General features: G+C 37.7%; 5 protein-coding genes across 5 annotated transcripts; 3 read left to right on the forward strand and 2 right to left on the reverse strand.

Annotated features, from left to right (window-relative positions):
• Positions 1 to 12022: 12022 nt before the first annotated feature.
• Positions 12023 to 13567, forward strand: K441DRAFT_661785 (DnaJ-domain-containing protein). The gene has a single exon (XM_067648931.1). The coding sequence runs from the start codon at positions 12160 to 12162 to the stop codon at positions 13210 to 13212; it is 1053 nt and encodes a 350-aa protein (XP_067502927.1). The 5' UTR covers positions 12023 to 12159; the 3' UTR covers positions 13213 to 13567.
• A 1839-nt stretch (positions 13568 to 15406) lies between these two features.
• Positions 15407 to 15939, forward strand: K441DRAFT_678321 (uncharacterized protein; the record flags this gene model as incomplete). Its single annotated transcript, XM_067651144.1, has 2 exons — positions 15407 to 15773; positions 15845 to 15939. The coding sequence occupies 2 exons, from the start codon at positions 15407 to 15409 to the stop codon at positions 15937 to 15939; spliced, it is 462 nt and encodes a 153-aa protein (XP_067502928.1).
• A 254-nt stretch (positions 15940 to 16193) lies between these two features.
• On the reverse strand, positions 16194 to 17591 carry K441DRAFT_145771 (uncharacterized protein). Its single transcript, XM_067640163.1, has 2 exons — positions 17194 to 17591; positions 16194 to 17079 (listed from the first exon to the last, which is right to left on the reverse strand). The coding sequence occupies exons 1-2, from the start codon at positions 17259 to 17261 to the stop codon at positions 16461 to 16463; spliced, it is 687 nt and encodes a 228-aa protein (XP_067502929.1). The 5' UTR covers positions 17262 to 17591; the 3' UTR covers positions 16194 to 16460.
• Positions 17521 to 18215, reverse strand: K441DRAFT_687863 (uncharacterized protein; the record flags this gene model as incomplete). The annotated part of the gene is made up of 2 exons (XM_067652133.1): positions 17521 to 17863; positions 17926 to 18215. 2 exons carry the CDS (start codon positions 18213 to 18215, stop codon positions 17521 to 17523), a joined length of 633 nt encoding a protein of 210 aa, XP_067502930.1.
• Positions 18216 to 19599: 1384 nt separating this feature from the next.
• Positions 19600 to 21915, forward strand: K441DRAFT_145802 (uncharacterized protein). The gene is made up of 4 exons (XM_067640164.1): positions 19600 to 20070; positions 20121 to 20295; positions 20349 to 20634; positions 20880 to 21915. The coding sequence occupies exons 1-4, from the start codon at positions 19837 to 19839 to the stop codon at positions 21769 to 21771; spliced, it is 1587 nt and encodes a 528-aa protein (XP_067502931.1). The 5' UTR covers positions 19600 to 19836; the 3' UTR covers positions 21772 to 21915.
• The last annotated feature ends 50174 nt before the right edge of the window (positions 21916 to 72089 follow it).

The following is a 72089-nucleotide window of genomic DNA, read 5'->3' on the forward strand; positions in this document are numbered from 1 at the left end:
GGTTACTACCGTTATTATAGGGGTTAATTATTTTAGAACGGCGATACTCTTTACCTAAAAGTTAATAGTTCCTATTTAGGAAGCGATAAGGGCACTAAGGTTTTTATTAGCTTTCTTATTTGTGGTGTTTGTGTTATATATACACTATAGTCCTACTTTAATATTATTAAGGAACTCGTTAGTATAGTTAATAAGGGTAAGGTAAGCTTTGCTAGGCTTAAAGGTTTTAAGGTACGGTAGGGAGTAGCGGATTTTCTATACGATATTAGGATATATTTCTATAAAAAGGTCTATAAAAACGTTATAGGGGTTTTAGGTTTCAGTTATTTTAGTATTATTAGTGTTGCCTATTTAGGCGCTAGGTAAAAACTAAGGATTGTTTTAGAACTGTACTAGAGATGTATTAGTTTTAGTAGAGGTATATATAGGTCGCGATTACTCTAGAGCGAAGGTTAATTAGCTAGGGTATAAGGAATTAGTGATCGCGATAGGGTGCAAATTAAAGATACCACAAACTGTTATAGTGCTATAATAAAGTAGACTAAATAACTACGTTATAGTATAAAGAGGAGAAGAAGGTAGAAAGGGGGTATTATATATAAATAGTAGGGCCAGCCGCTAAGTCACTAGTGGTGGGCTAGCTAATAGTAGGAAATAGTACGAGACAGTATAAAATAGTATACGTTAGGTCAGTGCTATAACACGAGCCGTTATATTATACTAAGCTTACCCACCCTAGGGGGAGACTTTGTTTGCGGAGCTCCCTCTTTACCTTGCTTAGAAAGGCCTAGATAATATCCTACTCCTATTTTACGTGTTCTTATAAGGATACGCGTTAAACACCCCTAGCTATACGTCGTTAATACGTTAAGTTACTATTATTAAACCAGGAGCCGGTATTTAAGCAGCTAAAAGGTCTCCTATAGTTATAATTAAATACTAATTTCGATAGCTAAGGACACGTGCCTACGAAGGCTTTAATAATATCTTACCCCTATTTTAACCTTTTTAATTAATATAGAGTTATATAAGCTGCAGAGACAACCTTAGTTAAGACTTAGCTTAGGGCTATAAGGAACGAAGTTAATTAAGACTTAGCTGTAACGCTGTAATAAATAACATTATTAGATACCCAGACTACGCTATAATAACCACCCTAATTAATACTAAGCTATATAAGGAGAGATAAAATTAATTAGGAAGGACCTAGCGCTTATACTATACTATTACCCTAAACCCTAAACCTAATAACCTATTACGCTAATACGTCTGCGATATAAACTATAAACTAAATACAATTGTGCTGTTACGCCTAGTATTACAACCTAATCCGTGTTTTAGACGCCTATAGTCTAATTAACCAATTAATTATACTAATATGCCTATAAGCGAACCTAATAGCCTCTCGCGCTAATACACCTACAAGCTAAACCCCGTTGCTAGTACTATACTACTACCTAAACTAATAAGACTCTATACCGATTTGCCTATAGAATATAACCCCATTACTAGTATTATACTGCCACCCGAATAACTCCGTCACTAGTATTGTACTACTACCTATACTAATAAGCTCTTACGCTAATATGCCTATAAGCGAACCTAATAACCTATTATGCCGATACGCCTATAAGCCTAATTACTTTCGTGCCAATATACCTGCGAAATAACCCTAACGCTAGTACCGTACTACTATAAACCGGATAATAATAGCACCGATACGCCTGATATTATAATAGACCTCTACTACTTCACCTATAGTTAAACTAATACCTTACTGCCTTACTGTAGCTAATTAACTCTTACTACTCCGCCTATAGCTAAACTAATACCTTACTACATTACCGTAGCTAACTAATACCTATTTCTTTGCCTATAGCTAATCCTAATTTAACTACCGCTGCTTTGCCTATAGTACTATAACTAACTTTTACTACCCTACCTATAGTAATAAGTATATATAAGGAAGAGCTTTGCTCCCTAGAATATAACCCTATTACTACTACTATACTACTACTAAATAGATAAAAACTCGTGCCGATATGCATATAAGTAACTCCCTAACCCTTTTACCCTTATTAAACCTTTACGTTAACTTTTTTTATAGCTTAGGGCGCGCTATAATAAAAGGGGGAATAGTAGAGTTAGGAGGTACTAGAGTTTTAGAGGAGAAACGACAACCAACAGAGGGCTTCTAGCAATAGACCCCTTGTAGCAATAGGAGCTATAAGATAGCTACCTGCCCTATATTAACTAGGTATAGTAATATACCCCTATAGTAGTAGGAGCTATAGGACTGCTATAAGTCCTATATTAACTAGCATCGCGATTAAGCGCTAAATACTAGATTTTTTGATTTTTTTTTCTTCTTTCTCTTCTAATAAGGGGCTTATATAAAGCCTAAAGGCAGGCTTTTTTTTAAGAGGGGGGGTAGTATAATGGTGCTAGGGCACCGCCTCTAGATAGGGGCATCTTGGCGTTATATATATAGACGTGTCATTTCCTTAACCTTCTTTTACCCCTTAGCTTAATATCTTTATAAGATAGCATTCTATAAGCCTTAGTTTAGAGGCATTTATATAAGCCGCCACACTCTCTACTTATTTAAATTATACTTAGAGACCTAGAAAAGTAAGCAGAAGTAAAAGTAACATATAGGGAAGACGCGCTTTTAACCGATATAACTAGTATAATATTATAGCACTGGTAGAAAATAGCAGAACTTAGTAGAACTTGGCAGAACTTTACAATCCTCTATACTGGCAAGTTGCTACAAATTGCTATATATTGCGGTTACGTAACGCGAAGATCTTATAAAATATTAAGCGGCGCTACTCTTCTTCCCCTTTCCTTTCCCTAGCTTTAGATCTTTGTTTATAAATAATCTAATTATATAGGCTTATATACATCCCTCTTGCTATACTTATACCTTAATTAACTAAGTTGCTAATATTATCTAAAGCTTATCTACCCTTTTTTCCTAAAAAGGAACTTAAATATACCTAAGAACTAGACTAAGAACTAGACTAAGAACTAAAATAAGAACTAAAATAAAAACTAAAATAAAAACTAGAATAAGAACCGGAACTAAAAATATAAAAAGAATATAAACCCTAAGAATAGGATAAGTATAGACTAGAACCCCTAAAGAATTTACCTAAAATTATTTAACACCCTTACTACTATACTAAGAAATATAGCAGCTATTAAAGCAGCTATAGGACCTTTAAATACCTTAAATAATAAAACAGTTAATATTTTAAACCCCTGGGCAGAGCTGGCAGCAGCTAATACTAGAGTTGGGCGACTATAAGAGCTACTTAAAGCTAAAGATATCCCTACTTCCATATCTAGTAACGAAGTATTAAACACCTAGAGACTTACTATAGTTCTTAAGGCCCTATCCTAGCGCCTTAATAGACCTACTAAGCCCTATATAGCACTATTACGGTCTATAAAGGTTGTGGACTCCCCGTTACTTATAGATGGAATAGACCCTATATTTAATAACTGGAAGCTCTAACTATGGGATAAGCTTAAAGTTAATGCTAACTACTTTCCTACCCCTTAGGCCTAAATAGCCTATATCTTTAGCTGTACTAGTGGGGACGCCTAGATATATCTATATCCGCAATATACCAAAGACTTAGTAAACCCTTTTACCTCTAAAGAAGAAATAATTAACTACTTATCTTCTATTTATAAGGACCCCTTTAAGGAATAAAACGCCCGCCTTAATTATAGAGGCCTAAATATAAAAATAACGGAGACCTTTTTAGCCTTTTAGACCCGCTTTTTATACTTAGTAGGCTAGGCCTAAATTCCTTAGGAAGATCTAATGCTAGACCTATTTAATAAGCTTACCTTAGACCTACATCGGGCCGTACTACTAGTTTTTACTACCGTATAGACACTAAAGGAACTTATAGATTAGTACTTAGCTATTAACTAAGGCCTCCGTTAAATTAAGGCACGCGCTAAATAGTATAAAGCTAGAAACCCTTTAAATTAAGCTATAAGTAACGTAAGAACGATCTATAGTACCCTAGTATAATTGGTAACTCCTATAGTACTAGCCATACAGCCTACCACTAATTTAATAGCTAGCTGTGCGGCTAGTCCTACCGTAGGTTTAATAAATGTTCGGCCTATATATAGCAGCCCCCGTATATAGGCCCTTAGTAATTAAGGCGCCTACTTCTCTTACGGCTAAAAGGGCTATATTATAAAAAAACTACCTAATAAATATAAAAAGGGATAAAGTTCTATTAATCTAGGAAAATAGTACAAAGTTAGAAAAAGAGGAACCCTAGAGAAAGGCTTCTCTTTAGGGTTAAAAGGGATTAATATATTATATATTGATCTAGGTTAGCTAGTTAGTAGAAAAAGCTATACTATCCCTTATACTTAATTCTATAATAAATATTAAGTTATAACCTCTACTTTAGCTAACTCTAGAGCAAAAGCTTTTACCTTAATAGATACCTAGTGCGCTATAAAGCTGGCTAACTTTTTAAATATACCCCTTAAAGAACTGCTTAAACTAATTTTTATTTATAGATATAATGGATAAATAGGGCTACCTATTATAACTATTTTATAAATTTACCTTTGTAATAACGGATAAAGGTAGTATAATATCCCCTTCCTTATTAGGGACCTAGGAAGCTATAATATAATTTTAGGAAGAAAATAGCTAGCCTATTTAGGCTTAATGCTTAATATATAGAGTAGACGGCTTATCTAGCCTAAAAACCTACCCCTAACCCCTTCCTTTATAAAAGAAATTAGCATTATAATAAAAAACCTTATACGGCCCTAGATTAATACTATTTACTAGGCTAATGCTATATGTAGGGACTAGGCCTTTAAGAAAGATATATAGCTTAATCCGCAATAGATTTATATACTATACCGCCCCTAGACTACCTATATTACGCTACCCGCATTAAAAACCTAAGAAGTTAGTAGTAACCTAAAAAAGCCCCCTATAGAGAGCTTAGGCCCTATATAGCTATAAAAAGTAGTAAAGGACGTTAGACGCTATACTAAACTAATAGATTAAAGAGATAACTTATAGAAGATAGAATAGGAGCTAAGAAAGATTATAACCCTAAACCGTAAAATACGGTCTAGTAAATAGCTATAAGGAAACCTATAGACCTCTTACTAGTTAATATCTGCTATATAAGCGCTATAGGATTCTATTAAAACTTGGTCTAGCCTAACACTACTACTTTTACAACTAGCTTATATAAAATTAACTAAATACTTAAGGAAAAAAAAAGTGAACTTAGCGGATAGGAAAGCGAGCTTATAGATAAGGAGCTAGTAGAATAGAAACTACCCTATTAATGCTAGAAGTTTAAGGATATATTCTTTAAGGTAGCGTCTAATAAACTCCCACCCTATTAATTATACAACTATAAGATTAAAATTAAGCTAGATAAGGAAAACACCCTTAGCTTTAGCCCCCTTTACCAGTAGTCTATTGCTAAATTATAGGCTATAAAGTAGTACCTTATCGATAACCTAAATAAGGGTTTTATTAAGCCTAGCTAAGCCCCTTTTAACTTGCCTATTCTCTTTACTAAAAAGCTAAATAGAGGACTTCGTTTTTGTATTAATTACTATAAGCTAAATAATATAGCCCATAAGGACCACTATCTACTACCCCTACTTAATAAGATACTAGCTTAAATAAGCAGAGCTAAGGTCTTTATAAAGCTTAATATCTACTAGGCCTTTTACTAAATTAGAATAAACCCTAGCTTAGAGAATCTTACTATATTTTAAACCTGTTACAGAATATATAAATATAAGATACTACCTTTTAGGCTAACTAACGGACTAGCTATATACCAGCGGTATATAAATAATATACTTTTTAACTACCTTAACGACTTCTATACGGCCTCTTTAGATAATATTATAATCTACTTTAAGAATAAGCTGGAATATAAGGAGTATGTCTATAAAGTCCTTTAACGGCTCCGTGGGGCTAGCCTCTAGGCCAATATTAAAAAGTTAGAGTTTAGTATTAAACATATAAAGTACCTGGTGTTTATTATTAGTATAGATAGAATTAAGACTAACCTAGAGAAAATAGCTATAATTATTTAGTGGGTATCTCTATAGACCGTAAGGGGGGTATAATTATTCCTAGGTTTCTGTAACTTTTACTAATGCTTTATTAAAGACTATAGTAAGACTGCTAGGCCTCTTAACCGCCTTATCTAAAAAGACTAGCCCTTTTACTTTAATACTATATATAGGTAGGCTTTTAACGAGTTTAAGAAACGACTAGTTTCCGCTCCCTTATTCGCCCACTTTAACCTAAAACGGCCCTTAATGCTAGAAACCAACGCCTTAAATAGTATTATAGCGAGCGTTTATTCCTAAAAGTAGACGGACAAAGAATAGTACCCTATTGCTTACTATTTAAAGACTATAGTAGATACTAAGCTAAACTACCTAGTTTACGATAAAGAAATGCTAGCTATTATCTCTAGTTTTTAGTACTAGTGAGTATAGCTAGAAGGGACCCCTAAGCCTATTTAGGTAGTTTCCGATTATAAGGCCTTAGAATATTTTATAATAATAAAGGCCCTTATATAGATATATTTATAAAACGCAAATAGGACTAAGACGGATAGGTAGCCGTAAAGATCTTATTACGGAACTAGACACTACTATAGCTGGAGTACCTTAACCCTTAGATATAGGCAGAACTAAATACAGAATCTTTAGAAGCTAAAATATGCCCTATTAACTCTATAGAACTTAACCTTATTAATAAACTACTATAGGTAAACCGTACGGCCCCTTTTCTATAAGAATATCGTAAAAAGGCAAAGGATACTACTAGCCTATGGTCCCTTAAAAATAGACCGCTTAAGTATTAGGCATGGCTAGTAGTAGTAGAGGAACAAAATTTACGGACTTAATTTATTGCCGAAGAATATACCTAGGTCTCTATAGCCTATCCCAGAAAGAATAAAACCTGTAAAATTATTAGTAACCGTTATTACTAGCCTAAAATAGTTATAGATATTAACCGTTACATACGGAACTATAATAATTGCTATAGGTCTATAATTCCATAAAATAAGACCCTAGGACTATTAAAACCTCTTCTAATACTAGAACGCCCTTAGTAGTATATCTTTATAAATTTCTATAAACTACCTCCTAACCGTAACAGATATAATATAGTTATAATTTTAGTTAACTGCTTTGGTAAGCGCCTATTTTTAATTCCCTATTATAAGAATATTAATGCTAAAGAGGCGGCCTAACTATATATCTACTATATCTACCAAATTTATAGACTACTAGATACTATCGTCTCTAATTATAGGCTATAGTTTATATTAGCCTTCTAAAACGAGTTTATTAGGATCCTAAGCATTAAGCTAAAGCCTTTTATAGCATATTACCCCCAAATAGATAGTTAGATATAGATTATAAACTAATACCTAGATTAGAGGCTCTGGCCCTTTATTAACTACTTCTAAGATAACTAGGCCGAACTTCTACCCCTTATAAACTATACCTAGACAACCTTACCCTAAAACTCTACTAAATTTGCCCCTATTTAACTAGAAATAGGCTACTTACCCTATACTAGCTTTAACTAAAAAAGACTAAAAGGACCCTAGACTATACGCGAAAAACTATTTTATAAGGAAGCCTAATAGTACGCTAAGCGCTTAAAAGAAGCCTAGACGGTAGCCTATATAAATCTAAAAAAGACCTAAAAATTAATAAAATAGTAGATAAATAAGTATAGGCGCGAGCCTAATTTTACCGTAAGTAATATGGTCTAAGTTATAATAAAGAACTAGAAGATAGAACAACCTAGCCATAAGCTAGACTATTAGATAGTAGGACTATATAAGGTAAAACTCCTAGATTTAATAAAGGTTTACTTTATTTTCTTATTAAATAAACTATAAAAAGCTATAGACGACCTATTACCCAAATAAAAGAATAAACCCCCCCCTGCCGATTTAAGTCAATGGTGACGATAAATAGGAAATTAAAGAAATACTAGCCTATAAGCTAATAAGGAGAACGCTAAAATACTACGTTAGTTAGAAGGGCTATAACCTAAATCCTACCTAATACCTTACTTAAAACTTTATTAGAAGTCCCTATAAGCTTTAAAATTTTTATAGCTATTACCCTAATAAACTAGAACCTCTAAAATACCTAGACGAGTAGATAGAGTGCTAGTATAGTAAAGATAATAAGCTATCGGAAGAATATAAGGATAAGAACGCCCTATAGAAGTAATACGGATATATAAAGCCTAAGGGCAGGCCTTACTAAGGGGGTGGGTAATATTATAGCACTAGTAGAAAATGGCAGAACTTAGCAGAACTTTGTAGTCCTCCATACTAGCAAGTTGCTACAGATTGCCGCATATTGTGGTCACGTGACGCGAAGATCTTATAAAACATCGAGCGGCGCTGCTCTTCTTCTCCTTTCCTTTCCCTAGCTTTAGATCCTCGTTTATAGACAATTCAATCATATAGGCTTGCATGCATCCCTCTTGCTGTGCTTATGCCTTAATTGACTAAGTCACTAACACATAACTTTAAAAGCTTTTTTAAAGGGCCGTCTTTAATAAAGTTAAGGCGGGGCTTATAGATATAGAACTTGTTACACTTAATTATAGTAGGATCTGCCATATTTATAAAGTATATAGTGGTGTTAATAAAAAGGAAGGTGCAATACTAAGATATTTTAACGTTTATAATATTTTGACGTTCGTTACGTGGATTTTGCCACAACTTACCGCGCGCAGTCTTGTTCTAACTAATTAGAAGCTGGCTTAGCAAAATTTGAAAATCGGGACACTGGGACACCTAAAAGTAATAGACCACTCATACCTCGGGTCAATAAAGAGAGGAATGACAGCAGCAGCAGACCTATTGATGGTCCTCTCGCCCCGTGGAGTCGCCATAGATGGAAAATGGGATGTTGCTGACAAGGCCATGTCCTTCGCGGAGCTTAGCCTCATTTGTGCGAAACCACTGGAATCACGTCTGGGCCGGTTTGCCAACGCTTATTAGGCGCTCCGGCGATATCCATAATTTTCCCTATATTCGCAGTTAAATTGCTTAACTATAACGACTTAAAATACTACTAAAAGTTAATCGATTAGAGAGACGACCCGATATTTTATAAATATTAGGTCTAAATTGGCTATAACTGCCTAAAGTCAAGATCATTTTCGCCCCCAAAAAAATCCGTTATTAGGAGTTATGACATTACCTACAACGTCGCAACGAGTATACGTATCCCTTGACACGTTAGGGCACCCAGAGGAGATGGCCCGTGCGCGAACACCAGAACTAAAATAACACGTATATCTATATAGAATTCAATTATTAAATATACCACCACTATGCCTTCCAATCGTGCCATAATTGATGCTGATTTTGTTTAGAAGACTTAGTATAAGGTTCCTCCAAATAAGACCGCGAAAACACCTCCCCCTAAGCCTTGGCCGCTGCTCGAATTCGAGCCTCTTTATATTACTAATTGGGACGACCATAGCTTACTAAATCTACCTCCCAACATTAATACACACGATCCTTTTAAGTTATTTAGCCTCTTCTTTACGGATAAGATTATAGATAAGCTTATAGAATGGGCAAATAAACACGTAGAGCTCTACCCGTTAGATAAGGACAATAAGTACCTATGCCTATAATAGCTAACATGCAAGTAGGAACTCTATGCGTACTTCACAGTGCAGATTTATATAGAAATTACTATAGAATCGTGCATTAAGAATTACTAAAAGGATTTAACCACCTATGGCACTAAGTATATTGTTAAGAGGTATATGGGAATCGTTCGATTTCAGCAACTTGCTCGTTATTTTTAAGCCGCACTACCTTGGCCAGAGTCCGATATAATACCTAAATCTACGTTTAATAGAGTTTATAAACTTACTAAGTATATTCGGCTTACTTATAGAAGGCTCTATAACCCTAGAACCCACCTTATAGTTAATAAGACGATTTAACGCTTTATAGGCCGCGTATATAGGAGTATTAATATTCTATTAAAACCTATACCTAAAGGGTTTAAAATATGGGTTTTAGCGAACGAGGGCTATATATTAGACTTTATGTGGCACGCTAAAGGTAATAGGAAAGGTCTAGTTGATTTAGATATATCCTTTATTAACGATAAAGGCTTTTTAAAGACGTAGGCAGTAGTCCTTAATATACTCCTTTAAAAAGATACCAATATAAAGAAACGCCTCTACCTACTTAGAAAGCACATTGTATAGCTTAATAACCTATTTATAAGCGTTAAGCTTCTTATAAAACTATAAGACCTTAGTATTAGGGGCGCTAGAACTATTTAAATAACTAAAATAAAGCGTAAAGAGCAGGGGGACCTTAATGGCGATATTAAGGTAGTTATAACTATATAAGGAAAGACGAAGAAGAAGGTGCCTACTAAGTAAATTAACCAGACGCTTGCAGAGCTTAAATTAACCCACTCGGCTTAAATACTATAGGGAGAATTATATAGAGCGCTTTCTGAAGACGGCTAAGTGATAGAGTTTGCTTAGAAAGACGCTAATGTAGTACTTTTTATGAGTACTATTAATAACGGTAAGTTAATTACCTTAACCATAAGGCTTAAAGTCTAATAACGTTATATATCGCCAGGTTGCTATATAAAGATTACTATATAAAAACGTCCTCCCCTTACCGCTAGCGGCGCCGGACGGACTTAGAAGGTCTTTAGTAATAATATTAAGAAGATATTACCTATTCCGACCTTTATATTCTGGTACAATTGCTATATATACGGCGTGGATATTACGGACTAATCGCGCCCGTATTTTATAACGCAGAGGATCTATAAATAGACTTGGAAGCCTCTATAGCACTTTCTATTTAATATAGTTATTAGGAATTGCCTTCTATTATCCTCCTACTAACCTACTAACTACTATAGAGGCCGTTAAGATAGCTACAAACAGTTCCGAATTAACCTCTATAACGCCCTATTTAAACGCTTAATTCATAAGCGGAAAGCTCGCACTTAAAAACACACTTCTTAACGTTTTACAAACGATATAATATGGGTTCCTACGGCGCAGCACGAGCTAGTTAAGCTATTTAATTAATACGTCTACTGTTTAGCTTATATAGAGGCTAGTAAATATACTTAAATAGAGTATATAGGCAATAGGAGGGCTCCGTTAAAGCTATCGCAAAATACTATAAGGAAACCTCGCGATAGCAAGGAGTGGTAAAGGCGACAGCGTCCTTTAAGGACTCATTTTGGCTGCAATATATGTAAAATACCGTTCTGCAGGAAGGACGAATGCTAGAGACCTCATATCGAGCGACTCAACTCCAAAGAATAAGCCTATATATCAATTTGCTATGAAATCAAAAGCTTTATATTCCTGAGCACGGGCATTAAATTCTATTGATCTGATTGGTAGGTTCTTATCGATAACACGGGTGCCCAAGTTGACGTGTCAAGGGATAGGAGCCAAAAATCCATCGTTAATAGATCTAGCTCTTGCGATTATTTTAAGCCTATATATAGCCCTAGACCTTATATGGGTGGCTTTAACAATTTCGTTGAAAATTATATATAGCTCCCATACAAATCCTACACAAATTTAGACGACGCGGCAAGATTTAGCTGTAATATTATAATGGGCGCATATATAAGGCCCAAAAGTTTATCGATTATAGAGCTGCTTCTATAGATTAATTTAATAGTATTTCTAAGATAATAGCTGTTATAGGGTGTAGATTAATTTTGTTAAAAAAGGTAACTGCTCTATATACAGAATAAGTCGCATCGCTTAAGAAACGTTGGGAAAGTCTCTCAGCCATAGAATCAACTTTTTGACAAAAAAGGTTAGCGATATCCGCTTGCGGATATACGTAAGTCCGCTGATTGATTCTACGGTCTGAGGTTGCTGAGGTAAGCCTTGTTGCCTCTGACCAAATTTCCCGGATTCTGTTGCCCTCAAACATCCCACCACCCTCATACACAGTTCGGGAACCTGCATTAGCTGTGTTATCTAGAGACCTTCTGGAATAGTAACTTTATTTGCTGGGCCTCAGGGCGCTCCGCTGTACATCTCCTCCCCACTCAACCATGTCTTCCGAAGACCTCAAACAACACGCGACAAGCTCGCACGACTTCTACGTGCTCCTCGGCGTGGAATTTGAAACTAGCGAAGCCGACATCAAGCGCGCATACCGCAAAACCAGTCTGCAATACCACCCCGATAAGAACCCTGGGAAACTTGATGTGATCGAGAAGTTCCATCTCCTGGCAATCGCACGCGATGTTCTGCTGGACCCGGAAGCGAAAGCCGCATATGACAAGGCGCGGGCGGCGCGGCGAGCGAAGGAAGCTCAGCAGTCGCTATTCGAGGGCAAGCGGAAGCAGATGAAAGAGGATTTGGAGAATCGGGAGAAAGGATTTAAGCGGAAGAGAGGAGAAGAGCTTGATGCAGAGGAGAAGCTGGAGAGGGAGATTAGGAGACTGGCTGAGGATGGGAAGAGGAGGAGGAGGGAGAGGGAGGAACAGCTGAGTCGGGAGAAGCAAGAGGAAGCTTCGTTCATGGAAGAGGGGCCAGAGCCTGCGCCTGCTTCGGTGGTCCCCTCTGAGGTGCCAGAGATAGATCGAACAGTCAAGGCGCGCTGGGTGCGGGAAGGCGATGGGGCATCATTGGATAAGGAGAGGTTAATTGAAATGTTCTCAAAATTTGGCCAAATCGATAGTGGCTTGGTGATGAGAGACAAGAAGATGCGAATTGGAGGTGAAAAGCATAAAAAAGTGGTGGCTACTGGTTTCGTCGTATTCAGGTCCATTGTGTCTGCCCACGCAGCTGTAGAGGACGCCAGACGGACGTTCAAATTCTTGGAATCTGTGTTCTGGGCAAACAAGGAGCCGGATATCGCATCGCCAGCCGCTGCCACGATGGAATACTCAGCGCCGTCAACCCCTGCATCTACTCCGAAGTCTTTCCGCGTTTCATTTCCTGGAGTATACCAGAATGGAAGCGGAGGCCTAAGCACACCGTCCTTCTCTTTTTCACCCCAGAGCCCGAGCTTGGAAGAAGTAACTCTCATGCGGCTAAAACAAGCAGAACGGAAGCGATTAGAAGAACAAATTCGACAGAAGGAAGCTGATGAAGAATGACGAAGTAATGAATTATGATTTATGCTTCAAGCGTGGCGTTTTGAGGGTACCATGGCTTATTAGGAGATACCACTGATAGACTCGTGAGCGTGCTTCAGTCTGTCGATTGATAAATTTAGATAAGAAGCTGCTTGCTTTCTACACATCAACAAACGTTTGTAATTGTATTGAATTATCAGCATAGTCTAACTTTGGAGCTTTATGAATGAACAGACCGAAGCTTCAGGCAAAACTCCTTAGTACGATATGGGTTTTGGCGACAAATGTATCGTAATACCAATGGTATTGTTATATCAAGAGTCACGTGTAGAGTGAATAAGCAGTAAAACTTCAATAAAAGTGGATCTTAAGGCCTAAAGGGTATAGATTTCCCTCCTTATGGGTCAGATATACCACCTTGCCATACGTGATAGATATTACAGGTAACCTATCAGATGTGAAAGTAAGGTCCGGGCCACTGTAATCCTCGACTAGCCTTTAATATTTTTATACAATACCGTAAAAATTCTGGCTTAGGCCTCACTCTAATTAAGAGCGAATGCTCCATTTAATTTCTAGAAATACAAGCTCTCCACCATATTGCGCAATAGAGTAAACACAGCTATTAGAATTTAGGTCTAGGTTACTACTATTATTTGCTCTGAATATGGCCCCTTGAATTTTGTCGAACGGACAAGTCACTGAGAAGAACTCTGTCTATTGAATGTGGCTCTAGAGCCTCTATAAATACATAAGAAAAAGGGTAGTAGACTAATTTGGTTACCGTGTCGGAGACCGAGTCGTTGACCGAGTCGCTGACCGAGACAGTAGTAAGACATACGAGAACAGGGTGGTGAGCCATAAGGTGATACCTGAGAGTGACCTCAACGGTCGACAAATTTTATACCTATTTAGTTTTGTTGAAGTTGGCATTCACGGCCTGCACGGGACTGCGTGAACCGGGGCCATCCAATCACCCGATATTATGCGTTCCAATACAGGCATTTGTACATCGTAAGAACCTTATGTGTTGGAAAAAGCGAGCAATTCCACTCATCAATGTTGTAAACGTGCTTCTTGAAAACATTTAGAAAACGCACGACTATCTCCAGATCCTTGGATATGCTTGGTTGCTTCATCTGAAATTCTTTCTAAATGATACCGTTTCGCACTCGACAGCCAAATCTTCAGTCAGGTGCAGCTTCGGCTGCGAGCTTCGGGGGGGATGAGAGCTGAAGAGGGCCTCAGCTGCCACGATTTACTTTTTCCTTCTTGACGAAGGCTCCCCAAAATGGGTCCACCGATGCTAACGGTGTTCTAGATGAGACAGGGCATAACCTGTCTCTGCTAGCCGTTCGCGCATCCGAGTCTCCGTCACAGAAGCCGTCCTCCGAAGCTCCAAAACTCACCTCACCGTCAGATACAGTCCAATATATCCCAACCGGGCGCATGGCGGGGACCGCGGGGTCGCAGACCAGTGCCCTCGCCCCGCCAAGCAGGACTCGCCACCGTGACCCGGGTCGCGCGGCTAAGCTTCGCTAAGCAACATCAAGCAAATACGCGAGCCGTTACCAAAAGCGCCCGGGCTTCCCCTTCATAGCCCCAAAACCAGGATATCGACCAAGAAACTGTGACGCCGTGACGCAACTTGGAGACTACAGGCAATGCGGCGTCGACGCTGCTCTGGTGCCCATGGCTTATCTGCCGTATCCTCTGTATGTCTAAAACGAAAGAACAGGGCAAAGGGTCCGTTCCACATGACGACCGCCCCGTCTAAAGCCACCAGCAGGCGTAACGTGGTCTAGCGGTGCGGCGATTGGTGGAACTGGAACTGAATCTTGATTTTCCATGCATTGCGAACAGCTGAGACCGGCGGCGGTGCCGAGCGATGAGCTCTAGACCCCTCGCCACCTAAGCCTGGGCGGTGCGCGATTGAATAGTGGGCAGAGAGAGAGCTGAGAGCCTGTTTAGAGGGGAAGAGGGAGCTTAAAGACGTCATTGCGCTGCTGGGCGAGGGACTGGTTTGAGGGCGTCGATCTGGAGGTGTGGTTTATATCAGACGTATGTTCAGAAAATTCAAGCAATTCAAGCAATTCACTCAATCCACTCAATTCACCTAATTCATCCAATTCACCCAATCCAATCACCACTCTCCAACTAACCTCCCACGCCTATTTCCTGAGTAAGACCACAGCACCACAGCCTCACAGCAAGCATGTCGAACTTCTTCTCCGAAGCCAAGAACCTCGCCTCCAACTTCGAGCAAGGCGGGAACCAGAACCAGCAAAGCGGAGGCTACAGCGGCGGGAACCAGCAAAGCGGAGGCGGCTACGGCAACCAAGATGACGACCAGAGCTCCGACAGCCACGGCAACCAGTCCGGCGGCGGCGCGCAGACACGCGACCAGTACAGCGACAACAAGCAAGCCGGAGGCTACGACGACAACCAGCAGGGCGGATACGGCGGGAACCAGCAACAGCAACAGCAGCAGCAGCAGCAGCAGCAGGGGAACCAGAGCCAGAGCAGCGGGGGGATGATGGGTGGGATCGAGAAGACAGCGGAGGACGGGTTCATCAACCAAGGTGAGTGGGGCGCACACGCGGGTGCGAGCCCGTTGCCCGGTTTGCGGTTTCCGACTGACGGTGTGCGGTAGAGGTTGATCAATTCGCGACGAAGGAGGGTGTGCCGAGTGCGTTTGACGGTGCAATGAACCAGGCTATCGATGGCGAGGTGAACAAGTATACCTGATGAAGCGGTGTTATATAGCTCTTATAGGTCTAGTGGTAATAGCAGTGCGATATTTGCCTTGTTATTCCCTATAGCGGCCTGCCAAGCTCGACTACTGGCCTAATCAGTGAAATAAGACTTTATATTTCTTGCCGGAAGTCCTGCGTTACTGGTCCTAAATGATTTGAACCAACCTAGAAACCTAGTCTGAGATACTTGAGACGGAATTTGATATCAAGCCCACTATCCATTAGCAAACCAACCCAAATAACGCTAGGGGAAAGAAATGAGGTAGGTTCTGTCTCCCTCTATCCAGATCCAGGGCCAGAGAAGGCCCGACCTGCTGAAGAAAATCCGGGAAATCCGAGTAGGACAGCTCGTCAACTACACGGCCCTTACCCAGAGAGTCGAAATTTTAGCCCTCACAGCTTTCTCAGCAATCAAGCCTCCCAGCCATCTCGAGGAACAAAGCTGGTGTTTTGCCTCGAATCTGACACGCAACGAGACCCCTAATCGCAGAGACAGACAGACAGAGATCTTTGCTAAAAAAATAATGTTAAATTCAAACAACAACACTCCACCACGCATTCCTTACAACCAACCGTAACTCCCATCACCCGCCGCCGTCCATTCTCGCACCAGCCAAGCCCCGCCCAGCCAAGCCCCACCCAGCCAAAACCCGTCAACGCCATCAGCCTCGTTATTGCAGCCGCTGCGTGTGATTGACGCCGCCCTGCTGCGCCACCCGAAACGGCCGCGCCACTTGGCGTCTTGGCGGCGACGAAGACGACGACGACGCGACGACGACGAAGGGCTGTGTCAGCTAGCAAGGCGCGACGCAGATCAGAGAGCGGGAAGGGCCGTTTCGTCGACGATGCTGATTGGTGAGGCGACCGACGAACTCCAGTCGTCCCCGTCTCAGACACGGTGGACGACCGGGATGGGCGGGATAAGAGAGATCGCGGAGGGGATGCGTGGCGCCGAGCGGCGGCGGCGAGCTTGGTGCGGGAGTTGGTGCGACCCGCTTTGGACTGCTGGTGAAGGAGAGCAGGTACTTGGGTTTTGCTGGCGGTGCTGTTGGTGAGGCCTTGGTATCGGGGCGCGGTAGGGTGGTGGTGCGGGACGGTGAGTTTGTTCCGTTTCGCGTCTGGTGGGCTTGGGCTGTGTTGTCAGCAGAGAATTGCGCGGGCGGGTAAGGGGAGGTGCTGGCTGCGCGACATGTGCGATCTTCGCTGGGGAGTGGGCCTTGGGGATATGAGGTCGGAGATGAGGTACCTAGCGATGATTATGAGCGGGGATTGTGGGGAGGGGCTGTGAGCTGGAGAACTAATTGGAGTACTCATTTTTGGAAGGTTTGAGATGAGCGAATTGATAGGGTTTTGTTTATATAGTTACTGGTGCATATAGAGCGCAGACAACTCTCCAGAAGGTCTCGATTTCATAAACTAACATTTGGAATTTTGCCGGTGTTGCTGGTTGCAGGCCTCTTCGCAACCCGGACCATCCGATACTACAGCAAAAAAAAAGATCCTGCCGTGGAACGCCGAAGTAGCCAAATTTCAGAAAACACTCGTCAATTCATTTCACAATCGTTGATCGAAATTAGTACCCTCCGTGGTTGCCACCCTGGCCCGAGTGCTTGTGGGCCTTGTGTTTGTCCTCCAACTTACTTCCTAGCACTGCACCTGTAAGGGCTCCTATGAAGCCGTGCCCTCCCAGCTTGTTGCCGCCAAAGTAGCCAGCAGCACCTCCTCCCAACGCACCCATCAAACCACGGTCGCCTTCTGCTTGCGCATTAGGGTCTGTGGCGCCGTAGCCGCCGGCTGGAGGAGCTTGGCCGTATGGGTTGGGATTGTTAGGGTCGTAGGGAGCTTGATCGTGGTGATATGGTCCCTGCTGCGGAAATTGATTCGCTGGTGGTGCAGAAGGGTATTGTTGATAATCACTAAGGTGATAAATGTGTTAGATGGACCGGTCTCGTATCCTCGGCTGCGACGGAATACTTACCGTTGACCCTGAGCGTTAGGATCGTGATATGGTACCGGAGTCGGGGTTTGGCCGTGCTGGAAGCCGCCTTGAGCTGGTGGGCCGTAGCTAGCTTGCTGCTGGGCGTACGGGTCCTGGTAGCCTTGCTGAGGAGGGTAGCCGGCCTGTTGCGGGGGGTATTGCTGCTGCTGCGGCGGATAGGCGTTAGGATCATGGTATCCACCTTGAGGTGGAGCATAACCCTGGCCAGGTGCGGGAGAACCGTACTGGTTCTGGGGATATTGGTTGTATTGATTGTAGGGGTCAGACATTGTGGTGTTGAGAATGGGGGTGAAACGGGGTTTTAGGGAAGCGGAGTTTCCGAGTTGGTCAAGCTACGAGTCCGAGGTCGACGGTGGAAGTGTCTTGGCAGTTGTGAGGATGGAAACGGTCAGAGAAGGAACAAAGGAGACGAAGTGATTGAATAGGAATTGAGGTTGTGATGTTCTGGTGATGGCAAAGTCACGGTGATTTATACCATCTCACTACCCCACCTGATGACTGACCAAGCGTTAAGAATTGCGGCGGAGCGCGCCAGCTGAACTCAGCCCCATGATTGATAAATACGGGCAAATGATTTCCCCAAACACCATCACATTCCTGGGTAGAGAATGAGTGCTGGAGAGGTACCAGTCACGACATTCAGGGGCCATTGCTGTGCTCACCTTGCGTCAAAGAAATTCTTTGACCGTCTACGACTTACCTCATAAGGCTGGCCGAGACCTTCGCCGTTCGCCTCGACGGTGAAAACTCGTAGACCCGCCACACGCTGACGGGCCTGATGACAACTGGCCGCCACAGGTCCGATTTTTCTGTGCGACAGCCTCCGAATCAGAGCGAACATGGCCAGGTTCCGATGGTTAAAAGGGACACGGAAGACAAGCACTCTGCCGGGCTGGGCCTTGCATTACACCGAAGGGCACCATGGGCACTCTACCGGGCTCGCAGAGGCTGGAAACGAATGCGAGATGCGAGATGCGAATTGGCGAACTGGCGTCACACTGCCGACGCGTCAAAGCCAATTAAAAATACTTACAAGTAGACAGAGGTACAACGGTATACAAATATATGCACGTATACGAGTATAAATATACGGGTATATACAATAATTGCCTCCTAAACTCCCACCACTCCTACTCGCTCCAAAAAGTCACGGAGCTTGATCATCCCCACCTAATCGGTATTGGCGGACTGTCCTGTGCGCCCATCTCGAAACATGCTAGCTACTGCCCGAGACAAAGTGATACTCTCGCCAGGGGCGATCTTCAGACGAAGCGACGCACCAGCCGTGCATCATGCTCCCCTCATACCCACCTGAGACCTTGCTCAATCCAGCTTACGCACCGACTGGAGTCGGCTTTGCTGGTAAATGAGCTTCTCTCTTGCAGTGACTTTGGGTGTTGGCCTGCTTGCAAATAATAGAGCCCTGTTGGTGCGCCTGAATGCATGTCGTATATTGACCCATCTCTTCAAACCCAGATGGGATCATCGTCGACTCATGGCTTGTGCGTTCAATGCGCTCACTCATATGCCGCTCTGCTCCCCATCGCTATCCCATGATTCTCCCCAAACAGAGCCCAGCGAAACTGCACTCCAAGGCCCTGCTGTCCCTTCCTCTTCTCCTGCAGCCGGTCTGCTGTTTGCCTAATACTATAACTTTACATCTTACCAACCTATATACCGATACCTCTCTTATTCCTATCCATACTAGTCTGGCTAGCTCCGGACTGTAATCACATCTTGATTTCATACCGTCTCTTCCCGCGCGTTCAGATGTTGTTCGGGCGGGCGATTAAACCGCGAGAAGCTTGACCGAAGGTCCGAAGCTTTCCAAAACAAAACAAAAGAAAGAAAAAGAAGAGGAAAAGCCCAGCCCCAGCTTCGCACAGGACAATGCCCAGAGCCAGACGTCGCGGAAGAGACAATTGGGCTGGAAATGCTGTTAAAAGAGATGCCTCTGCGTTGACTGGTGCTGACCCGGAGTCCGGTTACGAGTCGTCGGACTGCGGCGAAGTTGGAACAACAATAACCACAACTCCGACGCCAATAACCACAGCTGCCCCGCAAGGGAGCTTCATTTCAAAGGAACAGAAGGAGTATGATGAGTCTGCAGAGTATTCGTCCGATGTCAGTCTAATTCTTTCCATTTTTTTGAGATATGCACTCATCCATACCAGATACGGGTGATCACGACCATGACGCTCTCTCCTACATCAACTGCAACTTCAGTAGCTTCTCTTGGAGAAGCAAATTACCCTACGGAGACGGTCGTCATCACGGTCCCGTCACCGCATCACAGCAGAGGCATTTCTCAGACCACCGAGCATCTATTGATTGCTGCGGGATCAATCGGTACACTATCTCCTGCATGATATATGAATCGGAATTTGCCTAATGTTCACTAGGCGCTACTATCATCGTTGTAATGATCATCTGCGGCATCTACACAATGCGGAAACGAGGCATAACCTTCGCAGAAGTAATAAAGCGTATGAAACCCTCAAAGTATCAACGCCAACCGGCTACTCCTCGAAGCCGCAATTGGACAACACCAGCCTACACTTTGGATCATAAAGAGCCTTTCGAATACGGGTCCATGAAGGCATTGCCGACTACACCTCCACGAATAGTAATGGCTCGAGCTGCATCGGATTCTCAGAGAACGCTGATACCTCTATCACGGAGTCCAAGGTATGTCCTTACATCCTCCTTGCCATTTAATTGTAATGCATGCATATCTAGAGTTTCTACATTTTACTTTCTTTGTCTATTTTGGTAAAGGATGTGGTTTCACAACACCTTCTTTGTGAAACCTAATCTATCTCATCCCACCAACCTTCCAGTTTCGATATTATCAAAGTCGTCCTTCACCCGTCACACCCTCCCAAAACCCGCCCAATCTCACCGAAACAACCAACTAACCCACCATCCCCCAGCCAAACCCCTGAGGACGATGGCCCCCGCAGCTTCCTCCTCGACTCCCCCCCACGCCCAACGCGCTCAGCCTCCCACGCCCGCAAACCCAGCACAACGCGCTCCTCCCTGGTTCTACCCCTCCAAACCACCCGCCGCAGCGCCTCCACAACCCGCACCCGCTCCCTAACCGTCTCCTCAGACCTGCAGTACCCGTACCAGGCCCCCGAGCCGCAAGACCCACAACCCCCTCCCCCAACCTTCCGCAAATTCCTCGGCAGCCGCCGCACCTCCTCGACGCCCGCCCCGCGGCCGGGCCCCAGCATCGGTTTCGGTGACCCGCTCGTCAGCCGCTTCAGCTGGACAAACAGCCAGGCGCCGCAGACGCCGGCGCGCACGTCGAACGCGAATCTGAACCCGAGTCCGAACGGAGTGGCGACGGCGACGACGACGACGACGACGACGACGACTGCTGCTGCTGCGCTGCCGATGGCGGCGGGCCGCGAGAGCGTCGCGACGGCGCGGTCGTCGCTGGCGCGCTTCCGCACCATCGACTCGTGGGTCTCGCAGCAGGCGGCGCGGGTCGAGGAGCAGCGGCTGCGGGAGACGGCGCGGCCGCGGCGGGGGTCGAATCTGTCGGATGGGGATGGGAATGCGGGTGTGGGCGTGGGTGTGGGGATGGGGGCAGAGGACGGCGTGCCTGAGGTCCCGGACCTGCCGCCTAATGCGTCGTTGCTCGGCGTGCCGGGCGGCGTGCCGGGCGGCCGGGCGGCGGCACGGCTGCAGCGGCATGATAGCAGTGCGACGGAGGCGACGGTGTTTCGGCAGCATCCGGGGACGGAGGTTAGGATGAGTGTGAGGAGTTTGGTGCCGAGTGAGATTCTGAATAGTAAGATGAGGCCGAGTGTGCTGTAGGGGGAAGGGGCTATAACGGTGTTTTGGGATTTTCTGGGATTGGGATTAGGAGAAAAGGGCGGGAGTTGGGAATGGGAGTGGGAGGGGTGTTGGGGGTACGGTCGGGACGGGATGGCTAGGTTACTTAAAACAGACATTACGGAATGGGTTGCATTGTACACGTACATGTATTCATTTTTTTTAAAAAAAAATTGAAACTCTCAGAAATCTCTTCTTCGGAGCCGGTCAAGCGTGATGCTGGATGCTGTAGCTGGTGTCACATGGTAGGGAAGCATTACTCGCCGGCACATGTCCGCCTCGCGGAATTGGTTGAGACCGCTGCAAAGGAGGCTGGTCTATGCTGGTCTATGCTGGTCTTGTGCAGTGCTCGGTTACCTTAGTATTGTCGTTTTAATTAAAGATTTAGGCCGCTATTTCTTGCGGTCGTATATATAAGGGAGCAAATCCTTCTAAGTTCTATTTAAGTACTTGATCGGGAAGGAAGTCTTCTTAGGCAGGGGTTAATCGTTGCTTGTGTTGGTGTATAATTCATCCTGGCTTCTTGCTGTTTAATCGATCTTTGAAAGTCGACAGTGAGACACCGTATGCGCACGCAGCTTCTCTAACCAGTTTTAAATTTGCTAGGTTTGACATTAGCGATAGCCGTTTGTGAGTTTAGCTCCTTTTAGTCCATATTGAACGATTAGTTGTGCAGAAACTAAAGGGACGAATTAGTGGTTTGATTTTGGTTGGGTGACCGTGTTCTAGGGGTTCGAGCTTACTACGGTATCAGGCACGAGAATTCCGTTAAATTTTCCAAGGAAAATTTCCAAATTGCTGACTTACAGCCAGCAATTTGGTTCCTTGGGTAAATTTAACAGAATTTTTAACAGAATTCTCGCGCCTGCGGCGGGCTTTTGCCCTTCTAAACTCAGTCTGCCCTACTGCTGCCCTGCTACTGCCCTGCTACTGCCCTGCCTGCCCTGCCTGCCCTTTTACTGCCCTACCTGCCCCTTTACTGCCCTGCTACTGCCCTGCTACTACTATACTGCTGCCCTACTACCCTACAGCTGCCACTGCCGTACTGCTGCCCTACAGCCCTGCAGCCGCTACTGCCGTACTACTGCCCTGCTGCCCTGTAGCTATCACTACTGCTATACTGTCTTGTAGCAACACCTTCGGATATATAATATTAGTAGTAGTAGCATTACCTTCCTGCGGCAGTAATAGCAAAAGCCCGCGTATATCCGTTACTCTTAATAGCGCAATATATAGCTGCCTATGGCTAAATACCAGTATACGTAAGTTAACGCCGATAAAGTTAAAAGACTGCCCCTATGACTTATTTACGGTTATAGTAAAGTATAGCCGGATTAGAAACTGCCTTCTACTAATAATAAACGGCAGTTCTCCGTCTTTAAAGGTAAGCTTAATATAAGGGATTAGCCGTAGCTGGCTGTAAAAGCTACCGCTAAGTATCTAAGCTTTAATATAGCGGCGGCCTAGGCGTATAATAACCATATAAGTGCCGTTATATAGCCCTTCCTTAGGGTAAAGGTTCCGTATAAGGATTATAGGCGCGCCTACCTTTAGGGAAAGCTTTAATAGAAGTAGGCTAGTAGGGTTAAATATCTACAGGAGCTCTGCTAGCGGCAGTTCTACATAATTCTCTTCTCTATTTTGCTTTATAGAGTCTATAAAATAAAAGATATTTAGGGAGCCGTAGAGCTACGTAAGGATAACCTCGTTAATCTTAGCCATGGTATTATTATAAATAGTTAGGATAGCGCGATCGCGGAAGGTATTAAGAGTAGTATATACCTAAGTAAGTAGTTACGGAGGGTATATATACCTATAAAAAGGTTCCTAGAACTGGAACTAGCCTATATTAGGCCGGAGAATAATACTACTAGCTAGGGCTGTATTGCAAGATAAGTCTTATACCTAAGCTGCGAACTACTAATTTATCTTACCCTAGTGGACACGTATATTTAACCGTAGGGATAGTATATAGAAGGTAGGCTAGAGAAATAACCGCTGCAGGCAGGCACCTATAATGGCTACGCGGTTCCCCTATAGGACGACGGGTAGTATTTAAGTAAAGTTACCGCCTAAAATAGTAGGGAGCCTGCTAAAGGTAGAGTTGTTAGAACGGACGTCCGTAAGTATACAGTGTACGGCTTTAAAGTAGTAGCGGTGCTATATCGGCACCTTATCCTAGATAAACAAAGAGGTACGGCGTAAAAGCTTGGCTAAATTTAAGTTTTTAGAGATATTGCAAGTAGACTCTTTATATATATTAATAGGTAATTAAAAACGGGAGTAGGTAGTACGGCCGCCGGGTAGTAGAAGGGCCGTAATACTAGAAGAAGCTATATAAAGAATAATCTTACCGCGTAAGCGGTAGTAGTGGTAGAGGTAGTAATAGAGAAACGTTTTACTAGTTTTTATAGGGCTTTAGAGAAAGAAGCGGGCCGTCTACGGATTAGTATCTATAGCGGTAATAATAATATTAAAGTACGCTACTTAGTCCGTATTTAGCTGCTAGCGTAACTTAATAAACTAGCGTTCTTCCTCTATAGCGTTATATTACTATAGCTCGGCTATAAGAAGTGGATTACTTCCCTTTATAATAATACCCTACTGGTATTAGAACTAGGGCAGGCTATAGTTTATAAGCGTTTTCTGGTAATCTATAAGTATCTAATAGATAAGGTATAGGCCGTAATTAAGATAGGCGTTATTATCCTTACCGATTATAGAAGGAGCATTAGGCTGGCGGGCTAGAAAGTAAGGTAAATTATTATAAATAGACTGTTTAAAGCGGTCCTATAAAGCAACTAGCTCTATAATAGGGCCGTAAAGTAAAGCAGTTATAAATAAGGAGTGTAGCTAGGCGCTAATAGCAAAAACGGCGGCCTCTATTAAGTAATTAATTTACTTATAATTATCCTCTAGTAGCCCTAGGGCCACGTAGGCGGCCTAGAAGGTTAGATAGACTATACTAGTAATAGTATAGAGGTCTTTAAAAGAGGTAGGGCTAGGAACGGACTATAGTAGCAGCTATAAGTAGAACCTCTTACCTATAATAGGACTATAGTAATATATACGGCCTATTACAAAGCCTTACTAGCGTAGACGCCACTCCCGTTACTTTAAAATAAAGGTATACCGCTTAGAGAAGTCTTAATATAGGTAGTTATAGGCATTGTTATACTCCGCATTATACTTAAAGAAGGCCGTTAATATAAAGTAAGAGAGCTTAAGGCGCTACTAAATCTCCTTAGTAGATTAATTGGGCTAAAAGTATACGGGCTGCTTGCCTAGAAGGTGCACCGCAAGCTAGATTATAGGGGGGTACTCCTTATAAATGGGAAACTTAAATAGCCGCTAGATAGCCTTAGATGGGCTAATATAACGGCCCTATAAATACTAGCTTACCTTATCGCCGTCTATAAGCCGTAAAGTGGTGCGGTTGCTCCCCTTATATATATACTTATAGATATACTTAACGGACTTTATAAAGGCGCAGATCTTAACATTTATATATATATAATACTTTATAGTTAGATATAGGGAGTATAAAATAATTTAGCGGTTGTTTATTTTAAATATAGCTCCCCCTAGTAAGCGGACAGACTATAACTATAGATTATTGCGACGGCAGTATTCTAGATAGCCGTCCTTATATATAATAGTAGTAGGGTTAAAACGCTTATGGTACCGCTTTAAGCAGGTCGGCAAAAGGCTTGGCCCTAGGGCAACTATATAGGGGGCTTACGGATTCTAGGAGCCGTAAAGGCCGTAAACTATTATTAACTTTATAATCTTAGTAAGATAACTAGTAGGATTGTCCTCTAGCTACGGAAGCTTAGTGGATATAAAATGGTTAATAACAGCTAGGTTTAGCAGCCTATTGCGGTTATATAGATATAGGAAGAGTAGTAGGTGCTAATGGGGTAGGCCCTATTTTTAGTACTTAATAGTTTAGACAGAGCCGCGGTACTAGCCGAAGATCTACTTCTGTTTTAGGTTATATAGGAGGTAGGCAACTTTTATATAGAAGACGCGTATAACTAGATCGGGCCTATCTATAGCGGTCTAGCCAGGTAGTAGCTTATAGGTAATCTCTTTCTACCTAAGGTTAGTAGTAAATGTAATAAATATACTTAAACGGCCGTATTTACGGATAATAGCTATTAAATCCTAATAGCACTAGCTAATAAAGCAAGCTCCGTTAAAAAACTTAATAGAAGAACTACGCGGCGGCCTAATAATTAAGGGTCCAGATTATAACGGGTAAGAGTATCCGTAACGCCATTATACAGCTCTACGTAAAGGTTTAATTAGTAAAAGCGGATTTAGTTAAGTTTATTTTAATTATATAGCGCCTATGTATCTATAATATACTGCTAAAATAGCTAGTAGTAGGTAAAAGGGACTAACCTAGAGTTAATATAGACATATAGGTAGAACTAAAAGTACACTTACTATATTAAACGGTCTTACTGGCGGGCTTAATTAGAGTTATATAGCTAGAGACCCTAGTGCTAGCTAGTATTACCACAAGGGAAGAGTAGTATATAGTAGAGCGGCATATATACGGTATGCGTTAAGTTAATACGGTAGTATTACGGCTACTTATTAGGCGTATAACGCTCCGTAAGTATAATATCGCGAAAGCTAGCATTATTATACTCATCCGGTATAATAACGGCCACCTTATTACTTATTAGTAGGTTCTTATAGCGGCGATTAGCACTAGCCTCTAAGATAAGCCATATCTATAGGTTTAAGATAATCTATAATGGGGTCGTTGTAGGCTAATCCTAAAGCCGTTCCCTTATAGTTTAATAAAGGACAATAAAAGGGTTCTATACCTTAGATAATATAGTAATAAGACACTATAGAATGGTTATATCTAGCTAGATATTAGGATGGGCCTATAGCTAGATATTTATAGCGTAACTAGGGTTGTAAAAGTATAGCTACGTATACCGCGGAGCAACATTAGTAAAAGGCTCTAGCGGGCTCTATAGATAGTAAAGCTCGCTATATATCTAAAAGTAATTTAGGCCGCTATAGGCTATACTATAGTTAGTAACGGTATAGTTTACGGATGTAAAAGTTAATGCTGCATTATATACGCGGAGCCGCTTCCTAAACTACCTAGTAGAAGTATTACAAAACTCTAAAAGGCCGCGTAAATATTCCGGCGGAGGCTAAAATAAAGGGAAGTTTATATTACCGTGCTTATAGCAGGCTTTAAACCGTAGATTACTGGGATATAATATACTAATACGTTTATTAATCTAATATAGGGCGGCGTAGAAGTTATAGGCAATGTTTATAGGACTAAGATCTAGCTGCTCCATAATAGGGCGGACTATAGTAAAACTATAGTTTAGCTGCTCTGTAATAGGGCGGACTATAGTAGGCCGCGGCTAAATTAATACGGATAGTCGCGGCTGGATTAATATAGGCGGTCGCGGCTAGACCGATACGGGCGGTATAAGGAGAGAAGTAGCGGTAGAAGTAGCGGCGGAAGCAGCGGCGGAAGTAGTAGCGGCTATAGGCTGCGAAAGGTTCACTAAAGGTTATCGGGACCGTTTATTTCATTTTTCCTATATATATAGAGTTAGAAATATAGTAAGTTAAAAAAGAGTAAATAAAGGATTAACTCTATAAGATATATAGGTCTTATACAGAGCTCTATAACGGTTTATTATAAAGTTAGTAAAGGAGCGATACTACTTATAGGCAGTACAAAATATACAATTAGAAGGCATTTAGACGGTAGATATTAGTAAGTAGTAACTAAGGTAAAAGGTAGAGAGCGTAGAGTAGTAAGAAGTAGGAAGAGTATAAGGTTATAAATTTACAGAGCCTATAGAGCTCTATATAGAGCTCTATGCACCCTAGAGCTTCGTACACCCTAGAGCTCTAAAACTTTACATTAGTATAATATTACTTAGCCTTTAGATATATAGACAAAAGTAGTATTATTTTAAAGCGCTTTGCAAGCTCTATAATCTATATAAATTTTAATTTTATTTACCTACTATTAGGGGGTGCATCGTAAGTGTAAGTATTAGTCGCGATTTAATGGGGTAGTATAGACCCTATACGTGACCCGACAAATAACAACTAATTAAAATAACCAATCTTAGTAGTCGCTTAAAATTAATTCAGTATATATAAGAAGATCGTTTTAATTAGTTTCAATCGTCGTCTACTTTTTAAGTCATTAGTAGCTAGTATATACTACTAGACGCGTCAGTTAATTAAGCTCCTAGTACGCGTTATATTAATTATTATCTAATTATAAGCTCTTTTTTTCTATCTATCTTCTACCTACTTCTTAGTAAGATAGTTAGTAACTAAATACTCAGGAAATACGCGTTCTTTAATTAATAGGGTTATTATCTCCTTCTTAAAGTACTAGTAGCTGGTGTATACTACTAGACATAATAGTTAGTCAAGCTCCTAATACGCGTTATATTAATCGTCGTCTGGCTTAACCGGTTATTATCTTCTAATCAAACTTAGCGGGCCGAATAGGTTAGTAAGGTAGTAATTAATTCCGCGGACAATACGCGTCCTTTAATCGTTTAACAACCGCTATAATTACACGTTATAGCTCTCTCCACGCATTATTTAAAAACGCTATATTAAAACCCTCTATAGGCGTAGCTAGGCTTATAACCTATTAAAGCTAGTATTTAATAAGGTGCAGTAGAGGTATAGAAGGAATTAGATACGTATATTAAGATATATAGATAAGATTATTATAGTTTACAGAATCTACTTTACGGGTAGAATCTACTTTACGGGTAGATTCTAGTGGATTTTATACTCGCCTACCTTATATAACTGGTTAGTTATAGACAACAACTAACAGTCCTTAACTTTAGTATATTTTTATAGGTAATAACTACTTATCTCTTTAATAACTAGCTAATTACTTAAGACTTAATAGCTTTAGTAGAGCTCTATATAGAGTCTTAGTAGAGCTTTAAGGGAGCTTCGCGGAGAGCCTTAAGTAGAGCTTTATATAGAGCTTTAAGTAGAGCCTTTAGTAGAGCTCTATATAGAGCTCCGCGTATAGTATTAAAAGAGCCTAGTATAGAGCTTTAATAGAGCTCTATATAAATCCTTAGTAGGGCTTTATATAGAGTCTTAGTAGAGATTTATATAGGGCTTTAAGGGAGCTTTATAGAGAGCCTCTAGTAAAGCTTTATATAGAGCTTTCTACTAGAGCTTTCTACTAGAGCCTTTAGTAGCTAAGGAAATTAATTATAGAGACTAGTTTTAAGCTAGAATTATTATAGATTAGTAAACTCTTAATTAAATATAGTACGGGCTAAAATTAAGCTAAAGGCTCTACTAGAAAGCTCTATATAAAGCTCTATTAAAAGCTCTCTATAAAGCTCCCTAAGACTCTATATAGGGCTCTACTAAAGCTCCGTAGAAAGCTCTACTAAAGCTCTATATAGGGCTCTACTAAAGGCTCTACTAGAAAGCTCTATATAAAGCTTTACTAAAGGCTCTATATAAAGCTTTATTAGAGGCTCTCTATAAAGCTCCCTTAAAGCTCTATATAAAACTCTATATAGAGCTCTACTAAAGCTCTATATAGGGCTCTACTAAAGCTATACGCGGAGTTCTATATAGAGCTCTACCGAAGCTCTATATAGTGCTCTTATAACACTATATATAAAGCCCTATATAGAGCTTTACTAAGGCTCTACACGGAGCTTTATATTTACTATAACGTCTACTATAAAACTCTTCTTAAAGCTCTATTAAGGTCCTATATAAAGCCTTAAATAGATCTCTATATAGAACTATATATCTACTATATACTTACCTTATTATAGGTCTTACCCTTACTACTAGATTAGAATAAAAAGTATTTACTTATATTAGTTGTATCTTTTAGCTACTATAAGCTTTTAGTTCTTAATGTTTTATTATCTTAAGTTTAAAGAGGATATCTCTTATACTATTAGCCTATAGGCGTTATAAGATAGCATTTTTAATAGCTATATAGTAGTCCTTAAATAGGATTGGCTACTTTAGGTATATTACTAGGGTATATAATAGGGAGTAGGTAAGATAGTCTATCTACTATAGCTAAAAGACTTCTATTTTATACTAGTTATAAATATATAATAGAGAACCTATTACTACTTCTTCTTCTTCTTCTACTACTACTACTACTAGTAGCCTAGTTAATTATATAATTCCTATTATATATACTACTAGCGGTTATATATAGAATAGATATTATAGGATATCCCTATAACACCTTATATACATCTATCTATTTCTACTAACGCAGCAATTTAGAGACTAACTATAAGACGGCAATCTAACGGCAATCTACGGCAATTTGCTGCATTCTGCTATATTCTACTAAGTCTACTATATAAATCCCGCTAAATTCTACTAGGACTGCTATCTAGACTCTATTCTACCTTATATATATATTAATTAAGTAACTAAGTAAATAATATATACCCTTTCTTCCTATTTCCTTATCTTCTTTCCTTATATAATGTCTTAACTTTATTATATAGTTTAGTAATATCTACTTTACTATATATTATCGTCGCTTATACTTCCTCTATAATAATAGAGATATTTACTAAAGGGTAGCTAATAGTAAAGATATATTATTTATTATTATTTATTTATTACTTAATATCCAATTTAGGTCTCTATTAGGCCTTCGCGGATTATACCTTATATATATATAGGGAGAAAACTCTATAAAAAAAACTTCATATCCTATCTCTCTACCTTTAGGTCCTATAGAGTATTTGAGGGGGTATTTGAATCTGAGGGGGTATTTGAATTGGCTCGTGCATAGGCTCACCGCCGAGCTCTGATTGGTCAGAATAGCGATTCTGCCACAAACAGGAACATCAAAAAATTCAACTCGATGCTTCCACCTTAATGCTTCCACCTCTCTATATAGCCTNAATTTACACACACCCCATGCCTCCTATACGTCATAGGCCTTCCAAGGAGACTATTATACAGGAAGCTATCACTGCGTACCGAACTGGGCACTACGGAACCCCTACAAGGGCTGCAATATCGCATGGGATCCATCCTGACACCATTCTTAAGCGCATTAACGGAACACGTTAATCCTATAAGGAAGAACATCAATTCTAGTAAAAGTTAAGCCCGGAATTCAAAGCAGCTATTAAAAAATACTGTATAATCCTTATAAAGCATTACTTTCCTCTTAAGAAGAGCTATATTTGTAAGATTGCCCTAAATATATACAAAAAGCAGCTCTGTGAGGTGATAAGCTCTGCACCACTCAGCCACATAAACCCGCAAAAGGTAAATAAGTGACTGGCTTGATGCCAGGCACGGCTGTGCGGAACAATATATATAGGCGAGGTGACTTCGTTACCTGATAAGCTCTAAGATGCTGGCTAGGATACTAGCTAGGCATTCCTTGGTGTCTAATAGGTGGATTTATACTTAAAACGCTATTAATCCTTTTAAGTTTAATATACTCGCTATCTTAAAATAGAGAGAGCTACGGCAGATAATAATTTGCTAGTATATAAGAGGTTCTTTAATAAGTTAGAGGCTACCTATATAGAATTTTATATTAAGGCACCTAATTACTAGAATATAGATAAAACCGGATATTAAATGGGGTACGCGCATGCCTCTAAGAAAGTCGTTCTATGTGGTTCCTCTATACAACCTATTACGCTAGGTAATTAAGAGTAGACGAGTGTAAGAGTACATATATTAGATCCCGCCGCGCTTACGAACAAGTTCGCAAGCACTCCGTGTCTTTTTGGCCGAATAGCGACGTTGGGGCGGGAAACGTTACAATTGTGCTTGCGAACTTACTGGGGCCAGGTGCCGTGGGTTCGATCCCTATTGGTTGCACTTCGCTCTGGTATAGTCTAACGCGTATCCGTGCGATGAGGCGTCGGTAAAGATTCCGATTGCTTATGTTACTGGGCTCCTAATATATGGTGCGACTCTTCGTGTGCGGACCCCCTGCGGCTTGGCGTTCGAGGGAATGCGCAGAGGGGAGGGCAATTGTAAGAGTACATATATTAGATCCCGCCGCGCTTGCGAACAAGTTCGCAAGCACTCCGTGTTTTTTTGGCCGAATGGCGACGTTGGGGCGGGAAACGTTACAATTAATTGTAATGTGGCCCGCCTCCACGTCGCCATACGGCTAAAAAGACTGAGAGTGCTTGCGAACTTGTTGTAAGCGCGGCGGGACCTAATATATATACTCTTATAACGAGCGAGATCGCCTCTATTAATACCACTAGCGAATTAATTCCTTCCTATTTTATTTTTAAAGGGAAGGTTATTACAACCTATATAGCCTAAGAAGCTATTAGATCGGTGCCAGACTATTAAATAGCAGTCTCTAATAATAGCTAAAGCGACTAGAGCCATGCATCTAATTGGATAAGGTATTTTAATATATATACCCACCAAGAGGACTATTAGGCGGATATCTATAAAGAATAAGAGGCTGCCGGTAAGCCATACAGCTAGAGGCTTCTCTTAATGGATAGCTATATATCGCACCTCTCCTTAGACTTTATTTAATACTATAAGGACGTAAAGATAGTCCCTTTCTGCCTACCTCCGCATTCTACGCATTATCTTCAGCCTTTAGATTAGTGCCTCTTTGGTATTCTTAAAAAGGCCTATTCTAATAAGGTTAATAAATATATTTTAAGGGGAATTACCGGAATTATATATGCCTACTTCCTAGAAATATACGGGTAGATCTAAGAGAGAGTATATACTCTAGAGTATATTAAAAAGTCGTTTAAAGCTGCCGGAATTTACCCCCTAGATACTAAGAGAATACTACGCAAACTGCGCAGTACTTAGGTTGCTAGGAGACCTGCTACTTCTACGCCAAATCCAGCAAAGCCTCTACAGCTCCTTTCGTTGCTAATGTACCCTAAAACACCCTCTACTATAAGTAATAGATTATAGTACTAAGCAACCATTTCTTACCCCTCTGCAACACCAGAAATTTAAGAGTTAGCCACTAGGAAGCTCCTAGCTACTATATAGGTCCAATTAAAGGAAATTAGGCTTCTTTAATAGCGTAATAAGGAGCTTACTACTGCCTCTATAGAGGCTAAAAAAAAGGGTAGCACGGAACTCGGTACTTATAAAATTATACTATATTTCTACCGCCAAGATCTAAAGAATTCTAGATGCAAAGGCCTTAATAGAATATAAGAAATAAGAGGCTAAGGAGCTTTGTATAGCCTAGAAGAAGATTAAATAAGAGGTTAATAAGGCTAAAAGGGAGGCCCTTAAACAGAGGAAGGCCGCCTATAGTAGTAGGGCTTAACTCCGGAAGGTAAAGGACAAATTTATTAGAGAAATGCGTGCATCTAAACGGGCCTATAAAGCTACAAAGAAGAAGCTTAATACAACTATTAGGAAGTACCAGCGAAATTATACTATGGCGTTAAACTAGGAAATTAAAGAGCTTAAAAACGCCTTAGCTAAGGCTTCTGTTAAGTTTATATGGAAGAAGGAGGTAGCTAATAAGGCTATTAACGAGTAGGAGGATGCATGCGTTCTTATAGCTTTACTCTCTTAGCCTACACAGGAGGTAATTAACGTTGATAAGGACGAGCTAGATAATAAGGAATATAACGAGGAAGCAGAGTTTGATGAGTATATAGAGGGTGTAATTTAAGTGAATGTAATTAATATACGGCAATAAGAATCAAGTGCATGTAGTAGAATGCTGTTTGTATACGATTTTCCTCACAAACGGCATTCTCCGTCATTTTTGATGTTCCTCGCTTACGTATGCACGAGCCAATTCAAATACCCCCTCAGATTCAAATACCCCCTCAAATACTCTATACCTATAAGTTACCTATAGTCCTCTATATCCTTACTTTTAGTCTCCTTAGTAACTACTACTACCGTAGTAAACCTATAGACACGCTAGTATTTTAAGCTTTACTCTCCTACTATAGAGCCCCTAGGGAGCGCCTATTCGCCCCCTTACCTTCCTTTACTATTTCCTTTATAACCTAAAACTAATTTAAAATATTCTAGTTAATAAGCTACTAAGTAATCGCCTTAAGGCCTCTTTATATTAAGAGTATTATAGTATAGTTCTCTATACTAGCTACTAGAAGTATTATCTCTTAGCCAGTACGTTAGGAAAAAATTTACCAGCATTTTCGCAGTATTTGGCGGCATTTGGCGGCTAAATGCGTAATCCGCGCACTATAACGTGTAGCGTATAGTATCGACTTAGGTATGGCATACTGCCGTATTTAATAACGCGGTATAGTATACTGCCGTATCTAATAACGCGATGCAGTATACTGCCGTATCTAATAACATAATATAGTATACTGCCGCATCTAATAATATAGTATAGTATACTGCCGCATCTAGTAACGCGGTGCAAGTATACTGCCGTATTTAATAATACGGTGTAGTATTCTGCCGTATTTAATAACATAGTATAGCATTCTGCCGTATCTAATAACGCGGTATAGTATACTACCGTATTTAGTAACGCGGTATAAGTATACTGCCGCATTTAATAACGCGGTGCAGTATATTACCGTATTTAATAACGCGGTATAGCTAATTGCGTATTTATAGCTACCCGGGTAAATAGTGCCTTTATTTTATTAAGCTCTCTCTATACTTAATACGCAATTAATATATAATACCCCCCTCGCGCATTATATATATCTTACTTACTTTAAGTAATAAATAAGCATTGCTCTTCCCGCGCACTTAATAGTATTTACTTAGTCTATATAGTTAATAGTATTTACCTATTCTGCGCAATTAGTATACTTTACTTAGTCTGCGCAGTTAGTACCCTTTACTTATTCTATATAGTTAGTACCCTTTACTTATTCTACACAGTTAGTATTCTCTGCTTATTCTATATACCTAGTATATACTATATAAAGAACACATTTTAACCCAATAGTAGTATAGTATAACCTTAATACGCCTAATAACGCCCTTTAGTTAACCTACTATTTTAAGTTTAATATTTATATAAGTCCCGCCACAATAGTAGCACTATACTATTAAACCCCTAATCGTCTTTATTCTCGCCGTTATTCTTACCATTATTTTCCCCGTCTATCCCATTGCCTTCTCTACTCTTATCCTCTTTATTACCGTCGTTTTCCCTATTTATTCCGCTGCCTTCTTTACTCTTATCCTCTTTATTAGCAAATTCTAGTATTACCAGTCTATCTCTACTCCGTAGGCGGGCCTTTATATCCTCTAGTATAGTATTATCCGTAATATCTATAACCTTAGACTTACCGGCGAAAGTATACCGCAAAATATAGTAATTAATTCCTATTTCCTATTTATTATTACCTTAAATTTATTTAAGGCGCGCTTAGATAGCGTTAATATTATAGTTATATAGCATTAAAATCGTCTTATTAGTATACTGTAAGAAGGAGACCTTATATATAGTTTTAGGGTTTATTCTTTACGATAAATACGCTAGGCTACCGTTGTCCTATTATATTATCTTTATTAGCCTATATATAACAATTAAAATAGCGCGATATTATAATATAGGAAACGGCGGTAAAGTGCTATAGTATATAGCGAGTATCGCGATATGACGTTGCGATGCGATTAATGTAATATTATATATTTACACTTATAGTATATAGTTATTAAGTAAACCCGTTATTGTACTTAAGATCTAGTTCCTCTAGATTTTCTATAGTATTCTTAAACGGATCATTAATTGCCTACTAAGTCTATAGTATTTTATCTCTAGTTATATTCCGTATCTTATTAACTTATTATAGAAGTAGCCTATATAGCCTTTTATTACGCTTAGGTTAGTAGCTCTTTTAGGTATTTTATAGTTACTCCTAACTATCTATAATACGCTTTAATAAGTATAATAAGAGGCTTCCTATAGATTTACCTGTAATTATAGTGTTGGCTTTAAACTTATAAATGACTTATATTCCGCTTCTATAGTCCTTAAGAGTATATTAAATTGCTATATATATAAGCTATATTATATTAGCTATAATAGGCGAGAAGAGTTTAGTACTATTCTTATTAAGGGTAAGTAACCTTAGCCCAGTATTAAAGAATACGCGCTTAATATAACGTGTAATAATTAGCGCCCTAAATCTTATCTCTCTATCCTAGCCTTAGTTAGTTAGGTATAGTAAAAGGTAGAGTACTAATTAGGCCACCGAGCGTAAAGCGGTTATCCTTAAGTAGTTCTACTACTTTTTTTACTACGGCCTTAGTATTTAGTTTAAGACAGTTATAGCTCCTGGCAATAGTATCGCGCACTACATTTATTATATAATACTAAAACACGCTAAGCTGGTTATATAGCTGGAAAATTAGTTAGTATAGTACTACTAAATCTAAGGACTACGAACCTTGCGTGCCGCTGGCCCTAATAGTATACTTAATACTCTATTTATCGGGTTTTTGTAACGGTTTATAATAGTAATTACCTCTTTCTATATCTGCTTTATTAGTGTGTTTAAACCGCTTATATTTATTTTTAGCTAAGGAGAGAGATAGAGCTTTTTAGGTATAGAGCCTGTTATTACTTATATAATAAGATATATCTAAGCGATACTATATATCTTTATATTAACTAGGCTAAGTAGCTGCTTTATATATTATCTAAAGTCATCCTATAGCGGTTGTTTATTTAAGTAATATATATATATATTTTTAAGTATAGGTTTTAGATATCTTGCGGTCGCTTAGGGTTTATAGGCTTTTATTTAATAAGAACGGGACTATCTATTAGGATAACGTTATTAAAATTAACGATAATAGGTTGTACTATGGCATATTAATAATAGCCTTACCTTTTAATAGAGATAGTTATAGTATAAAGCCTAATATTATCCCCTTTAAGATCTAGATTATCTTAGGAGCTACTACTTAACTTATAGTATCTTTATTTACTTTTCTACGGGATAGGTAGAGAATAAGTATATTAGTTTAGTAAAACTATTTAGCTTTTATACACACCTTACTTCCCTAAAAAATGCTAAATAGTCTAGAGTCTTATACCTAATATACTTTAAATAATAACTCGGTTAACTTTTATAATATAAATTAGGCATTTCTTGCTAAGTATATAGAAAGGAGCTTTAATAAACTTGTAATAATAAGTTAGGAGGGCGGCCCAACTATTTATTAGGCTTTATAACGGGGCGATTAGATTGCCTTACTATAGCGTAGGGTCCTACTTTATATAATATTTTTTCTATACTATACAGAAGCCTAGTTCCTTGCGATATTTACCTACTCTTAAGGTAGATAGTACGGTATATAGGATATAAAGAATAGCTAGCGCGTAGAGGGTAATATATAGTGGTGTTATGTTCTAATTTATTATAGTCGCGGTAATTTACCCCTTTATTACAATCCGGCGCCGCTAGTTATAACTTACCGCTATTTTAGCTAAGTTGTATTTATTTACCGCCTAGTATAAGCCTATTTCCTTATATATGTATTAACCTATACCCTATTTATTCGCTCAAAATCTTTATTATATATAGTATTATATATATCCCAATTACTATAGTTATTTATAAAGAAACAGTCTATAACGTTAATATCCGTCAGTATAAGTGAGATAGGCCTCGCAATATAGTTAATATTATATATCTAGAGGGCATCTAGCGTACGTTTATCTTGCTGTTAGATAGCTTTATACTTTATACTCTAAGTATTCCGGTTCTTGCGTTAATCTTACCACTATTATAAACTTAGAGGGTCTCTACTAACGCACCGGCGTATTTTAGGTATTTGCCCTCACTATCTAATTACCTAGTATCCTAGATTGTAAGTAGTAGATAAAGCCTCCCTACTTTATTACTATAGAGGCTATTATTTACCCGCTTATATTCTTATACTATTACAGCATTATAGCGAGGGGCTTTAGTATTAGCCTATAATGGGGTATATTAAGCAAACACCTTATTAAGCTTATTAGTATTAGTAGCATCCTTTCTAAAGCAAATATAGTATATAACGCTGTAATGGATACTTAAGGGCATTTTTAATACCCAATCATTATTAGCCTTTAGTCAGTTAACGTCCTAGTCTATTTACTAGATTCTATTAATCTACTTATAGTATTCCCTTATAAAGGGGGCTAGTTTAGATATAAGGTTGGTAATCTCTATCTAGCGCTGTACCTCTTTAACTGTACACTAGATAGATATATTAATTCTTTAATCTTAAAGTATCTAAGTTATATAGTCGTTAAAGTTCTATATATATAAGCGATATGCGTATATATTAACTATAGGGCCTAGTTATATTATCTATATTACGCTTATTAGGTCTACTATATTAATTATATTAATGCCCGCGAAGCCCTACTGCACGCGTCCACGTCGCCGCGGGTGGAAACATCATCAGGAAATCGTTCCTTTTGATGGCTAAGTGCAGAGGCGATGGTAGGGAGCCGCCGCAGCGCATGCAGCGCTGTCGTCGCGGTCCTGTGGTGTTGAGCTCGCGACGCGTACCAAAGCATCGCCCTCAACAACACCAGGAGCCTTACTGCCTCCGCTGAGGCTCCTGCTCTACCACCTAGGGAGGCCTATCAAGGGATACTGGGATACGAAAACCACCCGATGTACGACTACCTGGCTCGTAGCCAGGCCCGAAACTGGCCTTATTATCAGCCAGTTGACGTGGACGCGTCCTAGGCGTACAACAGGACACCCTTAGGCTTGCACTAGCTCTGAGATCGTAAAAGGAATGCGACGAGGGCGTAGGGATCCTCTTTTTATAAGAACCTGTTAAGGTTAACACGTCGTAGATACCTTGTACGAAATTTGTTAAGGCCCCGAGGCCACCGCGAAGGACTTGTTAAGGCCCTACCTAGAGAACTCGTTAAGGCTACCTTTACGAGGGCCTATCTGGTATCCGGTACACCCAGGTGACTCAGAAGAGGGTCTTAATAGATATGGTGCGCGCGACCTGGACAGAGACGCGACGGCGACGTGACGGCGACGTGACGGCGACCAGATGGCTTGACGAGGTAAAAACACGGGCAAAGCTCTAGGTAGTGAAAACACAGGCCAGCTTCGACGGCCCTATAGCGTTTGACCTACGGTCGCAGGTGACTTACAGGAGGGTCTTAATAGGCGTAGTGCACGTAACCTGACGTATATATGTATAAGGCGACTCACAGGAGGGTCTTAATAGGCGTGGTGCACGCAACCTGATACATATATATGGGGGAGGCTATAGGGGAAACACAGGCCAGTCGGATAAGGTCGCGACAGTTAGAGATATAGGCCAGCTTATAAGAAGGGGGGACATAAGCTTGGTTAGTAGGAGAGGGGGGAGCAGGTTGCCCGGCATGGGACCTGTTCTATAGCCCCCTCCTATAAGACACGGTTAGCCTGTTATAAGGAGACTCTTATAGGCAACGCGAAACGGGAACTGGCAGTAGTATAAGGTATAGCGCCCCTATACTACTACAGCCTCCTATGGGGCGTAGTGCGTAGTAGCTACTGCTAGCTCTAGGGACCTTACCCCTTAGCTGGGCTCTAACCCCTAGTGCACCTAGTAGGCAGGTAGGATTACGTCCTAGCTAGAGAGACTACTACGTGGCTCGAGAGAATGGATGCGCGTGTCGGTATACCAATAGATAGGACTGCTTGCTAGGGCAGTACGCTAGTAAGGTACGCTTAAGGAGCAAACAGGAGTTACTTAGGCGGGGGAGGCTTTTTAGCTGGGCCTTAACCGCAGAAGGTACCTAAGGCTTCTATATTACAGGATGCAGCTACAACGCCCTTATAGGACTACGTCAGTAGGCGCGTAAGATAGGAGTTGCGACCCCTATAAATGGCAGCTTAAGCCCGTGCCGGCGGAAATAATAATAAGAGGCGTGAAACTAGAGGCTATAGAAGGCTCCTAAGCCATGCAAAAGCGTACTAACTCTAGGAGGAGACTCTTATATAGACTGCTGGGGGGCAGACTAGTACTTAGGTTAATCCTATTATAAGATACCCAAGAGAACTAGTGAAATTCCCTGTGTTATTAGTGGTAGCAGCTAACTGCTTATAGAAAGCCCTAAGCCCTAGGGCTTAGTAAGGGAAAGCTACTCGAAAACTAAGGTAGAGGCCTAGATAAGCAGGTATGTTAAACTCTACTATATAACTACCTGCCCAGCGTATACCCAGCGTAGCACCGGTCAGAGCTACGGTTAGGGTCTAAACACCAGAGGCATTAGGGACGGACCCAGAACAGATTCTTATATCGATTAAAACACACATACCAAAGGTAGTAGCAGTAAGGGTCCTACACAGCGGCGACGTAGAGGTTACGCTCCCTAACCAGTAGGCAAAGGACCAGACTATCACCCAGGGAGACACCCCTAAGTATAAGATCCTCCGCCAGGACTACCCAGTTGAAGTAATAGGAGTACCACTTAGTATATAAGTAGAAAGCGAATAAGGCGCTATAAATGTATAGCTTATCTAGAGGATTATAGAGGCTACCAAAAAACTAGCCCCCGGAATTACTATAACTAGAGTTGTATGGCTCTATAAAGAACGTATAACGTATATAGGAGAATTACCAGGGTTCTAAAAGGTTAAAACACGCGGTACCCTAATAATTAACCTACTAACCTAAGAGATGTAGGCAACAGTAGCCCATAAAGGAGTAGTTATAAATAGCCTTTAGTACAAAGCCCGGCTATACCACTACGGAGTCTAAGTCCGATAATGCTTTAGATGCTAATAATAGGGATATACTTAGAACGCATACGGGAAGTAAGTAAGGTGCGGAGAGTGCGCCGATAACTATAACACTAGGGACTGCCCTAAGGACAAGGGAGTTAAATACGTAAATTGCGGAAAAGAATATAGAGTAAGGTAAAAGGTGGAATATAGAACCTACTAGGTGTACCTAGAAGCCACTAGGATAAGATAAGCCTAACTGCACTAGATTATAGCCACGCTCCGGGGAAACGCATATAAGGAGAAGGAGATAAGTAGGGCAAACAATAGTGGCTAGATAATTGAACAGCGGAAGAAAACTAGGATACTTACCCTAATAGGAGCAGCCTCCGCCTAACTAGCAGCAAAACGAGCCATAGGACGCCCGTAAGGCAGTACTAACACTGCTAGAGACCTATCCTAACAAAGAATCCTAATTATAGCGGCCCTAAGTGAAACGCCCTAGATATAAATGGAAGACGCCTATAAGTCACCAGACAAACTATAAAAGGATTAATAATAATATAATATAACTATAGACACTTAAACTATAGAGTAATACGCCCTTTATTTAACAGCCTAGACCTAGAAGAATACTAGATAATAGCCTTATAGGAGCTAGCGTATAATAAATAAACCCGTAAAATGTACTAACTAAAAGGATACTACCTTCTATACGAACTAAACCTATCTACCTATATATACTTCCTAATTAGCTAACGCATTAACATATAGGCCTAGAGCTATTACACTATTAGCCCTAATATAGCTAAACTATAAATAGCTACAAATAGGGGCCAAATTAGTATAATTAATATCTATAACCTAAGCGATAACAGGCCCTAGATAACTATGTAGGGGCTACTCTAATAAATAATTAATATAGTAGAAGGCGAGATAATAGTCCTAGGGGACTTTAATATACACTATATAGCATAGGGAGGATAGCAGGCTATAGTAGAAGTATAGGCGACTTACCTGCTTAACGAACTAAAAACGCGAGGCCTCGCCCTAACTACCCTAATAGGCGAACCTACCTGGAAAAGAGGAACCTAAGAGAGTATAATTGACCTTATATTTATATATAAAGCACTAGTAGACTAGCTAGCTTTCTACGGGCTAGAGAATATATAGGTAATAACTGCAGACCATATACCTATACGGATAACCCTTAACATTAACGTACTAGCGTAATAAACCCGCCAGAGATACGCTATTTAGAAACTCGATTAGGAAAAATATACCTAGGAAATCACTAATAGGCTAGTAATAATACCTTAGGCAACGCTAGAGGATATCTAGAAGACTATAAGTAACTGCCTAGATAAGTACTGCCTAATGGCCTAGCCTAGTAAATACGCCCGGCATAAATGGTTACTAGAGGTAGCGCAGATACTCATAGGCTTAAGGAGGGCAAGGCGATAGTATAGTAAGATAGGCGAGGTCTACCACTAATAGAGTTATAAAGCCCTAAAGAATAGGCTTAAGAAGATAATATGGAAGGAGAGTAGAAATAGCTGGCGCCAGTTTTTTAAGGAAATTACTTTAGACCCTACTAAGCTATATAACTAGGGACTCTGGCAAATATTAAAGTGGAGTAGGCGAGCCATAGGGGAAACGCTAGGGGACCCCTACCTACCCGCACTACGTTAGATAGTATACAACTAGTATATAAATAACAACGGGGAAAAAATAAGAATATTAGCAAAGAGGTTTTTCTTAGGCGTAGGCCAAGCAGACTTATAGGACACCAGTAACTAAGACTACCCCCTACCCCTAGAGATTAGCTAGATAGTCTTAATAAAGGATATAAAAGAAGCTATTCGGAAGCTCCCTATAGGCAAAGCGGTAGGACTAAATAGGATCCCAAATAAGGCAATTAAGGCCGCGTTAGAAGCCTTAGCAATACTACTAGCAAACGCTGCAACTACCTACCTATACGAAGGCAATCTACTAGACTACTATAAAGTAATAACTATAGTCGTCTTAAGAAAGCTAAATAAAAAGGACTACTCTCTCCTAGGAAGCTACTAACCAATCGCCCTTAAAAATACGCTAGGAAAGCTTCTAGAAAAGATAGTTATAAAGCGTATATAAGACGCCGCAGAGGAGTAAGGACTACTACTATGGACATAAATAGGCGCAAGAAAGAAGCGATTAACCCTTTTAGCCCTCTCCCTAATTACCTCTAGCGTCTAGGCGGCGTGGCAAGCCTACTTAGAATGCGTAGTATCTATACTTAGCTTAGACCTAAGTAGAGCCTTTAACAACGTATTATATAAGAGACTCCTATAGATCCTAAAAAAGAAGGGTCTACTAGAATAGATAGTTAAGTTTACACAAGCATTTCTAATAGGGCGTACCACTAAGATAGTGTTTAAGGGCTACGAAAGCGAATTAATACTAATACCTATAGGCATCCCACAGGGGTCGCCCCTATCGCCAATCCTGTTCTTATTCTTTATATCTAAGCTACTAGAGATATTTAAGAGTAACTAGGAAACAGTAGCCTTAGGATTTATAGATAATATAAACCTAATTATATAGGGAAACATAGCAATAGAAAACTGTACTAGACTAAACTAGGCGTACGACAGGTACGTCACATAGGCAAAACGGCATGGCGCTAAATTTGCACTAGATAAATACCAGCTTATCCATTTTATAAGGAAAAGAAGGGCGAATAACGACCTAGCGTTAATAGTAAGCATCTAGGGCTGCGAAGCAAAACTAGAAGCCACCCTTAAGGTCCTAGGGGTATAGGTAGACGCTAGACTAAACTAGAATGCGTATATTATACAGGCGACTTATAGGGGAGTAGCAGCATTCACAGCGATATTACGTATTGCAGCCTCGACCTGGGGACCCTTATTTAGACGTACACGACTACTATATACAGCTATAGTAAGGCCAACAATGCTATATAGCGCCTAGATCTAGGGCGTAGACCTAAAAGGCAAGCCACTAGCAAAAAGCTCCCTAGAGCCACTAGTTAAACTATAAAACTAATACCTACGTAAAATTACAGGGGCCTATAAGAGGACACCACGTGCCGCACTAGAACGCGAAGTAGTAGTACCTCTACTAAATATATATATAGACACAATTGCTATATAAAGAGCAGCTACAGTACAAGACCACCTAGTAAAGAAGGATATACGCTAAATACTTAATCGTATATAAGGAGTAAGGGCCCCCCGAAGGGGCAACGCGCCTAAGCTTATAAGCTAGGAAGCCCTCTGCCTATATATAGTAGAGAAAGAACAGGAAATATAGGAGCTACTATAACACTAAGCGGAGACCTAGCGCCACGCCGGCAGAGCGCTACCACGGCAGTAGAGGATAGGAGGCCACTAGCATAAGTGGAGATCCACTATATGCATCGCAAGATGGGCAGATATTAAGTGAAACCAACGATAGAAAAAGGCGGCAAAAATATAAAGGGCAGCCATATGGATTACCCTATAGACGACACTAACCCTCCCCCTATATAAAGGACAGACGAAGGCAGAATCTATAGCTGCCTTTCTACTAAGGACAGAGGTCCTAGGGCTAAATGCATAGCTAGTAAGCATCTATGTCCCAAATATTACGCCATACTATACGTGCGGATGGCCTATATAGTTAGTACGCCACGTACTACTATTCTGCAACTAACGCACTGCAAAAGACCAGTTATTCGCTAGAGTAGGCACAAATAATATTACCTAAATACTCTTTATAAGTAGGGGTCTATATAAAGCAGCACAATGGCTTATAAGCTAAGGAGTCCTTTAACAGTTCCAGATAGCAAATGAGATCCAACAGGAGGACACTAAAGGATACGCCCCCTTCCAGTCCCTTAGAGACTGGACACCCCCTACCTAGTTAAAGGTGGCACGCCGGCGAATTACTAAACCCTCCTACTACCCCCCTAGATCTTCCAAGATACCTTAGAAGTATAGTACGTAAGGCAGACATTATATAAAGGTATACAGGCTAGGCGAAGGCGGAGCGCGTAAGACTAGCTGAAAGGATATACCTAGGTTTTCCCCCCTAGGGGGGTTTTTCCTATATATAGAAGGTAGAAGCCTGTATAGACCTAAAAAGGGACCGAATCGGGCGATAAATAGAATTAATAATAATAATTATATTAATTAACGCCTATAGCTCGAGTTTGTTCTAAAGCATAGTATTAAGATATATAGTGTTATATTATAGCATCTGCTCTTTATAGTTGTTCCATTTATTAGTCCTACGGTAGAATGCCTTCTATAGCTTATATACTTACTCTAAATACTCTATATTTATACCTCCGATTACTTCTAATCGCTAAATACTTTCTAGATAGTAGGTAATAGTATATAGCTTAGGAATATTAAAGTGTAGTAGTCTTACCTTACTTAGTTAAAATAGAAGGAATATATCCTTTATCTTATCTATTCTATAAATAGCTACTACTAGATACCGGATAGTTGATTCGTTGTATAATATATATTAAGATAGTATAGTAAAGTCTATAAACGCCCAGATAAATAGCATAGCGCCTTTATTCTATTTTAGTAAGGGTGCTATAGTAGGGACCAATTATTATAATAGAGATTTATATATCTTTCCTATTTATTAGCCGACATTTACCTAGCTATCCTACACTATTATATTAGTAAATTATTCCACCTATGCAAAGCGGGTAGTAATAAGTATATTAATATTTAATATCTCCTAGCCGCAACTATCTATACGCGGGATATTAAGGCCCTAATATTTTCCGGCCTATATTTCGCTTTATATAAGCCCCTTAATCTAGTATATAAGATGTTTACTAGTAAGGCTTTTAAGCACCTAGTATAGGAAATTAGGCGCTATTATCTTATAGATATTAAATAGATTATAACTCTATATAAAGTTGCAGAACGGCTAAATATAATCTAAGTTATCCTTCTTATTAGTATTATAACCTTCCTACTATATTTATATTTAGTCTTTTGTTAATAAGTATATACAGAACGGCTATGGTCGCTAGATGGCAGTTATTAGATTAGATTATTTATTTATATATATATAACAAGTTAAACATTTACAGCCACTTTTAATACCTATAAGCGTAACCTATTCTTTATAATTAGCTATAAATATAGCCAAAAGTAGAAAGTAGTATTAATCCTAGCTATCCGCGTATAGGAGACGTACTCCTTCTTTACTAGCTTTCTCTAACGCTATAGGCATTATTAGCATAACTATACTAGTAGTAGGGTTGTCGCTAAAGTATATATTTAAGGATAGCCGCGAGGGTCTTATATTGCACCGCTAGTTATATTATTTAGTTGCTAGGTATATAAACCAGGAGGTATATAAGCAGTAATAGGGCTAGTTAATTTACGGATTATTAAATACGTAGTTTAATATTTCTAATTAAAATATAGAGGCCGTCGAAAACGGACTCTGCACCTGTACGTGGTGACGGCTACGAACCTGAGTCTTCGAAGTTCAGACTTAGAGCTAACGCAGAGACGTCACACAGCGTGCGATACGACCTAGTGGTGGTGGTTATAGGTATTGTGGGCGGTGGTGAAAAGTTTTTACATAGGATGGTGAGATCTCGAAAACAACCACTGAGTGCCCCTTACAGCAATAACAACAACACTATTCTCCTATCAAGGCACCTGTACGATCCAACATGNATACGCGGCATTCGATAATATCCCCTAACCCCCAGTAGAGAGCATCGACGACCTCTTACGTCAACGAACGAGCGATTGCGAACGAGCAACGAGCAAATATACGGCCCCTCCTAACCCCTAGGGCAATCGCCCGCGGAGCATGCGGTCACTCGCCATCAACTATTAAATACTACCTGGCAGCCTGGACAACACTGTACGGTTTTCCTGTCTCCTTTTAAGGAGTGGTGACCCTTGGCGAGGGCCTAGTGACTAGGGCCTAGGCACAAAAGATACTCAGGCACACACGTCCCGCTCGCCTTTTGGTATAGTGGTTTATGGATGAATCCCCCTTACGCCTTCGATAGGCCTTAGGGGGGGGGAGGCATGGCGTATATGGCAATGGGTAACAAGAGATGGCATACAGGGGGTGGTCAAAATACGGAATACAACCATAAGTGTACAGCAATCGAACGGCAAGGCCTAGCTAGGACGTAGTGAACCCTAGCTGGGATAAGCTAGAGAAGGAAGCAGTGGTTCCCAAGGAGTTCGAACATCTAAGGAGGACAGGACGTAGCCGTAGGCCCGCAGGGCCGCCGCTATGGACGAACATGGCAAACCGGGGTTTTTCATCCTACTGAGGTGGCTTATAGGGTTTTTCCTCCCCCAAACTGCAGGGTTTTCTTCCTGTAAATTATAAGTTTTCCCCTTATAACGGAGTAGTCTGCGTGGGCCTAGATAGGATCCGTATCAGACGTTAATCAAGAATTACTACTAATTAAAATATAGAGTGGCTATGCTTTCTTGCCGCCGGCGTGTTATATTAGTTAGGTCTTATCGCTAGCTAATATAATTAGCACTATAGTTACACTAAGCGGTAGCTACTCTTGCGTCTCCTACTACCAGTTTGCTATATTAAGCTTATTATATATTCTTATTCCTGCTAATAAGTACTACCTTACTAGCGAGAAAGTCATATCTCCTTAAAAAGGGCCGTGACTAATAAGGAAGGATATAATCTCTAGAGCATTTTAGTAACATACTAGCAGCTACTAGTCCCTTATAGTTACAATTATTTTAATTTACTGCGGTTAATTACTTTTAGATTGTATTTATTTTAAAAGTAGTTTTGCTTTAACATTATTAGCACTCTAGTAAGAAAAATAGTTAGTAAACATTCCCTAAAGCCTAATATCGTTAAACTACTTATTAATAGCGCGGTTAGAAGTCCTATAGCTTACCTACTATAAGACCTATACGTATTCTGCCTTACTACTAAATAGATAAAATAAGGGAGGTGTCTTATCTAGTATACTGCCAGTACGCTTAATACGCGGTATAATGTCGTATACTGCCGTAGTATCGTCCGTAGTTTATAGATTTCCTTAGTTCTATTCTAGAGGCTTTTCTATAATGCGGCTAGTAGCCTCTTTAAATGTTTTAGTTTAAAAGACGTCTATAGATATTCTAGTTAAAGTTTACTAATTGGTCTTAACTATTGCCAGGTTATGCACCCTATTAAATATTGCGGAATTATTATTATAGTGTATATCCGCAGCCCTATTATTTAGCTTATTAACAATATTATCGCCTAGAGCTTATATAGGTGGCCACTTATTACCTTACTCTAATTTGGCCTTATAATTAGTTATATAATACCCTTCCAAGGTTTAATAGTATAATAGTGTATTATTGTCCATATATTATATAAGTGGCCACTTATTATATTACTTTAGCTTAGCCCTATAATAGGCTGTTTAATACTCCTCTAAGCTTTAATAGCGTAAGGGTATATTATTATTATTATTTTTAATATTAATACCCTTATATCTACCCTTCTTCTATTTCTATTGTCTTAAATAATATTATTTATAACAGGTTAGACCGCCTGTGCTTTTTACTTTAGTCCTACACTTTCTATATTGCCGCTAGATAGAGCTTATTTATAAATTACCGCATTAAGCTATAATTTACTGCGGTTTGGTTAAAAGGGAGCTAAAAATAACATCTATATGGAACTGTATATTCGAAGTAATATTTATAGCTTATGCTACGTTATAAGCTAGTTAAAATAGGAGGAGTATAGTAAGAGTATAGCAATATCCGTGGACACTAATGCGCTAAATAGCGCAACCCGTTGCGTTTTGCGCTAATTTACGCTAGATTATATTACGTTAGGCTAGGAGACTCTACTTATTACTAATATCGCGCCGCCTCTCTATTATACTAAGCATAGGATTCTAAATACTACTATTCCCTACTTAGGATACTAAACTATTTTTTATAATAGGACGCGATATATAATAGCGGTATACTATAAATACGGCGTAGTATAACTCTATAAGCGCTACAGACCTGTAAAAAGATATATAGCTTATTACTAGCTTAGGCATTACTACGGAGAGACTTAATACTATTAAGTGGACTTTTAAGTAGGTTATTATTAAGGACGGCATTTTATATATTTTATTTCGCGGACAACTAAACAATTTACTACGCGAGTAGGCGATCTAGAAAGTTATCCGTTAGGTAGTAGAATGCGAGAAGGCACTAGCGCTATAGGTATATAAGGCTATATAAAACATACTAGCCCGCGTATAGTTAAATATGCGTAAGAAGATAAAAGTGCTAGGGCGGCCTGGCATTAACTATATAGTAGATATAGAAAGGGGGTATATAGCTGCCGCAAACTCGTAGAGTTTATCCTAGCTTAACTATATATAAAACTACGGCTATAATCTTAAACGACTTATTATACTACTTTATAGGCGGAAACTAGATAGTATAAACTTAGTCCTAAGTATAGATGTAGCCTTAAGTCTAGTATTGCTGTTTAATACGCCTTAAGACCTATATATAGTTAAATATTAGCTACTAGTTAAGATATTTTTAGAGGCTGGGGTAGATTATAATAAGAAGTAGATATAGGCCGCCTATATAGAGACTATACCTATCTAAAACAATAGGGCCTTAAGGGCTACTCTATTAAGGGCAGTTTATTATAGGGTAGGCTAGGTTATATTTACGGCTATCCGTAAAGATAGTATATAGGTGTCTATTATAATTATAATATATTACTAACGTTTATTTAGCCCTATCTTTAGCGTAATATATTTCGCTAGGCGGGCTAAAAGGTATTAATTAATTACAGTTAATTTAATCTACGTGGAGATAGTGACTTTAGTTAAGTTTACCTTACAGCGAGACCTCCTATCGCACTAGGAAGCCCTAAGATTATTACCTATATATATAATTTTAGGTTATCTAAACGTAGTATAGCAAATTGCCTTTACTATAGGCTCTTTTATTAGGGGCAACTATATAGATATTATATTTGTCCTATGTTTTACTAGCTAGTAGCTAGTATAGTAGGACAGGTATTATTCTAAGGGCCTATAGCATTAGCGATAAGTTTCTTAAGATATAGTAACGGCGTGCTAATACTAGGAATAGCATACCCAATATAAGTAGGAGAGGGCGTTAGGTTACGTTACCTTAGTAATAGCTATAGCAAAAAAAGAATTAGATCCTATTTAAGGTTATTATAGTTTAGTAAAAATAGAGGCGGCCTATATTATACGGAGAGTAATTAATAATAGTTGCGGTTGTTAGCAAGATATCTAGACTATAATCTAACTAGTTAAGTACTTAGGGAACGTTTAATTATAAGTTTAGATTAGAATAAGGGCTTTAAAATAGAGTTAATTTAAAGCTCTAATCTAATTTTAAGGTAACTATTTAGTTAAATTCTAGTTTAACTTAACTTTAGCTATAAATTTTTAATATTCTAAAAAACACGCTAAAAGTTACTAAAAAGTTAGTAACTTACTATATATAGAATCTAAACTAAGGTCTTAGCGTTAGTTTAAATTAAATTTAAAGGCTTTAAATTATATACGTCTATATAACCCGTAGAGCTATAAACGTGTATTAAATTGGGAAGAAACGCATTCTTTCTACCAGACTTTTAGTTTAGATTTAAAAGTAATAAATTATAACTAAACAACCCCTTAAAATCTAGATTACGGATTAGTATTAATTAATTACTAGCCTAAAAGGGATAGAAACTAGGATTACTAGGCTTTATAAATTAGGCTATCTTTACTGTAATGCGCTTATCTATTTTAGAGATTATAATTATTAAAAGTCTATCTTATTTAGCCATGATATATAATATCGCAATATGCTATATTTTACCTAATGCTATAATAAAATTATAAATGTTAAAGGCCTATAGCTACTACCACTCTTAACTTCTATCTAGTGTCTCTATTTAAAGGTCTCGCTACTAGTAAAGTCTATAATATCTATCCTTACTACCCTTCTTATGTTCCGACGCCACCAATATTCTCTCTATTATTGTTATCCTTATTATTATTACTAGCACCGCCCTAGCTGTTATTATTAGCGCCCTCTTTATTAGCCTTATTTTACGCTTTAGTATAATTACTAATACCGCTAATATTTACTATACCCGCGAAGTTAGGGATAGTAATGTTAAAGTTAATATCTATACTATATAAAATGAGCGTATAATTGGCTATACGCTAGCGGTAGACATATTATATAGTTTTGTTAATATTAAACAGGGTAATAAGTTGCTAGAAGTGCTTTTTCCGCTTAGAATTTTTAAGGTTAATAAATACCTTATTATCCTTATACTACTTTTTAATTTTATAATATACGGTATTTATAAAGGTCTTATTGCCGGTATAATAATTATAGACTACCTAGGGACTACTAATAATAATAAGGCCCGCTTATAGTCTAGTAATTATAAAAAGGTTCCTTACTATATCCTAGATAAATTTTAGCGGACTAGTAACTATTATATTATATACTAATAACTCTACCTAGCCGCCTTAAATACCGTCAATAGTAAAGACCTTAATCTCGCTAACTACTAGCGCAAATTACCGCCACTTACTACCATCTTACTGGGCATAGCACTATTCTTTAAGCGTATACAGCAATATAAAGTAAATGGCAAGTTAGGCTATATACGGAACGGCAAGGCTAACCTCTAATAGCTTAAATCTAAAGTCTATTAGCGCTATAGCCACCTAGAATACGCGTTAAGCGTAGACTAGGTTATACGTTAATTAGCTAAGCTCGTTTACCTATATAGTACTATTAATGGCAAGGAAGGCGATAGGGTAGTTACAGCGCAGTATATCCTTAAAAAAGCTCCCCGCTAGCTTTAACTACTCTTAGTCCTTAACTATTAGGCTTATCTAAAGCTAGCCGTATAATAGGACGGCATTTATAAGACATATAATATCTTTAATAAATTAATATTGCAGCGAGAACTATACTATATCTACACTAGCCGCAAGGAGACACGTATAGAGGGAGATAGATTTCTAATAGTAGAATAGATTATTGAAATCGGGACTAAGGATTGGTTTTAGTTGGTATATATTAGTAAGAAGAACCTAAAGTATAGGGTCGCTAGCCTAGATCTATAAACCTTTTTAAATTAAATATAGTCTGCTTTAGGCGAACCTAACAAAACTGCCTAGCTTAAACGCCTTCTTAGCCTTATTATAGAAAACTACGCGTATAGCGCTAATAGAATATATATAAGTCTACAAAACTATATTAGGTGTTATAAGAATGACATTAGCCTTCTTGGCTAGGTCTATAATAACTATATTAGGCCGTCGAAATCGGACTCTGCACCTATACGTGGTGACGGCTACGAACCTGGTCTTCGAAGTTCAGATCTAGAGCCAACGCAGAGACGTTGTATAGCGTGCGGACAGGACCTGGTGGTGGTTGTGGGCGTTAAGGGCGGTGGTGAAAATTTTTCGGATGGTGAGATCTTGAAAACCACTACTGTTGGCCCTCTATAATACGACGACTACTACACTGTTCTATCTAGGGCACCTATATGATCCAATATGGATGAGCGGTTTTTAATAACATCCCTAAAAAACCCTAATGGAAAGTATTGACGACCTTATATTAATGAATAGACAAGCGCGAACGAACGAACGAACGAGTAAATATACGGCCCCTCCTAACCCCTAGGGCAATCGCCCGCGGAGCATGCGGTTACTTACTATACTACCGTAATACTACTAAAAGGCAGCTGGATAACCCCATACGGTTTTCCTTGTCTCCTCTCGACGGAGTGGTGCCCTTAGAGAGGGCCTAGTGACTGGGGCCTAGGCACAAAAGATACCCAGATANACANANACACACATCCCGCTTTNNTCTTTCNGTNTTAGGATAGTAGANCGGATNAATCCCCCTTACGCCTTCGATAGGCCTTAGGGGGGGGGGAGGCAAGGCGTATTAGCAATAGTTAATAAGAGATAGCATATAGGGGGTGGTTAAGATATGGGATATAACTATAAGCGTACGGCAATCGATTAGCAAGGCCTAGCTAGGACGTAGTAAACCCTAGCTTTAGATAAGCTAGAGAAGGAAGTAGTGGTTCCTAAGGAGTTTAAAACATCCAAGGAGGAGGACGTAGCTGTAGGCCTATAGGGCCGCACTACGTGCAAATATGGCAATTTGGGGTTTTTCATCCGACTGAGGTGGCTCATAGGGTTTTTCCTTCCCCTAACTGCAGGGTTTTCTTCATATAAACTATAAGTTTTCCCCCTGTAACGGAGTAGTCTGCGTGGGCCTAGATAGGATCCGTATTAGACGTTAATTAAAGAGTTACTACTAATAACTATATTAGCCGTAAGGGTTAATTCTATCTTATTATCTTGCGTTATATTATTACTAAGCGTAAATTAGTACAAGTATTGGCGGAATTTAGCGTATTTAGTTGTATTAGGATCTATAATAGGATATAAGTTTCTATTACTATCCGGGACACCTATAAGGCGTAATAACTATTAACCTTTAGACAAATCTATAACCTATAACCGCTTATTAAAGCTAGTGGCATTACTAGCCTTAAACGTATAGTAGAGTAGGAATGCTATATTTAGTATAGACGCGTCCTTATTAATTATAGCATAGTTATTCTATTCCTTAAAATACTTAGGATAAGTATTAATGCTTACCGCTATTTACTATATAACGGTATCCTGCTTATAGACCTTAGTTTCCGTTAAGCGTATATAGCGGCGAAGGATAATAGGAAATTTAGTGGGACGGCCTTACGTAATTAGTGCCTTATGGTCCTCTATAAGCGTATTATTAATTATCTTAGCTAGCATATCTAGTTAGTAATTAAGCGGCGATAGGACCTAGATTCTAGTAGGATCCTACTAGGGCGACCTAAGTTAATACTAGTATCGTACTAAGACAGTTAGGAAGGTTGATTTCCCGACATCACTAGGGCCTTATATTAGCAAAATACCGCCTATTATATATTTAAGCGCAGTATAAGCACCCGTTTGCTCTTTATTAAGTAGCGGTAAGACGGCCTTAAGGGCATTATTAACTAAGTTCTTTCTATACTTAGTAATATTGTAGTTAAAGTAATTAATACGCGGGAGATTTATAAAGTTATTAGATAGCGTAATTTAGCGCTTAATATTAAAATTGTTGCCTCCTTGCTATAGGTGGCGTAGAGTATTAATCTCTTAGGAGATTTTAACCTTAGGGACACGCTTAATTATAAGACATTTAATACCCTATACTATAATTAGGGCCTTACTTAGGTTACTAACTATTATAAAGTTATCGCTGCTTAAAATATACTCTAGAGCGAATACGGGGTTTAGTATAAACTTACAACCCACCCGTAGTTAAAAGATAAAAGTATAGTAGTTATAGCTGGAGCTAAAGGGAGTAGTATTAATAATAACTCCTTTTTAGCTGGCCTAGCTATCTACGTCTTTACCTAGGAATAAGATATTAATAATAGAGTTAGTATAAAGGGCAAGACCATTAACTATCTAGATGGTAGCGTAGTAGACTCGGTCTACGCTACCTAAAAAGGTAATAAAATAAATAATAGTGGGTACCTAGGGGTTCTAATTAACGGCCTTAAGGCTCGCGACTATGGTATAGAACTAGACTATAAAATACTTAAAAACGCTATTAAACTAATACCTTATAGGGATTTTATATGATGGTTAGTCCTTTACTAAGAGCTATATACCAAGCTAGATATTTATATTATAGTTCTTCCACTAGCGACCTAAAGGATTATTAACGCTCTGCTGTTATAGGCTCGTGTTTAGGCTCGCGATATAACTATTAAGCTATTTAATGCCTAGCGTAAAGAAGTAGACAATAACTATAGGACTATTTAATAGTATATCCTAAGCTTTATAGATTTACAGCGTAAATAGGCCGAAGTCCCTATTAATAAAGAAGTACTTACTAAGTAACGTGCGCGTACCTAGTGCAAGTTTATTAGAGGCGATAATAAACCTAATATAGTAAAGTTGTAGGGTTATAGCATTTTGCGGGAGAATATAAGTAAGATACTTAAGCGTGGTTAGATGTAATAGTTGTTAAGTAACTAAAGAAGTAGTATTAATAGTGTTAACCTTAACATTACTAGTGATATTAGTATCTATAAATCGGACAGACGCCGTCTTATATAAATAATAAGTAGGCATTCTACCGGTCTTATAAGATACCTAAAATATAATACCATATACTATAATATACTCTTTAATAATTTATATAACAAACTAAACTATAAGGTAGTTATTGTTTAGAAGCTAGAGTATATTTAAAAGTTCGGCTATTATAGAATTGCTATTCTCTATATAGGTGTCTAAATTATTTACTAGGTTATCTACTACCGGATAAAAGCCGGCTATATTAAGAGGTTTAGGCAATAGAGAGGTAGCAGCTATACTTAAAGTAGTAGCACCTAGTACATCTACCTTGCCTAGAGCGGTTACGGCGTTTATTACCCGAATTAAAGTAGGTCTACTTATATAATTATTAATATTATACCTTATAACTCCGCAGTTCTTATATACCTAACTATAAAGGATAGTTTAATAGTTTAGGGAGCTATAGTTTAGGTAAGTTTACTTCTTCTTACCTAATAGCTAAGGATAGTCTTGCTTTCTATAGCCTATGGCACTATATTAGTTGCACATTACACTAAAATAGTTACTCTTAAGATAACTGGCTTCCCCATAATTATTATATATAGGGTTAAGGCAGTTAGCTTTAAGATAACCGGCCTTATTATAGCCGTAATAAAGTTAAAAAGCTTTCTTAAGAGGATAATTAGCGCGTATATAGCTAGTAGATAAATAAAGATAGCATTTTAGAGCGTTATTAACTAAGAAGTATAGACTACTAAGCTTTAAAAGAAGAGGCTTATTAAGTATAGGGCCCTTACCGTTACCTTATAAGACACTAGAGCCTATAGTTACTATAATTAAGGCAATCTTAAAAACCATAATACCCTTAGTAAACTTTTTATAGTTATAGATATAGTTAATATCGTAAGTTATAAAATAATTAATAGGTAAGTCTATTTTAGTAGTAGGCTATATTAAGCGGTGGTTTATATAAATATATTAGTAAATATAGATTCTCTATTATATAGCTAAGGCCAAAGATAAGGTAGCTAACTTACTATATTATAAGGCTTTATAGCTTAGATAGATCTATAAAGGCACTAGTTATAAAGGTGGATACTAGTAGGGTAGGAGTAAGGGTAGGTAGTTAGTAGAGTTAGGTTAACTAGTAAAGGTAAGGAAATAAGGCGCGCCCTAATAAAATTATATAAGTAAGGCTTTAGTAGTAAAGTATACGGTTATATACTTTATAGGTTAAACGCGTATAAGGGTAAATTTATAGTAACAAGACTAACCTATAGAGGAAGACGCGGTATAGTATAAGTTATAGGGATTATTTTACCTAGCCTATCTCTTAATATAGGCCAGGCAATAGTCTAGCACTATTAAGCTCTTATAGTTTATAATATAAGCATATAAACGTATAAAAGGGTAAGGGAAAAGAGAAGTAAGTAATAAAGTAAAAGTACTTTACTATAGGTAGGCTAATTATATTATAGGTAAACGGAAACTTAAATACCGTAATCTATTAAAAATATTACTAATAAGTATAGCCTACTACTGCTAGAAAGTATAAGTCTTTTCCTCCCTTAATTAGTAAAAGAAAAGGTATTATTAACTAAATAATCTTTTACTAGAGTACTAGGTAGGGAGCGGGATATTATAAGACTATATATAGTTTTAAACATATCTAAAATAAAAATATTAAATTTAAGAGACTTTAACGTAATAAATACTATAGTAGAATACTAACCTCTTATATAACACTAAATAGATAAATAGTAAGATAAGTTAACGTTACTAAGCGGCTAGATGCTGGTATATATAACATATCTATTATCCTAAAATGCTCTAAAATGCCGCAAAATGCCGCAAAATGCTATTAATTATATAAACTTATAATATAAGATATAAAACCTTCTACTACCTTTTATAGTAGATATACGTTTAAATAAGCACTAGATGTTTATATATAGATATAAATCCCGTATACTAGATAATTATTATTCTAGATAGACTTATTTAGTAGGCCCTTAAGTACTATATAGTGTAATAATAACACTAGTGATTATAAAGTGAGTGTAATACGTCGCTATTTACTAAAAGTACTACCTATTATATACTAAGCACTTTATAGTAATAGAGTCCGCACGTATAGACGTAGGCTAGCCCTTTAACTTTAATAGCGCGTATATTTACTAACTTTATATAATAATAAAAAATATAATAACGCCTATAATAAGTATAATATGTCGCCGTTTACTAGAAATACCACCTATTATATAGCAAATACTTTATAGTAATAGAGCCCGCATATATAGATATAGGTTAGCCCTTTAACTCTAGCGGCGCGTATATATACTAACTCTATATAATAATAAGAAATATAGTAACGCCTATAACCTTCTATATTCTACTATACTATAATAACTAGTTACCCCTTTATAGGCACTTAATAAATTGCTTATATTAAAAACTATAAGAGTTTAGTAGTACTAGACCGCCACCTAGCCCTAAATAGGCTAGGTAAGGTAGTCCCTATAAGTTATATAATTATACCCTTATTTAACTACATAGTACTAAGTCTAGCCGCATTTACCCTAACTAATAGTAGTAAACTATAGCCAATTTCACCTCTATATAGGCACGTGCGGGCAATTATAAGATTTACCTCTTTACCTCTTCTTAATTAACTTTACTTACTCTACCTTCTATCTTTCCTATAACTAACCTCTAACTACATCTAATACTAAAGTTATGCTAGTATAGCGCTAGCTAGCTACTATATAAAGCCCTTTTACTTTAATAGTTACCTTCTATTTAATATATGCTATAATATTATACGTACCTAACTAAATAAGCGACTTAATAATAATATAAATATAGGTAAAGCTAGATACGTAGTATAAGGCAAACCTAAAGCTAACTAAAGATATAGATATTGCCTAAGGCTTTAAAATAAGCATCGAAAACTATAATAGACTAAAAGAGACGGTTAAAGATGTCGCAATTAAAGTTAAGCCTAAGTACGTAATATATCGCGGTAACTCTACAATAATAAAAAAAGGGCACGTTAAGGAGTTTTATAAGTAACTCTTATAATTTACTAATACTCTACCAGATTAAAAACTATAGGTAATTTTAAAAATTATAGGAAGTGCTTATTTTAATTGCGTAAGGAGGGTACTAAGTACCTCTAAGAGTAGGTACGCTTTGCGTAAATATATATTACCCCTAAAAACTAAAGCACGAGATAAAATAACGCTACCTTAGCTACTATATACGACACAGCCTATAGATATTACTATAACCCCACTATATAGTATCCCTTTGCCTTAGCTAGCAACCCTAGCGGTAAGCAATATAATTAATATAGGAGATATTAAGATTAAAATTTAATCCACAGGCTTAATAGGTAGGTTAATAGTTAGGGTAGTTTAAGTCTTATATCTAATAAGCGGAAACCTATATATAGCTCTAGGTAAGCTATAAAAGGAACTGCGAGCCTATATAGAGCTTAATATCAACGGTCCGCCAAAAAAATATCTATATATCGCTATAGAGATATAAAAACCTCGCAATATAGTTAAAGGGCACACTTATTGCAGCTCTTAGTAAAATAGCAAAAAATGGCATAAAGGAGGCCGTGTTTGTAGTATTACTCTTACCTTTTAGCTTAAACTCCTAAGTCGCTACTACTAATAATATACCGCTAGCTATTAAATCTAAGACGCCTAAACGTAATAAACGCAGCGTAAAAGATAGCTAGTAAGTCCTAACGCCGTATAAGGCCAGCGGTAAGAGTAAATTAGAAGAAGGTAAGAAGTAAAGTTAATTAGGATTAGTAGTATATAGCTCTAAAGAAGATAGTAAGGGCGAGCCTATTAGATATAAGAAATTAGATAATAGTAAGACTAAATTAGGCAGATATAATAAGTGGCCTTAATTAAGATCGGTAATAAGTGCTTTAGTAGAGGATAATAAAAACGAGCCGGCCGCGCCTAGGAAGTTAAATAGTCGCAAAGCTAACCTAAATAGAAGTAGAAAACGCCTTTAAGCAGAATTAGCGGCAGACACCTTTATAAAAAATAATAATAATAAGCCAGTTATGCGTAGAAGGCGATTAATAAAGGGAAGATATAACCTATCTACCTATAAGCCTATATTAGCGAGTAATAGTAGTACTAGAGAAATTACTATAAATAACGGCAAATCGCTATAACCTATTACCGAACCTAAAGGTATATACTAGCCTAAGAATATAATAGATGACCCTACTACCGCATCACTAACCGTTAATACCCCTTAAGATATTACCGTAGAGGATAGCAAATTGCCGTAACATGCTAGTAGATATAATAATTAGTTCTTATATTATACTAACTCTAAGGACATAAAGAGTAAAGATAAAGATAAGAATTTAGTTAATAATAATAACTAAGATAAAGATTTGGTTAATAATAACAACTAAAATAAGGATTTAGTTAATAATAATAACTAAAACATAGACGTAGAGGAAGAGCTTAACTAGTAATCTTTCTTAGCCTAGCTTTATAAGGCTAGGAAGGATAACCTAAACAGCATACTAGCGCACGTAACAAAGGCGGATCTTTTACTTACTCTAGAGTATTTCCTACTTATTTTATTAAAAGCACTCTTTAAGACTACCCTAACCAAACTCCCTAATTAGGGCCTCGCATTAGGCTTTAAATTTAGCCTATATTAAGTGGTATATATAGCTTAGGCATTTAAGCAAGAGAGAATAATTAAAGGAGGTGGTATCTATGTAGATAAACCTAGCGCGGGCAAGACTATATAAATGATCACTTAATAGCTAATAAACTACTTTTATTATTAGAACGTAATAGACATTTAAGAGGCCTAAGCCGCTAGGGACGTAATCCGCTACCTACCTAAGATGCATCCGCCGGATATAAAATGCCTATAGGTAGTAAAGTAGCCGATTATATGCTACTACAAAAATAACTTTAAGAAACTATACCCTATAGACCTACAGCGAGGCTACTTAGTTGTCCTTATGCCGACCCTAGGCCTACTAGGATTCCTAAAGAACGCAAGTATAATATTATAAGACGGCGCGATTATAAAGCGCCCTAACCCGCCCTAGATTACAATTCTCGCCCCTAACTACGATAAAGTTAAGATATTTAGTAAACTAAAAAAGGATAAATAGCTGCAAATCTGTAAGGCTTTTAAGTGGACCAATAAGGAATAATAGGAGAATAATAATAATATATATCTGGTTGGCAAGACTCTCCTATTATACCCATAGGATAAAGCTAGGTTTAAAAATAATTATTACCCTACCCCTAATATAATAGAACTATTAGCGCCAAGATACTTAACTTAATTCCTTCTAATTACTACGTAAAATTATATTACCATATAACTAATATGCGGGTTTATTACTATATAAACTAGTATATAGAAACACCTAAAGGGCAAAACCCCTAGATTATATTAGAAATTAAAGAGTGCAATATAGGTTAGGCATATCCTCTAGGATAAATACTACCTAGACGCAACTAGTAAAGTCTTAATATCGTTTATTAAGGATATAGTTAAAAAGTACCGCATTATATATAATCGCAGCCCTACTATATAGGGTGTATTTAGTACGCCTAATAATAAAAACCTAATGCAACTAATGCGGTTTATTATAGTAGGATTAAAGAGGCCTAAGTAGGAAGAAGTAAATAAGCTAAAGGAAACGGAGTTCAAAGTACTGCTTAAGCTTAAAAAAGAAAACATCTAGCTAAAGAAGAAGGAATTTAACCGTCTCTATAAGGATATAAAGATTAACCTATCTAAAGCAATAGTAGATAAGAAATTCGGCGAACTAGCTATATTTTTCCATATAGTCATTTTAACGTTTTAAATACGTAGAGGGGAGTTAATACTCTGGTTTAACTAGTAAAAGCTTATCCCAAAGAATAGCTGTCTTAAATTAGTTATATTATAGGCCGACCCTAATAATATTAAGGCGGCTATAATTATAGCTATAGAGGACCAAGTAAGGATAGAGTAAAGGCGCTAATATAAGGAACTTCTAGCTATATAGGAGGAAGATAGTAGTAATTTAAATACTAAACCTAAGATACTAAAACTTACCTAAGCTAAGTTATATACCAACGCGAAAACGGTAGTAAGTATAGCCTAGGTTGTCTAATACTAGGATTAGTATACCCCTATTATAATTAAGTCTAATAAATCTAATAAGTCCAATAACAAATACCTAAAAACTTAGAGTTGCATACTTAAGGACTTAATTATCGCTAAATAGACTACTAACCCGCTTAGTAAGGAGTTCACCAGTATACTTAACTACTATTTTTAATAGAATATAAAGTTCTTTTAAGCTAAAAAAATCTATAATTATATTTATGTTAAAAAACAAACGGATAGTTTAGCGTATAAGATTATTATTACTACTTACTTACCTCTTATACTAGCTTATTAGTTTAATAGGCTATATAAAAAATATGGTAAAGATAAGGTACTCTACTATATAGCCAGTATATCTAATATTAAGAAGGCCGAGGCTAGGTAAATCTTTAATACTAATAACTCTAAGTAGATCCTACTTTGCACCTTTATATTAATTAGGCTGTCCATTAACCTATAGCGCATAAATTATACTATTATAGTTAAGCCAAGCTATAAGCTCTCAGAGGTAAAGTAACTATTTACTTAGATAGATTAATAAGGACAAACTAAGCCCGTTTACTATAGTACTATTATAGCTAATTGGAAGTCAAGTATTGAGTAAAGGATATTAAAGTTAACTAAATTTACGTTATTACTGCATAAGTCAGTATATAAGGAGAAGGCCAATTTAAGCTTAAAAGTAGGCTAAGGTAAAAAGGAAGACACTAAGACTATCTAATGCTAGTAATAATTATAAGAGTATAATAGAACTATAGATAGTTCTAAACACTATATATAGCCGCTATATAGTGAAACCTATTATAATTATATAGTGGCGTATACGTAGGCTAAGGGATATATCTTTTAGTAACTTATAGGTAGTAGCGTAACGTATATAGTAAACTTAGTTAACTAAAATATTTCTAGTATTATTATTTCTAAAAGAGTATTAAGTTATAGCTTATAGCACTTTTATTATTAAGGCAGCGTTTAGCCGCAAATTGTAGTATTATTATTAGCAGTGTAGTATATAGCCGCAAAATGTAACTAAATGCGGCTAAATACTAAAATTGCTTAATTAGCATAAACCTAATTTAAGATACTAGTAAATTTTTTGTAATACCGCCCCGCCCCCTATACTTACTAATATTAATAAAATATATATAAAATATAAAATATATTATTTTTATTAATAATATTAAGTTTATAAAAATTATACATTTATATATGCTTAGTAATATTAATAAAGCGTATATAAAATATTAAAATTATAAAAATTATACTTTTATATGCTTAGTAATCTTATAGTTAGCACTTAGTAGCTAAATACTAATACTTAATTATAAATGCCGCATTTAGCAGCTAAATACTAACACTTAATTTTAAATGCCGCATTTAGCAGCTAAATGCTAACACTTAATTCTAAATGCCGCATTTAGCGGCTAAATACTAACACTTAATTCTAAATGCCGCATTTGGCAGCTAAATGCTAGGAAATGCTAGAAATGCTAAAAAATGCTAAAATGGCAGAAAAGTAAAATTAAATGCTAGTAAATTTTTTTCTAACGTATATAGGGAGTATACTAATATTACGTACTTTAGTGTTTATCTTAGCTAGCTATACTTACACCTAGGGTTATTTACTAGGACTCTTATTCTATAGAGTAAATCTTTTAGTCCTATTACCCCTATCCTTAAAAGCGTTACTATTATATTTTCTACCTTTATTAGTCCTTAGTAGAGTTTTTAGATACTTATCCTCTATAATATTAGCTATAGTATAGCTTACTTTTATTTTACCTATAACTTATATATAACTCTCTAGCATTAGTCTATCTAATACTCTATTATAATAGTTAGCTTTTTAGTATTCTTTTATATCCTATTCTAGTTCCCTTCTCTTTTTTATATTTATTTTTATCCTTATTAGCCTCTTATATTTCTTCTCTACTTCTATATATAAGCTTAGGCCTTAGTATAGTACTATTTCTTTTTTTACTTCTTCTGTCTATTTTACTAATATGTCTTCCCTACTCTAGGGGGTCCTTCTTTAAGGGGCCCTAAGGGCCTTCTATACCCTACTTAGGTATATCCTAATATATTTTATAATATTATAGTTATACTCTTTAGCGCCCTCTATATTATAGTAGCCTAGAGATATAATTAAAGGGGGGGAATATTTCTTTCTTTCTCAAGTTAGTACTATAGCTATTTACTTATACCCGTCCATTATTATATAAAAATAGACTATTTAAATACTTTAAAGTAGCTTAAGAAGCGTTTTAGGGGGACCCTTCTTAGTTTCTTTAATAGCCTAAATACTAGAGCTATATGTTATAGATAGCTAGATAACTACTATATATAGTAGGCGTATAGAGGTATAGTTTAAAGGTTCCTAGCCCTTCTACGCTATAAATACGCTACTAATAAGCTATAAAACTACTTTTTTTTGGCGTTCTGGATTAGGAATAAGGCTAGTATAAAAGATAGATTTTAGCTCTCTATAATAAGAGTGTAAATATATAGGATTACTACTTCTGCTAACTACTTTGCCTACTACCTTACCTACTATTCTGCCCAATACCGGTACACGCCTTATTCCGGAATATTTCTGTCTTATTCTAAAATAGATCGTCCTTAAAGAGGAACAAATCGTATATTGCTTTAAGCTGCTTCATTCCGGATTAATTACTTCATTCTAGAATAGATTTAAAGCTATATAAAGCTTTTTAATAAAGCTTTTTAGTAGATTTTAGCTGTTTCTATAAGTTAATTTAGGAAGTATAGTGTAGTTAATGGTTATAAATAAGGACTAATATATAATCTTATTAATTTTAGGCGTAAAATAAGTAATAATATATCCTTAATATTATAATTAATCATCTAGTGGAGCATAATTATATAAAATCTTAATTTTCTAACGAGATTTTACAAGGCTCTAAAGATTAAATTTAACTATCCCCCTAAACCACCACAACACCATTAAATTCCATCTAAACTAAGTTACGCCGTAATTTATAAGTGTATTTAAAGGTCTTTCTACGTTATGGATATAGTCTATAAGTAGTAGAAACTAATTAGGTAGGGAGTAGTTAATTATATTCCCTAACACTAAAATTTATAAATTATATAAAGCCTTAAACCTACTAAGATTTATTAAAAGCCGGGCTCTTTAACATTTTACTAGCTATAGACTAATTACCTAATTAGGTTTAGTGCAGTTATAATTTAGATTTCTCCTACCTACGCTAGCCTTACCCGCTCTATTATCCTCCTCTCCTTTAACTTCCGCAGCCTTTATAGTGGGCTTAATTAATTACTTTCCTTATTTGCTATTACCAATTAAGGTTATATAAGGCTTTAAGGTTATATAGAGCTTTAAGGCTTTATCTCCTACTGGGGGCGCTTTAGCTAAGAGGTTATCTAAAAATTAGCAAGTCTCCTATAGCTTATAGCTCTTAAAGGTAGTTCGCTAGAGTCTTTAGTTGGTTAATTTATATAAGCTCTCCCTCTATAGCAGTAGAAAAAACACTCTACATTTCCTTTTTAATAGCCATATCGCTAATTGCTATATCCTTATTTATATCTACAGCTAGCAGGTCGCGCAGTTATTAGATAAGCTTTTACTATTATAGAAAGCGGTATAATTTTACTAATACTTATAGAGATCTAAGCATTATAAGTCTTTCTTAGTTTAATCAACTCGCTGCTAAGGAAGGGCTCTTTAACGATTCTATACTAAGTACGAATTTTATAGTAGCTACGGTTTTAAATCTTATATATACAGCCAGGTATATAAGAGATCTCAGTAGCCTTTTAAAGCTTTCTAGGAATTGGAAAAAGGACGAAGTCGCCTACATTAAATGTAGTAATAGAATGCTGCGTACTATACTTCTTCTTTATCCGTTATTAAGAGCGAGCCAATTGCTATTAAACTCTCTTATAAATATTTAATATATTATAAAGGGAGCTCGACCCTATAGAAGGCCTCTATAGCCGCAGTTCCTTTTAGCGCTCCTCTAGCTTTTTTAACACCTACTACTTAAGCTCTTGCTATAGTGGAATTGCGTATATAGGATCGTTAGAGTTCTTAATTACCTAAACTAAGTTATGCCTATAGGCAGGCTTAGCAACATTATAATACTTACTAAGATCTGCAGGTGGAACGCCAGCTCCGCTAGCTTCGCGATAGAGTTATACTTATAAAGCTTTAATTTAAACGGCAAGATCGTCTATAAAATAACCTCTAGGGGTATAGTAGGAGTCCTCCGGATCTTTAATCCAGTCATCTAGATATAGTTCCTCCTACTACTAAATAGATTACAGAGCTCTCTCAGTACGTTAAAGATCGGCAGTACGCTTAGCACTTACTACCGCTAAGGCTACAGCCTCTCTATCTATTACTTCTATTATTTTATAATATAGTTGCATTTTAGCTTCTTAGCTTAGTATAGGAAAGCCTTTTAGTAGAGGCGGAGGCTACCTAAATCCACTTAATCCTAACGACTATATAGTATACTAAATTTGTCACGTTTGAATTAAGACTAGTAAGCGATTATAAGAGAGGCAATCGTCATCAGATAAAGTACGGTTTGGAGGAGTCACCTACCTCCAGTCTTCCTCAGCTAAATCGTCGTCGTCGTTATCAAATTGATCGCGATCGCCTGCGGAGCTAGTTCCTGAGTTTAGAATAATACTATTAGAATCACTATCTTCATCAGTAGAAGATTCGCCGGAGGCTGAGATCCAATAACTATTATCTTCTATATTAGAAGACACATTATAAGCCTTATTAGCAGCAGTAAAGGCGCTAGAAGCGATAGATTAATTATCCTTAGCCTTGCGCTCTTACTTAGCGGCCTCCTACCTATTACCATTCTTATCTAGTTAAGGACCTAAAACTTCCTCATTGCCATCTAGATCCTTATAATTAAATTTAGCGTTACTAATATTGGATAAAGGCTCCGCTATAGCCCGGTAGGCAGATAGCAGTAAAGTAGAGGCCTAAGGATCTCTCCTATATAGGCAACGAAACGGTATACAGCCAATTAACTTATAGTAGGTACGATTAATTAAGGCCGCAATAAGTAGGCAAGCCGCTACCCATTATAAAGTTCCTATAACTTGCTTTACTATATAAAGCTTCTTCTTTATAAAGCTATTAGCCTACTCTATAAGGCCTTATAATTGCGGGTAACGGGGACAGCTATTAATAACTTTAACTTTATAACAACAAAGTAGAATAATAAGGGCGCCTTTAAATTCTAAACTGTTATTACTTTACTAAATATAAGGGTAAATACTATAGTAATATAGCCATTATAAAATAGCAGCGGCGACTTCCTTAGCAGTCTTCTACTTAAGAGGATAAAGGGCGTAGTATTTACTAAAATAATCGCGTATCTATAGAATCCATTTATATTCGCCGTCTAGCTCAGAGCGTATATTAATTAAATCGCCCTAGATACGGTTAAAAGGAGCTAATAAGGCGATTATATTAAGCGGAGGCTTTATAGTAGAGGCTGCTTTTCTATAAGAATATTAGTAGTATACCTTTAGATCTAGAATTTTTAACTTACTCCTTATAGATCCGACAGTAATTAATTAGCCAGTTAACTTTAACATTTCTTATACCATAATACTCTGTTATAATTATACGGTACGTCTTCTTCTGCCCTAAGTATTTAATATACTTACTTATAATTATATTATAAATCTCTAGCTTAGGAATTACCTTTAAAGCCTTTTTATTAACGCCTAATAGGCGCCTCTAGAGGCCTTACAAATCTAGGTAAATATCTTCCCTTATAAACCACCGGAGGTTAGCCTTTAATTTAGCGTTGCGTTCTGCCTATATATAAGCTTTATAATTTAGATTAGCAAGCTAGGAAATAAGGTCATTATATTTATATTAGGAGACTCGCTTTATAGAGTTCTTCTTAGTTTCTTCTAAATACTTTATAAAGGTAGGCTTTACTATAACTAAGAAGGTAGGAATAGCTTAGGCGGTATTATAAAACCTAAATATAGTAGAAGGTAAGATAATATTAGATACGGAGATAGGTATAGGATTAGGCGCAGAGGCCGACATCGCTATTACTGTTAGATTTAACCTAGCAATTAAGTTAAATATATATTTAGAACTTATAGAGAAGGCCTATATATTATTAAGGGTCTAATTAAGTCGTAGATAAGGTAGTAGCTAAAAAGCAATTAATAAGAATTTTTTTTAAAGTTTATCGTAAAGTTTAAAGTTTAAGTTTAAAGCCCCTAAGCTAAGCCTAATTGGGCGATTACTAAGCAAAATTAACACCATAAGGGGCTCACGAGAGCTCTCTAAAAAATGCTTATAGTTAATTGCGAAATATTATTCGACTACCAAATATACACTTATTAAGTAGATCTTTTGGCGACGTCGTGTAGGCGTCGCAGGCGCAATTTAGGGTTACTATGGGCCTTATGCGATAACTATTTACTAATAAAATCTAAAGGTGAAATAAAAATTAAGCATATGGCGCAACTATTTTGAATAGCTTCGCGATTAGCGGTGTAGATGCAGCGGTATAGATGTAGCGTTGGTGAGCCTTAACTAGGTTATACCATCTTGTAATTGGCCTAATCTTTAAAAGATCTATTCCGGAATAAAGCAATTAATCTAAAATGAAGCAGCTTAAAGCAATACACGATTTGTTCCTCTTTAAAGACGATCTGTTCCGGAATAGGGCAGAAATATTCCGAAACAAGGCGTGTACCGGTATTAGGCAGAACACCTACTACCTTATCTGGTACCTTACCTATTACTATAGCTTCTTTCCTTTTAATAACTTAGCCTACTACTATTATAGCTCTTACTTAGGCTTAATAAACGTCTTATTAAGTAGCTTAATTAATAGGCGGTATCGTAGGTTTTATTATAGCTCTAAAGGTAGAGCTTATAGTGTAGTAGTGTAGATTAGACGTCGCCTACTGTCTTAGCATTTTCCTATATTTATATAGCCTTCGGCTTCCTTCCTTCTTCCCTCTATCTTATATATATATTATAACTCTACCAGTTACCGGAAATACACTCTTTTCTTTCTTTCTTACTAACTGTTCTACTAACTAATTACGACTGACCGACCGACTAACTAACCGACCGACCGACAGACAGACAGCACTGTGACTTTCCATCTTAGAGAGGTCGTACCCTCCCACAATAATAGTTTAGGAGATAATTTAGGAGGCAACTCTAGTAGCCCTTAGGGTAGTTCTTAAGATAGTTTATAAGCTTCTTATATTATAAAGATAGCAATAAGGGTAGCGCTAGCAGCGCTCTTAGCTACTACTACTACTAGTGCCTTCTTTAGAGCACGCTGCCGTAGCTTTAGCTTTAGCTCTTTTACTATAAATCTTTATAGTTAGGACCTAAGCCCTTATATGGATATAGGATAAGTTACCTATTATAAATAGTAAGACATAATAAGGATTTAATAGATTTTAAAAGCTTATAGAGTATAGTATTAAGGGGAGAGTTCTATATACTATAACCCCATAGTACGCGTTAAGTAATACTTACGCTATACTAAGCTACTAAATACTAGCGCACACTATAGAGGGGCTAGGAACTTTTAAACTATACCTCTATAATCTTTAAAAGTATAGACCCTATAGAGCTAATAATCCTAAATATTATATTAAACTATATCTAACCCTTATAGGTCGCCTACTTTATATATACGCTCTACTAGAGCTTACTATCTACCTATACACTAAGTACCTTTAACCCTAGGCTAGTTATTTCCTAAAGCCCTAGATATAAATTATATATTAAAGGTCTACGGATTAGTTACTTTTCCTTATAAGTATATTAGCTAATATTTCTTTAGTATAAATTAGACTCTATATTGTCTTACCTACTCTATATTAGTATTATAGGCTTTTTATAGTTTTCTATGGTTTTCTATAGCTATTAGTCTGTATATAATTAGGTTTATATTAACAAAACCTATCCCCTAAGTTACCCCTTTTTAAAGAATTTAAATAGGTTACTTATAAAGAAAAGAAAAGTATAGGCAAGAGGGGTAATCCCTATAGTATTTATATTATAACCTTAATAGGGGGGCTTTATTATTTACTAAAGACTAATAAGGTTTCTCTTTAGCTTTATAATCCCTATATAAATTATATAGTCTACTTTAGAAAGCCTTTAATTTTAAAGATATAAAGAAGGTATTATGGAGTAAGTATAAGCGACGATAATATATAGCAAAGTAGATATTATTAAGTTATATATATAAACTGTGTAATAAAATCAAGACGTTATATAAGGAAAGAAGGTAGGAAAACGGGAAGAAAGGGCATATATTGTTAACTTAGTTACTTAGTTAATATATATATAGGGCAGAATAGGGTTTAGGTCGTAGTCCTAGCAGAACTTAGCAAAATTTAGTAGAACTTAGCAGAATATGGCAGAATGCCGTAAATTGCCGTTAGATTGCTATTAGGTTGCCATTAGATTGCTATTTCGCGGTTAGTCTTTAATTGCTAAGTTAGTAAAAATAGGTAGATGTATATAAGGTGTTACGGGGGTGTCCTATAATAGTACCCCCCCTTTAAACTTAAGCTTCTGCGAGATAGGGCTATAGTAGTTCTGGGTGGAGTTTATAAAAGTCTTCTACGGCTTATATAAGTCCTATAGAGTTAATGAGTTCCCATAAGGGCTTAGTAAAGCCTCTCTATTTCGTAAGGTATATATACTAGCGTTTCCGTTTATTATATTTAATGTTATTAATTCTTTTAATAAAGTACTTATTCTTACCATCTACTTTAACTAGTAGGGGAAGGTCTTATATCTATCTAGGCAGGGCGTCTAATATAGGGGCAATAGGGTAGAGGACTAACGTATAGAATACGGGATGGATTTTAACCGTATTAGGGAGCTTTAACTAGTAGGCGTAAGAGAAAACGACCTTCTTAATTTTATAAGGGCTAGCGTTCTTCTAATTAAGCTTCTTAGCAGGGCGTTTTATGTTTAGATATCTTATATCTAGCTAGATAAAGTTACTAACTTAGTAGGCTAGTGCTAGGGTTTATTTCTTATTCGCTGCGGCTTTATAAACAGATTAAGCCTATATTATTTTATTAGTAAGGAACTATTATAGTTCCTCTATCTTCTCTATAAATTTATTTACTTTTATAACTTATAAGGCGTAATAAGTAGGGTAAGGAACATTACTAAAGGGTTTAAAACCCATTTGTGGGTGCTAGCCGTAGTTAACCAAAAATAGGGAGACCTTTATAGTTTCTAAAACGGAATTATTTGTAGTAAACTTAGCAAATATAAGCCAGTTAATCTAGTTATCTTATAGGTATAACGTGTATATCTAAATATACTATTCCATTATAGTATTTATACGTTCTATTTAACTATCTATTTCTAAGTAGTATGCCGTAAATAATAGTGCTTTAATTCGGAGTTAGGTAGTTAGTTCTTTCTAAAATATAGAGATAAACTGGCTACCTTTATTAGAAATAATCGTTTTAGGGAGTCTATAGAGTTTTTATACGTAATCTAGGAACAGTTAGGTAACAGTAGGCGTTAATATATTAGGGTAGGCGATTAAGTGCCTTATCTTAGATAGTCGGTCTACCACTACTATAATATTCGTGCAGCCTTTACTTATAGGGAGGTCAACAATAAAGTTAATTAAGATATCCTTCTATCATTAATCCGGAATAGGTAGTGGCTTTAGGAGGCCGTTATACGTCTTATATAAAGCTTTGGCTCGTTAATAGATATAGTAGCTAAAGATATACCTTTATGTTATATTATGCATATTTAGCCAGTAATACTCCCGTTAAAGTAGCTCTAGGGTTTTTCCTTAGCCCGGGTGGCCGGAAATAGGTAGGTTGTGTACGTGTTTAAGAAGCTTAAGCTTAAGTTCGTTGTGGTTAGGTATAATTAGGCAGTTCTAGTAGTACAAGCGGTTCCTATAGGCTTTGTATTTACTTAGGGAAATCCTTTTAGAGCGTCTAATGCTATTTTGTATTAGCTTAAGCGTCTCTTAGATAAACTTATTATTTAGGTATTTATTAGTTATAATCTATTTAATTAATTAGTTAGTTATTTCGAGGACGTATACCGTAATATCTTTAGTAGGAGGATTAAATAGTTCGGGACGAAGTAGGGTCTAATTTCGGTAAAAGCACGCTTTTTTTTAGTGCTGGCGCGTCTTACAAGCGTTAAGTTAGTGTATTAGGCTTCTAGACTTAAACGCCTAGACGGTATATAATTAAGAATTAGAAATGGGATAGGTATTCTAACTAGCGGGCCTAACGGTGGCTTAGCTATTTTATAGTTATAAAGTACTATAGGTTTTTATAGTCACTAAGGACCTTAATTAGAAATCTAGCGCCTTCTAGTTTAGGTCGCCATTATTTAAAATATCTAATAATAGCTAATAATTCCTTATTGTAGATCTTATAGTTATATTTAGCTAGGTTTAGTTATTTTAAGAAGTATACTATAGGGTATAATACTCCATCCTCGTTATATTAAGATAGGATACCTCTAGTAACGTAGTTAAATAAGTTGGCTTTTATAACACTTATTTAGTTTAGGTTAAAGTATTAAAGTACGGGCGTAGTAGTAAATATAACCTTTAGATAGGTAAAGGCCTTCTTATATTCCTTATTAAAGATAAAAACTTTATTCTTTTAGGTTAGAGCGGAGAAGTTATTAATAAACTATTAGTAAAAATTAGTAAATCCTATAAAGGCTCTTATATCCTTAACGTTCTTAGGTTCTTACCAGTTTATAATTACTTTAACTTTCTTTAGATCCATTTATATACCATTTATAGAAATAAAAAGTCTAAGGTATAGAACTTCCGTTTTATAAAACTTGCACTTATCTATATCTAATTATAGACTAGCTCTATATAGGGCTTATAGGATAAAGTTAACGTGTTTCCAATATTTGGTTAGGTTATTACTATATATTAGGATATTGTCGATATAAGCAGTATAGAAGATGTCTAGGTAGGGACGTAGGGTGTTATTTACGTAATGTTAAAACGAGCTTAGAGCGTTTATAAGGCTAAAGGGTATTATTAAGTACTTAAATAGTCTATATTGGGTACAAAATGCAGTAAGCTATTTATCTCCCTTTATAATATAGAGACGGTTAAACGCGGAGATAATATTAAGCTTTGTGTAGTAACGAGCCTTACTTAGTTAGTTTAGTGTCTCTTATATTAACGGGATCGGATATTAATTTTTAACGGTAACGGCATTAAGAGCTTAATAGTCTATAT

The sequence above is a fragment of the Cenococcum geophilum genome (assembly GCF_001692895.1).
Source record: "Cenococcum geophilum 1.58 unplaced genomic scaffold K441scaffold_27, whole genome shotgun sequence".
Taxonomy (NCBI): domain Eukaryota; kingdom Fungi; phylum Ascomycota; class Dothideomycetes; order Gloniales; family Gloniaceae; genus Cenococcum; species Cenococcum geophilum.

Coding starts and splice junctions, on each gene's coding strand:
- K441DRAFT_661785 (XM_067648931.1), top strand. CDS start 12,160: ATGTCTTCCGAAGACCTCAAACAACACGCGACAAGCTCGCACGACTTC.
- K441DRAFT_145771 (XM_067640163.1), bottom strand. CDS start 17,261: ATGAGTACTCCAATTAGTTCTCCAGCTCACAGCCCCTCCCCACAATCC. Junction 17,080..17,193: donor CCGCTCATAATCATCGCTAG/GTACCTCATCTC, acceptor CTGACAACACAG/CCCAAGCCCACCAGACGCGA.
- K441DRAFT_145802 (XM_067640164.1), top strand. CDS start 19,837: ATGCCCAGAGCCAGACGTCGCGGAAGAGACAATTGGGCTGGAAATGCT. Junction 20,071..20,120: donor CTGCAGAGTATTCGTCCGAT/GTCAGTCTAATT, acceptor CATCCATACCAG/ATACGGGTGATCACGACCAT. Junction 20,296..20,348: donor GATTGCTGCGGGATCAATCG/GTACACTATCTC, acceptor AATGTTCACTAG/GCGCTACTATCATCGTTGTA.